General features: G+C 34.2%; 1 protein-coding gene and 3 pseudogenes across 1 annotated transcript; 1 reads left to right on the plus strand and 3 right to left on the minus strand.

The window, feature by feature from the left end:
* Positions 1-27,723: 27,723 nt before the first annotated feature.
* On the minus strand, positions 27,724-27,829 carry LOC137808881 (small nucleolar RNA R71; annotated as a pseudogene).
* A 251-nt stretch (positions 27,830-28,080) lies between these two features.
* LOC150025795 (uncharacterized) lies at positions 28,081-38,852 on the plus strand (annotated as a pseudogene).
* A 4,442-nt stretch (positions 38,853-43,294) lies between these two features.
* LOC150025796 (uncharacterized) lies at positions 43,295-51,775 on the minus strand (annotated as a pseudogene).
* Positions 51,776-54,138: 2,363 nt separating this feature from the next.
* On the minus strand, positions 54,139-58,672 carry LOC137807301 (magnesium transporter MRS2-2). Its single transcript, XM_068607889.1, has 11 exons — positions 57,997-58,672; positions 57,864-57,893; positions 57,170-57,308; positions 56,910-57,031; positions 56,503-56,577; positions 56,034-56,258; positions 55,896-55,940; positions 55,009-55,053; positions 54,900-54,929; positions 54,682-54,801; positions 54,139-54,510 (listed from the first exon to the last, which is right to left on the minus strand). Exons 1-11 carry the CDS (start codon positions 58,243-58,245, stop codon positions 54,424-54,426), a joined length of 1,167 nt encoding a protein of 388 aa, XP_068463990.1. The 5' UTR covers positions 58,246-58,672; the 3' UTR covers positions 54,139-54,423.
* Positions 58,673-72,089: the final 13,417 nt, after the last annotated feature.

A 72,089-nucleotide genomic window follows, 5' to 3' on the forward strand; every position in this document is an offset into this window, starting at 1 on the left:
GTACCCCTCCCGCGACTGAATCTTCTCCTTCCACATCTTCACTTTTTCCACTCAAACAAAACCCTTCCGCGTGAAGCTTCGCCTTCCACCATTGAGGTAGATTAATCAAAACATATAGACGCAAATCTGATGTGTTTCCCATTTTTCCGAAACTTTATTTTCCCACGTTTTCCTTTTTTTTTAAACCCTAAATATTTATTCTCCTTCGTGCAGTGTTCATGGTGCGTTTATATTAGCTCCTTCTCCTTCTCCTTGCAGCTTCGTGCAGTGAAATAATTTAGTGTCGGGTTTGATGTGTTTTGCTTGTGTTACGAATTTTGCAATTTTTTGAAACTGAGAATGTGCATTGTTGTTGTACTGAAATTTTCAAATTTTGAATTTTGTGTTCTCTGTTGTTACTCACACTAACACACTTTGGTCTTTGGAACCCGAGTCAGCATTTTCCCATTCTGTGATTATTTTGCAGAGATTATGTAGCCACAAATTATAGGTAGAATGACGGAAAATAATAAACACTTGCTCCAAGATGAGTGTGTTGGCCGCCACTTAAGAGCTTCCCAATCACTCAAGATAAGACCTCAAACCTAAGAGCACATAAGCCTCACTAAGAGCTCACACAATTTGTGCAGAGTTTCTTTACTTCATTCAAATTCAACTTGTAAAATACAATGAGGTAGGCCTCCTATTTATAGATGAAGGAGCCTTGGAGAACAAGCATGAAGGGTAGGATAAGAAACACTAAAAAATGACAGCCAGCCTTAGGGTTTGAGTCAAACCAACACCCTAGGCTTGTCCTCCTAGAAACTAGGTCAAAATCTCTTCCTAAAGGGCTAGGAACAAGCTAAAATGCTAACTACACCCCCTATTATGCTAAAGATACCTTATTCTAGCCTATCTTTGCTATTTGGACCCCTAAAGTGAGCCCAAATTATTTACAACATATTCTCTCTTTTAAGAATACCAGAAGGAAGAATAGTTGGTGCTTTGGTTTATGCCCATCTTCTCTGGTTGGGTCCATGAGATCCTTGGTGGGGTCTTGAATTGTTTGCGGAGATGACTGCTCACCTTGTGCTTTGTCTTTTGCTTCCTTGGTCATCTTCATAGCTACTTGGTTTGTATCATGCCCCCATGTTCGAGAGAATTCAACCTCGAATTTAGAACTCCTGCAAATAACTTAGTCAGTTTGCTCACATATAAGATAGTGCAAGGAGTGGGATGTGGACTTGACTTATGTTCCTTAAGCTTGGGGAGTTCAAAAGATGGTTTTCTATATACATACCATGTTGGGAAAGAATGTTTGGGAATGAAAAATCTTTTTGATGAAAATCCTCTTAAAAGGTGGAAACCTTTAGGAGGTGTTTGAAAATCATTCCTAAAATTCTTTAACAAAGATGGTGAATAGGTAGAAACCTTTGGTAATGGAAAAGGGAAGGAAGAAGTATACCTTAAAGGCGCATTTATTTTTTTTGTGGGCTAACAAGATGAAACTCTTTTTACTTTCCCCATCTTTTTCATTTTCTCTTTTTGTTTTCTTTTTTAATTGGTCCTCATGAACCTCTTTGGGAGAGAGGATGAAATGCAATTGCGGAATTGAAAATGGGCACAAGGTTAACATCAATGGTGGTCATGGCCTCCCAAATGATGCACCATACTCATGATTATGACCAAAACCCAAGAGCAACAAAGAAAAGAAACTAAGAGACAAACACATAAAAAGGAATGGAGAAATGGAAGGAAAATAGAATGAGAAAACTTATGATGGTGGGTGAAAAATGTCACGCCACTTAGAGGGTGATGTGCTCCAAGATGAGTGTGTTGGCCGCCACTTAAGAGCTTCCCAATCACCCAAGATAAGACCTTAAACCTAAGAGTACATAAGCCTCACTAAGAGCTCACACAATTTGTGCAAAGTTTCTTTACTTCATTCAAATTCAACTTGTAAAATACAATGAGGTAGGCCTCCTATTTATAGGTGAAAGAGATTTGGAGAACAAGCATGAAGGGTAGGATGGGAAACACTAAAAAAGGGCAACCTTAGGGTTTGACTAAGTCAAACTCGAACCCTAGGCTTGTCATTCTAGAAACTAAGTCAAAATCTCTCCCTAAAGGGCTAGAAATAAGCTAAAATGCTAACTACACCCCCTATTATGCTAAAGGTACCTTATTCTAGCATATCTTTGCTATTTGAACCCCTAAAGTGAGCTCAAATTATTTACAACATATTCTATCTTTTAAGAAGACCAGAAGGAAGAACAATTGGTGTTCTGGTTTATGCCCATCTCCTCTGGTTGGGTCCATGAGATCCTTGGTGGGGTCTTGAATTGTTTGCTGATGTGATTGCTCACCATGTGCTTTGTCTTTTGCTTCCTTGGTCATCTTCATAACTACTTGGTTTGTATCACATACTTTCTTGGACTCAATTAAGTTCTTTATAAATAATCAAGAGGGATCCAAAACAAAGGAAGCATAGAATATTAAAATGACAAAGCAAAAGTAAACACATATTATAGGTAGAATGATGGAAAATAATGAACACTTGCTCCTGCAAAAAAAAAATGACTTCTGTTGGAAAAGCAGTTCCTACTAGGTCCATATTTTCATTTGTAAACAGAAAACTACACCCATCATCTACACAAATCTCAGGAATGTCGCAATCGTCCAGTAGATCCACCATTTCATCAAGCTCTACTACATCTTGTTGCACACTGGATTCATTTGATGGAATTTGCTAGTCGTAATGTTTCCCCCAGCACGTCTCCTCTTGACCACATAAAACTGATATCCATATCTCATCTTCACACGTTCTACCGAATCAAACTCATATTGCCCAAATAACAAAGTTTCTCGCATAGGTGTAGACATATCTCTCAGAAATATAGTGGACATCATAGGAAACATAGTCCGTCGAATGTAGGATGGTTCCCAATGTTGATGGAAGTTTTAAAAATCAATCAACATCTCAATATTGGGTTTTCCCCCACATAATCTGTGGACCATCACTTACTACAAACATAAGTTTATAGAATGAAGGTCAATAAAATAACGCACTAGCCACTCTAACAGATGTTCAAAAATGTCTTTGATAAGATTTATAGCACAATTAAAATGACCTAAAAAGTAACAGTTGTCATTGCATAAATACATGTCAATGATTTCATCTTTGGGAAAGTTTGGCTCCTCTGCAATTTTGTGACAATTTTTGAAGTACCAATTTTCCTCTCTTTTTTGCTCCTTATGTCTCTTATTCTACCAATCAAATATTATTATTGGAAATTATAAATTACAAATTCTTAAATACATTTTATTCAACTAAAATTAGATAAGACAAACATAGCCTTCTGAGATACATACCAAAACACATGAGAAGCAATGACATTTAAAACCCTCTGGTTTTCTCTGGCAGCCTTCATCATCCTTTGTGACACAGTATTCACAAGAAAAATTCATATGATCTTTCTTGTTGCTAGAATGCCCACAAAATGAGCAATGAGAATGTTTCATATTCGGTTAGTTTCCATCAACATCTACATTGTCCTCAAAATGTAGTGCAACTGGGAATTTGTGAAGTATTTCCCCCTTTGCCTCTCTCTTGTAATATGCATCAAAATCATTCTCAGAATGCCAAGACCAAAATATTTATCCAAGTTATCTAAGTCTCACTTTGTAACCATTATTTTATTTCTAAACAAAAAGGCCAAGATATAATTAAAGTTTTAATGAAATGGATAGATCCCTTGAGCTTGTTAAATATTACAATAAGAATGGGTAAGGGACTTTGTCTTGTCACATTAAAATTCTTAAATAAGTGGGGAATTTGTTAAAGTTTAAAGGCATTTTTGGATTCTTGTAGTTTGTACTGTGGGTTATTTTGGTCTTTTAGGTCTTCTTCGAGTCACCATTGGAAGGGAGGATGTAGCTAATGGTTCCTCTGATGTTTAGTGTTTTTTATGTAGCTTCACTAGATTATGTAGCTTTTCTTATGGTTTGTGCAACTTAGGAAAAATGCTGGCTAACTTTACTTGTTGGTGGTGCTATTAAGGCACCAATATTTCCATGCAGTTTGGGGAATATTTTAGGGAGGATGCCCTTGAGAAAGTAAGATGTTGGATGTATATTCTTAAGTAGAAACGTTTGGAAATGCTGTCATGGGTTTAATGAAGGTTCATTCTAGTAAGCATTTTTTTGCAGGTTTTAGCTGTTGAATAGCTTGACATTGTGGTGGCTGGTTTATTCGTTTGGAAATGCTGTCATGGGTTTAATGAAGGTTCATTCTAGTAAGCATTTTTTTGCAGGTTTTAGCTGCTGAATAGCTTGACATTGTGGTGGCTGGTTTATTCAATAAGTGGGGCCTATGTCATATACAACAAGGTAGCTCAGATTTTAAAGGTTGCTTATTGGGGTAGTAAAAGAACTTGGTTACATGGTGGAGGCAACGCTTTATGGGAGCATGAAGTTTTGCATCTTCTGCTTTGGTTTTTTGGGTATTCTAGTATCTTGATGCCTTTTTTTATGCATGAAGCAATGTTGTCATGGTGTGACTGCCCCAGTTGTGTTTAGCTATGTTTGTTCTTCTTCTGTTGATGTTTTTTCAACAACCTAGTTTTTTCAAGGGGTTGGTTGTAGGGTCATGTTTTGGTTTTGGTTTTGTAAAGGTAGAGAGGTTTTATATAATATAAATAAATATTATATGTATACTATTTTTGTTTGGATTTGAAATGTGTATTATTCTATCTTGTCGATCATATATAATCATGTTTTTATTTTTATTTTTGTTTCTATTACGAAGAGATAATGATTTTACTGATATATTTTTATTTTTGTTTCTATTCCGAAATTAGGTTGGTTAAATCTGGAACTGTTGACCCATTAAAGGTGATTAGGACAACCTTGGTTGATGCAACAAGGTAGGATATTATAAAATTTTTATGGAGATATTGATGCATTTTAACTATTTATCTGTTATGTAGTTGGTTATAACCAGGCTTCTAGATATGTAGATACATTTCTACTCTTAGTCTTTAAAAGAGTGGAATGGGGCAATTATTGCATTGGAAAATATTTTATTAACTCCCTCTGCACATTACACACTTTTGACGCTACCCACGTGGTCAGAATTGTCAATGTGGCAAAGGGCATTATTGTAAATGCTGTACATGGTGATGTGGCAAGGTCAATTTCGTAAATGAAATACAATATTTGAGAATTTATGCATGGAAAGGTTCTCGAGTAGGGTTAGAATGAATCTGCACTAAAAAACGGCGATGTTTGACCTAAACCGATGTAAAGGCTAATTTATGCGAGGGTAGACAAACATACAAAACACATTTACGAAACAAGACAACGACGGTTTTTAGTGAGAACCGATGTAAGTTTTAGTTTATACGAGGGTAGAATGGTGATTTCAGAGTTTTTCTTTGTTGTGAAAGCGGGAGAATTTGGGGTGAAATCCTCCAAAGAAGGGCATAGTCGTCGGTGGTGAAAGAAGGGTACGTCCTTTGGAGTGAGGGAAGAAACCGTAGAAGGTGTCATCCAATCAGATAACAAACATTGGTACCGTCGTCGTCGACATTGCGGAGGGAGGGAGAACGGTAGAACCTCTAATTGAAGGTAAGAGCATACATATGTTGTCGTATGGCCTTCGACATTGAGGTAAACATAAACCGAAATCGAACGTTGATGAATTGTTGATGCGTTGTTGTGTGCATTAATGGTTGTTTGTTGGTCCATGGTAGAATCGTGGGTGGGAGTGGGTTTGGGTTTGTGGCACATGTTCATGTTATGAATAGGCAACCATATTTTTGAACCTGGGTAACCACTTTTCCCGTTCAGCGCATTGGCTTGCCATGGGTAGGGTCGTGGCCCTTTGGTGTGTTGTGTTGTGCCTTGTGTGGTTGTTTGTTGGTGCATGCTACCATTGTGGATGGGATTGGGTTTGGTTTTGTGCCACATGTTCATCCTGTGTATAGGTAACCAGTTTTTTGAACCTGGGTAACCACTTTTCCCGTTCAGCACATGGCCTTGCCATGGGTAGGGTCATGGCCCTTTGGTGTGTTGTGTTGTGTCTTGTGTGGTTGTTTGTTGGTGCATGCTACCATTGTGGGTGGGATTGAGTTTGGTTTTGTGCCACATGTTCATCCTGTGTATAGGTAACCGGTTTTTTGAACCTGGGTAACCACTTTTCCCGTTCAACGCATGACCTTGCCATTGGTAGGGTCGTGGCCCTTTGATGTGTTGTGTTGTGCCTTGTGTGGTTGTTTGTTGGTGCATACTACCATTGTGGGTGAGATTGGGTTTGGTTTTGTGCCACATGTTCATCCTGTGTATAGGTAACCAGTTTTTTGAACCTGGGTACCAGTTTTTGAAATGTTACAACAGTTATCACTACCAACCGCTGTAAAGCACTCCACCGAAAACTTTTGCCATGTCGACACCGAAATTATTTGCCATGTCACCATCACGACGCCACGCCTATGCCACTTATGCAGCGTAAAAAATGTGTAGGGTGCATAGGGTGTTAATATATCGGGACCCCATTGCATTTTGTACACCAAGTTTACAAAGCAGTAAAAGAACGGTGTTGTGAGAAACTTTTTTAAATACATTCACACCCCTTTGTTTTCACTCAATCCTAATAGTTTACGTTATTATACATTTTAAAGTAAAAAATATTTTAAATTGGTTTTATGACCATCTTTTTGGTAAATACATTCACATACCCTTTTGTTTTCACTCAAGCATAATAGTTTACGTTATTATACATTTTAAAGTAAAAAATATTTTAAATGGGTTTAAGGAAATCTCGTCTTTGAAATGAAATGACAAACTAATAATCATTACGTATATATTGTGGTTTGAAAAAATAAATTAGAATTTCAAAAGGGAAAAGAAGAAAAAGATTATTTCACATGTAATTAAGCATGTATAGCCAATCAAATGCCTACCCAAAATAATTAAATAAAACGAAGATAAAAAAAAAACTAGGTTATTATATTAGATTAGGTCCATTAATACTTTTTTTTTAAACCAAACAGTAACAATTTTAAATTTTTTTATTTAACAAAATGTACTTAATTTTTTTAAATATTTGTTTTTATATATTATTCCCAGTCCTTTAATTTCTCTCCAATCCATCAAATAGTAAAAACTTTTTGAAAAGTCAATTTTCATTTAAGTCAAAACAAAATATTGAAAAACTTACTTTTCTTTCTTTTGTTTACTACATAAGAACACATTTTAATGTTAATGTCCTTTGAATGATACAAATGACAGAGGAGGAAAAAAATCGGGAAGAAAACAAAATATACAAGAAAATAAAGACAAATTGTGACTATTGATTCTAATATATTCTTCTTGAAATTGATTCTAATTTGATCTCTGGACATGTGTAAAGTATAATAGGTGGGTTTTAATGTTATTTCTTGTGTCGCGTCCATTCCAAGTGATAAATTGATATTGACTCCAAGCAAGAATTTTTGAGTGCTTAGACTCAAGTTGGATTGAAAAATTTGTTATTGTTGAATTTATGAGTGTTAATGTTTTTTTTTTTTTATATTTATTGTATACAATTTTGGAATTGATTTGTGATTATTGGTTACATAACATAAATATAGATTAAAGTTGGATAAATTGTAAACGCATAACTGATGAATATGAGAACGGTGTAGAACAATTTATTGAATTTGCCGCGAGGAATGTTATTGATAATAATGGAAGACTTTACTGTTCATGTGTTAATTGTTTAAATGAGCGAAGACTACCCATTCAAGTAATACGAGAGTACGTTTTATGTGATGGATTCCTAAAGAGTTACACAAAGTGGATATAGCATGGGGGAATTAATAGACATGCCAAGTGCACATGTGTCTCAAAGAAAAGTAGAAGAAGGAGATTTGGAGATGGAAGATCAGCTAGAGGAAATGATTCATGATATCAGTGATGATGTCTTTAAACATGCACATGTGTATGAAAATTTGTGCAATGATGCAAAAACGCCTTTGTATCCAGGATGCACTAAGTTCACACGATTGTCGACAATATTAAAATTGTTCAATGTGAAGGCAAAAAATGGGTGGACTTATAAAAGTTTCACAATTTTTTGAGTTACTATGTGACATGTTTCCTGAAGGTAACACGATGCCAACATGTAATTATGATGCAAAGAAAATATTGTGTCCAATGGATATGGAGTATAAAAAAATTCATGCATGTCCAAATGATTGTGTGTTGTACAGGAAGCAATTTGAAAATTTACATCAATGTCCACAATGTGGGGTATCACGATATAAGAAGAAAGATGGTGATTCTGAATATGATGTAAGAAAGGGTGTTCCTACAAAGGTGTTATGGCATTTTCCTATAATTCAAAGGTTTACACGATTATTCACTAATGCAAATGATGCAAAATTGATTAGATGGTGTACCGTCCCGTTCCCGGGCGTTGCCCAAAAGTCAAAGTCAACACATGGTGGGACCCCTCAAGGGACCCAAGGAAAAGTCAACAGGTCGTCCGCTCGAGGCATCGCCCAAGAGAAGACGTTGCCCAGAAAGACGTCGCCTAAGCAAAGACGTCGCCCAAGCGAGGACATCGCCTAAGTAAAGACATCGCCCAAGCGAAGACATCGCCAAGCAGAGAGACATCGCCCAAGAGGGGCATCGCCAAAGAAAGACATCAGGCCTCGACAGTTCATAACAGTAGCAAGGAGAAGAGAAAGGTGGCTTCAAGGCCATAAGTTCTAGTACCAGAAGGGGGTAAACCTGACTCGTGAAGTATCCACGCCATTGCTGGGAGACCCTGGGACAGATACGACCCATGAGAGGGCCATGACTAGGGGAGAACCACGTGCATGATACGAGAGAAAAGTAGATTACCCCCAAGGCAAGTGACTAGTGATTGGGGCGCATGAGTTGGCACCCAAAAAGTCAACCCACGTGACAGAAGCACTTCGCAGAAAAGAGGGCTCACACGATGGAAAAACCCTAAGTTGGGTGGCGGCGATGTGGGACCCTCTGCACAGAATAACGATCAAGTCAGAGGGGCACGTGGCAATGCACACGTGCTCATTAAAGGTTTCAGTGAAAGTTTGCCAAGGTACGCGTTAATTCAGTTAAGATTCGAATATTCCAAGGAATCTTTTTATACGCTTTCAATGCGCTTTAATGCGCTTTAATGATGAGAGGTGTAGAAAAAGGGACCTTGGGAGCATTTGAAGGGATCCGAGTTTTAACCTAATTCTCGTAAGTTTACACAGAACACTAACCCTAGTTGTTCTCGCTACCCACCCACTGTGAGCACAAGGCAATTAGGGCAACTCAGTTTTAGTCATTCCAGCACAGTTATCTTCGACCACCTTCAGAGGGTGTGTCACCTTTGATGTTTCTCGCTAGCTGACTTGATCGTCGGAGTGCAAACAGCCGCGAGGGCGCCCCTTTGTTCACTTCTTTTCAGGTATCATAGACGGAGCATAACGAAGGTTCCCTAGCTCGCGAGGACAAGCCACGCACAAAGACGATCCCGGTCAACCGGCGGGAACATTTGGCGCCCACCGTGGGGCTCGATCTAAAACATCAGTCCCACCACGCAAGTTTCTCAGTTCCAGTTGCAGTTTTCAACCCAGTTCCTTCAAGATTTTACCAAAAGCCATTGTTCGTTGAGGAATTGGTGCAGTTTTCGCCAATTGATTTTGGTTGAATCTTTGTGCGATCGCGTTCGTTCGAGTTCGAGTTCCTTTGCCCTTGGGAGTTGCACGACGGCTAGGAGAAGTTCTAGATGATGAGATCCACGAGACAAGGTTCGACGCGCGCTGAGAGTGAAGAGATGACCATGCAACAACTCATGGGTATGACGCAGGGATTGCAAGAAGCAATGGCAGCGTCGAAAGCGGAGCAAGAGCGCATGCAAGCGGATCTCACAGCATCTCAGGCGAGAAACGACGAGCTCCACCGTACCAACGAGGAGCTGCGCCTGAGACTGTCACTCCACCAAGAGAATTCTCAACGCCGTTCTTACAGGAAATCCTAGAAACAGCGACCCCCAACACATCCACGGGGCCCAAGGTAACCTTCATAAGGATAGAGGACCCTGAGGCGCACCTCACTGCGTTCCACACGCGGATGATGCTAGTAGGCGGCTCTGATGCCGTAAGGTGCAAACTTTTCATGAGCACCTTGACTGGGATGGCCATGGACTGGTTTGTCAGCCTCTCAGAGGGTCATATCATGTCTTTCACACAGCTGTCGCAGTTATTCATAGAGCAGTATCTAGCCAACAGGGCTCCACCCCCAGTTTCATACGACCTGTTCGACGTGAAGCAATATCAAGGTGAGACTTTGAAGGAGTACATAAGCCGCTTTGGGGCGCATGTGGAAGGTTGGCACCAAGGAGGAGCCCATGATCGTGTACGCATTCAGAAAATGGGTGTGTCCTAGGCCTTTCTGCGAGTCAATCATTCGCAATCGCCCCAAGACTTTTGCTGAAATAAGGCGTCATGCGGTGGAACATATTGCCTCTGAAGGTGAAGTATATGAGAAACGCACAACTGTCGCGCTCACACGCCCGAGAGCGCATATATGCGCGCAACCAGCCAGAGTCCACGAGGTCGCAACAAGGAGGAAGGACCAAGACAAGAAGTGCACCTACGAGACAAGGAGGACCCAACCTAAGGGTCGAGCAGAAGAAAGAAGAGTTTCAAAAGACCTTCCTCGCCTTGAGCGAGTGTAGGCGAGAAGAGTTCAAAAAGACCTTCCTTGCCTCAAGCGAGTGTAGGCGAGAAAAGTTCAAAAAGACCTTCCTCGCCTCGAGCGAGTGTAGGTGAGAAGAGTTCAAAAAGACCTTCCTCGCCTCGAGCGAGTGTAGGCGAGAAGAGTTTCAAAAGACCTTCCTCGCCTCGAGCGAGTGTAGGCGAGAAGATTTCAAAAAGACCTTCTTCGCCTCGAGCGAGTGTAGGCGAGAAGAGTTCAAAAAGAAATTCCTCGCCTCGAGCGAGTGTAGGCGAGAAGAGTTCAAAAAGACCTTCCTCGCCTCGAGCGAGTGTAAGCGAGAAGAGTTTCAAAAGACCTTCATCGCATCGAGCGAGTGTAAGCGAGAAGAGTTCAAAAAGACCTTCCTCGCCTTGAGCGAGTGTAGGCGAGAAGAGTTCAAAAAGACCTTCCTCGCCTCGAGCGAGTGTAGGCGAAAAGAGTTTCAAAAGACCTTCCTCGCCTCGAGCGAGTGTAGGCGAGAAGATTTCAAAAAGACCTTCTTCGCCTCGAGCGAGTGTAGGCGAGAAGAGTTCAAAAAGAAATTCCTCGCCTCGAGCGAGTGTAGGCGAGAAGAGTTTCAAAAGACCTTCCTCGCCTCGAGCGAGTGTAGGCGAGAAGAGTTTCAAAAGACCTTCCTCGCCTCAAGCGAGTGTAGGTGAGAAGAGATTAAGATACATTTGCCTTAGTTTTTCCCTTTCTTGTAAAATCAGAGATCAAAGAAGAGGACAAAGATGGCGTCGCCAAGGTAAGGCGTCGCCAGGGTAAGGCGTCGCCAGAACAAGGCACCACCAAGAGAAGGCGTCGCCAAGACAAGGCGTCGCCGAGACAAGGCGTCGCCGAGACAAGGCGTCGCCGAGACAAGGCGTCGCCGAGATAGCAATGCCAAGATAAGGTGTCACTAGAACAAAGCGTCGCCAGAAGTAGGCGTTGCCGCCAGATAATCAAGCAGAAGTCAAGTCTAGAGCAAGATAACAGGTATGTCTAGTACAAGTTAAAATCCGGGCGCCTAGTCCTTGATCAGGGGTTAAGGGATTCCTTCGGGACGCCCCCTCCTCAAGTATGAACAACTAGCCTCGGTACCAGATATCAGTATAAGTTAAAATCCGGGAGCCTAGTCCTTGATCAGGGGTTAAGGGATTCCTTCGGGACGCCCCCTCCTCAAGTTTTATTACAATTAAAGCATTGTAAGTAGCGATTAACTTGAACAGTTTAAAGTAGTTTCAGTTAAAACAGTTTTTCAAGGGGGCACTCTTCTTTCCCTAAGGAGGGTTTTTAACGAGGCCACCCAATAAAGGAAGTTTCAATGTTTATCAAAGTTTCCAAGTTTATTAAGTCTGCATGTTTATCGTTTTTAAGTTTTCGAAGAAAAGACTTTGTCGTCCTTGTGTAATTTAGGGCAAATTCAGATCACATGCATTCAGTACAAAGTTTTAAAGCATAAAGTTTTAAGTCCTCATTGCCATCTGGCGATCAGAGGCACAAGTATGAAGGTTTTAGTCCTCCTCGCCGTGGGCGAGTGTAGGCGAGAAGAGATTAAAAAGTCCTCCTCGTCGTGAGCGAGTGTAGGCGAGAAGAGATTAAAAAGTCCTCCTCTCCGTGAGCGAGTGTAGGCGAGAAGAGATTAAAAAGTCCTCCTCACCGCGAGCGTAGGCGAGAACAGATTACAAGACCTCTTTGTGTAAGCAAATCAAGGCGAGATTGCAAGTCCTCAGTGCATCCGGGGGAAGAGGAGATGTAACCCCTGGGCAAGTTGAGGTACCAGAGAAAGTCCTCCTCACCCTCGAGTGAGTTCAGGCGAGAACAGATTACAAGACCTCTTTGCTTAAGCAAATTGAGGCAAGTTTGAAAGTCCTCAGTGCAGAACCAGGCCAGCAAAGAATTAGGCGGTAACCTAGAAATACACATGTCACTTAGCAGATCAGGCAAACGAGATTTCAGATACTAAGAATAACCCACGCCTACTGCTCAGTAAGTGATTTCGTGTCAAATGTTATTGCTATAGACTAACCGTTTGTTCAAGTTAAGTTGATTTCCAGAGAATTAAGTGTCAGTTTGTGCTAAGTTAATTGGGTTGAGTGAAAACCGACCAAGTTATCAGGTGATTGCACAACAGATAAGTTAAAGCCACGTAGGTTGTCGAAAACGCAACCTCATAGTCTTTTCGCTGAACAAGTCACAGCTTAAGACTGGGGGGCTTGTGTATCGATCAGGTCATCGGGTGTGATGACATGGACAAGAGAAAGGCGGGTGGTCAAGAAGTCAAATAGTCGCCGTTTGTGGAAGTGGCGTTCTGCAGTATACATAATCGGTTGTCGCCGGGTTGGTGTCATCGTCGTGTTAGATAGAGGAAGATCAGGTGGTCTGGCATCGCCGCAAGAAGCACATCGCCGGATTTTCCAGTAAACTCAATTGAAGCTGTTGGGGGTTCAGGCGAGGAAGTTCAAGCGTGTGAGTTCAGTAAAGACAAGAATGCCATGTGGATAATAGGCGAGGCCTTAGTCTTTTCGCTGAAACAAGTGTCAGCTCAAGACTGGGGGGCTTGTGTACCGTCCCGTTCTCGGGCGTTGCCCAGAAGTCAAAGTCAACACATGGTGGGACCCCTCAAGGGACCTAAGGAAAAGTCAACAGGTCGTCCGCTCGAGGCATCGCCCAAGAGAAGACATCGCCCAAGAGAAGACGTCGCCTAAGCAAAGACATCGCCCAAGCGAGGACGTCGCCTAAGTAAAGACATCGCCCAAGCGAAGACATCGCCAAGCAGAAAGACATCGCCCAAGAAAGACATCGGGCCTCGACAGTTCAGAACAGTAGCAAGGAGAAGAGAAAGGTGGCTTCAAGGCCATAAGTTCTAGTACCAGAAGGGGGTAAACCTGACTCGTGAAGTATCCACGCCACTGCTGGGAGACCCTGGGACAGATACGACCCATGAGAGGGCCATGACCAGGGGAAAACCACGTGCATGATACGAGAGAAAGGTAGATACACCCCCAGGGCGAGTGACTAGTGATTGGGGCACATGAGTTGACACCCAAAAAGTCAACCCACGTGACAGAAGCACTTCGCAGAAAAGAGGGCTCACACGATGGAAAAACCCTAAGTTGGGTGGCGGCGCTGTGGGACCCTCTGCACAGAATAATGATCAAGTCAGAGGGGCACGTGTCAATGCACACGTGCTCATTAAAGGTTTTAGTGAAAGTTTGCCAAGGTATGCGTTAATTCAGTTAAGATTCGAATATTCCAAGGAATGTTTTTATACGCTTTCAATGCACTTTAATGATGAGAGGTGTATAAAAAGGGACCTTGGGAGCATTTGAAAGGGATCCGAGTTTTAACCTAATTCTCGTAGTTTTACACAGAACACTAACCCTAGTTGTTCTTGCTGCCCACCCACTGTGAGCACAAGGCAATTAGGGCAACTCAATTTTAGTCATTCCAGCACAGTTATCTTCGACCACCTTCAGAGGGTGTGTCACCTTTGATGTTTCTCGCTAGCTGACTTGATCGTCGGAATGCAAACGGCCGCGAGGGCGCCCTAGCTCACGAGGACAAGCCATGCACAAAGACGATCCCGGTCAACCGGCGGGAACAGATGGCATGCAAATGGATGTAAAAAAGATGGTTTGTTAAGGCATTCGGTAGATGGTTTGCAATGGAAAAAAATTTATTCAATGTTTCCAAATTTTGACAATGATCAAAGAAATATTAGGTTTGTACATGGAATGAACCCATATGGTAACTTGAGTAGTAAACATAGTTCATGACCTGTGTTGTTAGCGATCTATAACTTGCCATCGTGGTTATGCATGAAACGTAAATACATGAGGTTATCTTTGATAATTTCAAGTCCAAGACAACCAGGAAACGACAAGGATGCTTATTTAAGCCCATTAGTTGAAGATTTGAAAACGTTATGGGAAGAAGGCGTTACTGTCTTTGATGGGTACACAAGTAACTCTTTTAAGTTGCATGCCATGCTATTTTGTACAATCAATGAATTTCCAGCATATGGTAATTTGAATGGGTACAACACTAAGTGTTAGAGTTAAGCAGTGTCTAAGATCAAGAGGGGAGGGGTGAATTGAGCTTATCAAATTTTCGCAAACAATCTAATTTACTATGTAACAGAGGTGAAAAGAACAGATAGATATTAAAAGGAACAGATTGTTTTTACAGATGAATCTCGCACAATTAAAACAAGATCAGCACAGTTTAGATCAACCAGCAGCAATACCAGAACCAAATTGATTAACCTACACTGTTTATAAAGTTGCAGTTTAAGGTACAAAATTAATCAATTTTTACTTAACATAAGCCATCTAGAGTAATGAACCAAATGTCACAGTTTAGTTAAAGGAACCAGTTTACCCTTCTTATCTTATTACAGATTCACACAGCAGCTTGATTTATGATTGAAGGGTTGATTAACAAGTTAGAACAGCAGATCTTAACCAGGTCCAGAATTAACAAATTTAGTTTCAATATAACAGATTCCTTTCTTAACAGATTATGTGAAATTATAGAATTAAGTGCAGAGATGAGAGAAGAACCACATAAGAATTTTTATACTGGTTCACTCATCAAGAGCTACGTCCAGTTCACCTCACTCCAAGGTGTAATCCACTAAAAACTGATACAATCAATAGCAAACACTATTCCAGCATACCTTGCACTCCAAGAAACCCTATCTAGAGTGACTAACGCTCAAAACCAATACAAGAATGAATAAGAAAAAGATTACACCTGAAACAATGTTGCAAGAACATAAACCATTTGTTCTATTTGCTCCAAGACAGTACCAGCACCTTCATCCAGCACAAGGTTCTTCAAGAACAAGCTCACATGTATTTCACTTTTGAAAAACCTTTGCAAAACCTTTTCAATTCACTTTCTCACACATAGAATGTTGTATCTCTGTTAAAACTGTGATTGTTCAGCATACCTTTACGTGAGAAAAGCATTTTCTTTTATAGAGAACAGTTTCTAATCACTTTAAAAAAACAGTTATAGAGCAGTTAGCAAAACAACAGATTGATTCTGAAAAAACAACAGGTTAAAAGATGATAAAGCTGCCAGCTCAGCTTAACTGAAGTAACAGATTGAGCTGTACCTTTGGTGCCCTAACAGTATTTCGAAAAGCCTTTAACAGAGAAGAAATAAACCGATAGCTTCTCCATAAAACAGATTTATTTTTGTATTGAATCAAACCATTTAAGAAAACTTTCAAAAGCTTTTCCAAAACCGTTTAACCACATCATGAGCTTGACCTTACTACCTTGATTTGGTTTCTAGGATGGGTCATGCAGCAAAAGGCAACCTTGAATTACACACAACCCTAAAGAATGAGATCATCTAAGACATATAGCAACCTACAAAGCAACCTAGCTAACATCTACATCAAACACACTAAGACTAGGTAGAGATGAGCTTCATCCATCTTCAACACTAAGGGCCACAAAGCATGCCCTATATGTGAAGAAGACACATGTCACTCTCAACTAAAACATGAAAGGAAAACCTTGTCTGCCAAAAAAACATATTTATAATTGGTATTTATTATGCAACTCACATATGACGTCCCAAATAGAAGTTTGTTGAGGAACAAATGAATTTCATATGTTGGATAACGATGGAGGGGTTTTAAGAGCAACCTTACTAGTCGATATATTTATGGTCAGTTGAGTAGCAAGAACCCTTATGAGATATATCAATTTCTCAATGAGGAGACGTGACAAACTTTCCGGGAGAGACGATTAGACCCTACCTTTCACGTAAATTAAATTTTACATTTTAGGAGTATTTTTTCAATTGTTTTGTTACATATATATTTTTATTAATTCTTTATACATATAATGTATATAATAGGCAAGGAGAAAGATCATACTTTATTTTGTATGATGATAATTTATTTTCTATTGTGACCATATTGGTTGAACCATTAATTTTAATTTACATACTTTCACATTCTAGGCACCAAGTTACTGCATATGATAGTGAATAGGTTTAGAACATCTTTGTTACTACCTGGTGTATTAAGCATAATTCGAGTAGATCTTAGTCCCTTCACATCATTAGTGGTGTCTATGAGGGAGCTTAAGCAATAAAATATATTAAGAGTTCATTACAGAAAATATGATATTATTGGGATGGTGTATCCTTTCGATACTAGACATTACAGGGAAATTTTTAAAGATGGCATCAAAGCATGACCGCAAGAAAAAACGTCTAACTCTTATTATTATAACTATAACTTGTCTGATTTGTTAATAGTAAACTCAACCTCTTGATCACAACAGGTCTCCATCTAAAGCAAGTGTTAGGATTATATTTTATTTTGTACCATGACCATTTATTTTGTACGATGTCCATTTATTTTATACGATAACCATGTTGGTTGAAACATTAATTTTTAATTTACACATTTAACATAAAACATAACTTGGTAGTACATATTGAATGATGGTTGAGAATAAATTATTTGTGGAGTACTTATGTCAAACACCTATATTTGAATACATACAAAATATAGATAAGATAAACAAAACAATAATGTTTTTTCAAATGGAACTGAACTAATTGAACCATATTTTCTCCATTTTGTTTAATGTAGTAGTAAGATCATATTTTATTTTGTACGATAACAATTTATTTTATTTTTCATGTACACGCTTTCCCATTCTAGGCACCAAGTTACTGCTTATGGTAGTGAAGATGTTTAGAAAATCTTTGTTACTCCTTGGTGTGTTAAGCAGAATTCGTGCTAATCTTAGTAGCTTCAACATCATCAGTGTGTATATGAGGGAGCTTAAGAAGGAGATATATTGAGAGTTCCTTACATGAAATATGATATTATTGAGATGATGTATCCTTTCGATACTAGACACAAGGTAAAACGTCCAACTCTTATTTTTATAACTTGTCTGAATTCTTTAATAGTTAAGTCACCCTCTTGATCACAACAGGGTCTATATAAAGCAAGTATTAGGATTATATTCTATTTTGTACGATGACCATGTTTTTTGTACTATGTTCATTTATATACGATAACCATAGGTTGAAACATTAATTTTTAATTTACACATTTGAACAACTTAAAATATGATTTGGTACTACATATTGAATGATGGTTGAGAATAAATTAATTGTGGAGTACTTATGTCAAACACTTATATTTTGAAAATATGCAAAATATATATAAAAGAAAGAGACCAATAATGTTTTTTCAAATGAAATTGAACTAATTGAACCACCATTTCTTTCTCCCCTTTTCTTAATGTGGTAGTAAGATCACATTTTATTTTGTACGATGACAATTTATTTTTTATTGTGACCATATTGGTTGAACAATTAATTTTAATTTACAGACTTTCACAATCTAGGCAACAAGTTACTGCTTATGGTAGAGAAGAGGTTTCAAACATCTTTGTTATTCCCTGGTTTGTGAAGTTTAGATTTTTAAAGATGGCTTCAAAGCATGGTCACATGGAAAAACATTCAACTCTTATTATAGTCAACTCTGGATCACAACAGGTCTCTATATAAAGCAAGTGTCAAGTGTTAGGATTATATTTTATTTTGTACGATGACCATTTTTTTTTTCGATTTTCATTTATTTTATACGATAACCATAGGTTTAAACATTAATTTTTAGTTTACACATTTGATGAACAACTTAAAAGATGACTTGGTAGTACATATTGAATGATGGTTGAGAATAAATTAATTATGGTGTACTTATGTCAAACACTTAAATTTTAAAATATTCAATATATAGATAAGAGAAAGAGAATTCGTGCTAATCTTAGTGTCTTGCTTATCTTCACATAATCAAGGATGTATATGAGGGCGCTTAAGAAGGAAATATATTGAGAGTTCATTATAGGAAATATGATATTATTGAAATGGTGTATCCTTTCGATAATAGACATTACAAGGAGATTTTTAGATTTTTAGTGATGGGTTCAACGCATGGTCACAAGGAAATACGGTCAAACTCTTATTATTATAACTTGTATGAATTTGCTAATAGTTATGTCACCCTCTTGATCACAACAGGTCTCTTTATAAAGCAAGTGTTAGGATTATTTTTTTTTTATTTTATACGATGACCATTTTTTTTTACGGTGTTCATTTATTTTATACGATAACCATAGGTTGAAACATTAATTTATAATTTACACATTTGAACAATTTAAAATATGATTTGGTAGTACATATTGAATGATGGTTGAGAATAAATTAATTGTGGAGTACTTATGTCAAACAATTATATTTGACAATATTCAAAATATAAATAAGAGAAACAGACCAATAATGTTTTTTCAAATGGAATTGAACTAATTGAACTACCATTTCTTTTCCCCCTTTTTTTTAATGTGGTAGTAAGATTATATTTTATTTTGTACGATGACAATTTATTTTGTATTGTGATCATATTGGTTGAAAAATTAATTTTAATTTACACAATTTTACATTTTAGGCACCAAGTTACTGCTAATGGTAGTGAAGAGGTTTAGAACATCTTTGTTATTCCCTAGTTTGTTAAGCAGAATTCGTGCTAATCTTAGTGTCTACACATCATCCGGGGTGTATATGGGGGAGCTTAAGAAGGAGATATATTGAGAGTTCATTACAGGAAATATGATATTATTGAGATGGTGTCTCCTTACTATACTATACATTGCAGGGAGATTTTTAGATTTTTAAAGATGGTTTCAAAGCATGGTCACAAAGAAAAAGTCCAACTCTTATTATTATAACTTGTCTGAATTTGTTAATAGTTAAGTCACCCTCTTGATCACAACAGGTCTCTATATAAAGCACGTGTTAGCATTATATTTTATTTTGTACGATGACCAATTTTTTTGTACGATGTTCATTTATTTTATAAGATAACCTTAGGTTGAAACATTAATTTCTAATTTACACATATGAACAACTTAAAAGATGACACATATTGAATGATAGTTGAAAATAAATTAATTGTCGAGTATTTACGTCAAACACTTATATTTGAAAATATTCAAAATATAGATAAGAGAAACAGACCAATAATGTTTTTTCAAATTGAATTGAACTAATTGAACCACCATTTCTTTCTCTTTTTTTAATGTGGTAGTAAGATCATATTTTATTTTGTACGATGACAATTTATTTTGTATTGTGACTATATTGGTTGAAGAATTAATTTTAATTTACACATTTTCACATTCTAGGCACCAAGTTACTGTTTATGGTAGTGAAGAGGTTTAGAACATCTTTGTTATTCCTTGGTATGTGAAGCAGAATTTGTGTTAATCTTAGTGTCTTCACATCATTAGGGGTGTATATGAGGGAGCTTAAGAAGGAGATATATTGAGAGTTCATTACAGAATTATGATCTTATTGAGAGGGTGTATCTTTTCGATACTTGACATTTCAGGCAGATTTTTAGATTTTTAAAAATGACATCAAAGCATGGTCACAAGGAAAACGTCCAACTCTTATTATTATAACTTGTCTCTCTATGTATGTAAAGCAAGTGTTAGGATTATATTTTATTTTTATTTGCACGATGACCATTTTTTTGGTACGATGTTCATGTAATTTATACGATAACCATAGGTTGAAACATTATATTTTAACTTACACATTTGAACAACTTTAAAGATCACTTGGTAGTTCATATTGAATGATAGTTGAGAATAAATTTATTGTGGAGTACTTATGTCAAACACTTATATTTGAAAATATTTAAAATATAATAATAGAAATAGACCAATAATGTTTTTTTTAAATGGAATTGAACTAATTGAACCATCATTTCTTTTCCTTTTGTTTGATGTGGTAGTGATAAGTGTCTAATTTCAGTAATATTTCATATTAAATTATAGACACTTATGAGGATTTATTGCTAATTTACATATAAAATAATCCCTAATTTATGAATTTATACCTTTTTACATTTTTATGATCTTTATTTGAATAAGAGTATTTTATTCCCAAATTTGGTGTTAATTGCAGATTTTTAGGGACGATTGAAGATTTGGAATAACGGAGAATAATTTGAGCTAAAAAGATAAAGTTGGAAGGTCCCATAATGGAAAAAGATGCAAATAAAGATTGGGCCTTTTTTTATGTTTGATCACTCAGCCCATTAGCGCGACACATCAAGCCACCTAACCCTAGAAAATTAGGATAAATAGGGGGCTAGAGGTTCAACCCTAGTGTGCGGGATTGAGAGGAAAACACCATAGAGTGAATTGTAACCCAATTGGGAGAATGGAAGGTGCTAGAAGTGATGGAAAATTTCATGAAGGTCTTCTTGAATCATGTAAGAAAATGGTGCGGAAGCTATGAAGGTGTGTGAGCAAGATCCTCCTAAGAGTGGTGTTGATCTTGAAGGTGCATGATAGGTATGATTATAGGGAGGTTCGGCCAGCCCAAGGAAAGGTGAAGGATGTGAAGTTTAGAGCCTAGAGTTCTAGGGAGAAGCAAAGCTTGGCACAAAATGGCAGCATATCTTTACTCACAATAAACTTGCAAATACAAGGTGTAGGCTCCTCCTTTTATAGGCTAAGGAGGACCATAATGCAACCCTAATGCTAGCCAAATGAAATGTAAATGTGAAGCACATGGGTGCACATGGCACATGGGTGCACATGGCACATGGGTGCACAAATGAGCACATGGGGAGGGGTGTATCTAGTTTTTATGCTCACCCCCTCCATGGGCTTTCTAGACCGGCCTTGGTAAATTTAGAGGTTTTTTTTAGAAACTCTAAGTTTACCTAGGTTGGTGTTTTAGGTGCCAAAATTAATTCTAAGAAAATTACAAATAAAGTTCCTATGCTAATTTTGACAAGAAATTAAAGTCTACTCTACACTAGAGTTTATGGCATTTGAACATGTAAAAGAACGTCTTCTTGGATCCTCTTGGCCATAACTCTATGGTTGACCCAAATCTACCCTTTGGTGGGCTTGCATGTGGGCTTGTGCTTGGGCCTCTTCTATCATCCCCTCCCTCTTGAAAAGGATTTGTCCTCAAATCCATTGCTTCTTCTTCTTCATGGCTAGGGGAATGGATGTGGTTGGATGGTGTCCATCATCTCCTTCTCCTTGAGAAGATCTATCCTCAAATCTAGAGATTTGATCTCGGACAGCAGCCTCTTGCTTCTTCAACTATGCTTGCCCTCCCGGATCAAACGTCCACCTAGGGGAATTATCAAATAAAGCAAATGAGTTAGTTGAAGCAGTTATATACAAATCAATTTTATGAAGTTGCCATTTTTGTTTTTCTTTTGTTGTTGGCAACTTTTTACAATATTTCTCTTTTGATGGTTGCATGTGTTCTGTAATCCTCTCATGCTTTGTAAAATTTTCAATAGTGGTTACTTGTTCCTTAGGCATAATTCCTTTAGGAAGTGGTAACAACGCAAAAAGAGAAAGAGGACTATGTTCACATACAACTTCAAATGTAGAAATATTAGTAGTCTTGTGGACTACTCTATTGTATGCATGCTCAATAGAAAAAGGATACTCATCCCAAGAATTGTGGTTGTCTTTCATGATTTCTCTAGGCATAGTAACAAGAGCTATGTTTTCAATTTTATTTTGACCATTCTTTTGAGGATGATAAGAATTTGAAAAGGACAACTTAGTTGCAAGTTTTTCCAAGAGAATCCTCAAATGATGGTTTCCAAATTTTGGAGCTCTATCTAACACTAAGTTTGAAGAGAAATCATGAAGACTTGTCACTTCTTTAAGGAAGAGTTTATCCATGTCCATGAAAATGGAATCAAAACCTTTTGTTGTCCTAGGAAGATCTAATATGAAATTTAGGCTTATGTCTTCCCAATGATCATTTGCAAAAGGTGAAGGATTATAAAGTTCATGAGACATCACCTTAGATGTATTTTTAAAACACGGAATGTATCTAGGGTAATGTCTTTGAACATCTTTTCTCATGGGTGATAATAATTTTCCTTTTAAAAGCTCTAGAGTTTTATCAACTCTAATTAGACCCATGAGTTCTCCTTCATGAAGAATTTCTCTTTTATGTGTGAAGGTAGTCTCGTTGATACAACCTTTGTTCATGGAAATTTCAATTCGTTGCAAAGGTTGTCTCAATAAGACATGACAAGTTTCTTTAGGCACTACTTCACATAAAAAATTGTCTTTGTAGATGCCTATAGATGACTTGACCTTCACTTGGTGATATCTTGGCATGTATGTAAAATAATCTACTATATTTTTATCTATGCAAGCCTTTTTTAAGGATTTTTCTTTTTTTTCTAGGCTTGCAAGTGTTCCTTTACAAAAGGTAAGGCTAGGTTGTTCAACAAGAGGTATATTTTCAAATGTATTTTCAACTTTTCCTTCTTGTTGAATGACCTTGTGGGAAGGAACACTCTTCTCCCACGCCTTTTGTTTCCCAAGGGTTTTCTCTTGCTTTTCTATTTTTACATTTTCTTCACTTTCACTAGCTTCTTTTTCTTGGCTACTATTCTCATCTTTGTCCCTTAAGATCATAGATCTTTCATTGAAACATTGAGATGCTAATTGATCATGGCCAAGGTATTCTAAACATGGAATTTCTCTAGCTTGAGTGTGAGAGATATGCTTGGTTAGGTTTTCTTGTCTCTCTTTCCTAGCTCTCCTAGGGAATTGTTGATGATATTCATTTTTCCTAAGACTTTCTTCCCCAAGATAATCATGATATTTAGAGCTAGATGCATGAGAATGTAATTTTTTTGAAAATTGAGAATTCTCATTCTTTGCTTTAGTCAAAACATTAAGTTTAGTCTCACTCTCCAATTGTCTATAAGCAATTGATTGCACAGTTTGTGAAGCTTCTTTCAAAAGAGTTTTTAAAGATTTTAATTCACTTCCATACAAGTATTTTACCTTGAGAAAACTTAGGAAAGTCAAAGAAGGTAGTTTTCCAGGTAAGGGAGGTGAGTCACAAAGGACTACTTAAATACCAAGCCTTTGCCTTAGCCAAAAACTATCCCTCAATGTCTTCACACAAAACTTTCTCTTAGTAAACCACTTAGAACACAATTAAGTTGAGAAATCAAATTTTCAATGAAAGAAAACAATGCAAGCTAATCAACAAAGCTAGTCGGTTTAACACAAACTTAACAAAATAACCATGCAAAGCGTCACTAACTAAGCAATAGAAAAACAATTACAAACAATTAACAATTGCTAATTAAGAATTCTATACTAGTCGGTCCTAGGTGAGGCTTCTTGGACACTTGGAACCCTTGAAGACACACTCACCGTCTAAAACGTAATTAAGAGGTAATTAACACAAACTAAGTTGCAAAGAAATTAAGAAAAACTCCCTTTGTTGATCCTCTTTTTTTGCTAGTGGCACTTCCTTTGTTGTCTTTGCTTGTTTGCCTTCCAATTGTGTGTAGTGTTTCTTTTTTAGAAAGTTTGCTTCTGCCTTGCCTTTGTTTCCCCTTAGAAAGAAGGTCTTAATTCTCCAATTCCAGCACCTATCAAAGGACTAAACCGTACCCAACTCAAGTTTCCATTCACATAAGCACCAAAGGAGAATAAATTCCAGCACCAAATTAGAGGTCAAAGAACAAAAGCAAGAAACAATTTAATTGAATAAAACAGTACCACCAAAAGGAGTTAGATTATGACAACTAGAAAGAGGTCCAAGAAATATTAAGCAAGCAAATAAAAGGTACCAAAATAAAGGTAGGAACACAAAAGAATCCTAAGAATAGCACTAGAATTAGATGACCAAATAAAAAAAAACAGCACCACTGGAAAAATGTTGTGGACCAGAAACGTGTTTTTCCCCAATTTATGCTGAGCTGTGTTTTTAAGATATGATTCTGAAATTTGATATGCAAGATATTCAAGATCTTAGCTAAAATCTGCCTTTGGAATCACTCAAAACGCATGCACCAATTTTTTTTAATAAAGTTTGCAATTTTGGTGTTCAGTTACGCCAGCTGTAGCGCCTCAGATTTGCACATTGATTTTAAAAGATTTATCATTTTTTTTCTGTTGATTCTTTTGGACTAATTCTTTTTTTGTCCTTTCTATAACACTTCAAACTTGCATATTCCAGAGAATCAAAATTTTCCTATGAGTGAAAATATTTTTCTGGAACAAAACAGCCAGCACAAAAAATTTGAAACAGGGGATTCTGGAAACTGGAAACAAAAATAGCAAGATACCAAAATTTAAACACAATAGAATTTGTGAAATAGAATTTGTGTAGGATCTAAACACAAATAGGAACTCAAACTAAAATTAAAAAGGCACCAAAAGATCAAAGAACAACAGATTCAAAGCAATTAAAGATACCCAAAATCAAGAAACAATCAAGCAAAATAAAGGACTACTAAGAATTGTTGACATTGGGGATGAACATGACTTGAAAAAACATATATGGATTCAGAAATTAAAGACTCAAAAGCATAATATGAACCAAATAAGAAAGCAATAAAGACTTAAAAGCCTAAAAGAAAACAACAACTCAAAGGTGTATGGAATCCTATCACAAATTGCACAAGAAATTGTTCAAGATCAATTGAACAAAAGTGCTTCGGTTGGATCTTCCAAAAAGCACACCAAAACAAATTAAAATGCAAAAAACAGCAAGACAATTATAGAAATAAGATGAACAACATGAAATAAAGAAGAACTAGAAATGAAAAGACCAAAAGCAACTCATCTTGAAGAACCCAAGCTCATGATACCAAATGATGGCAAATTTCATGAAGGTCTTCTTGAATCATGTAAGAAAATGGTGTGGAAGCTATGAAGGTGTGTGAGCAAGATCCTCCTAAGAGTGGTGTTGATCTTGAAGGTGCATGATAGGTATGATTATAGGGAGGTTCGGCCAGCCCAAGGAAAGGTGAAGGATGTGAAGTTTAGAGCCTAGAGTTCTAGGGAGAAGCAAAGCTTGGCACAAAATGGCAGCATAACTTTACTCACAATAAACTTGCAAATACAAGGTGTAGGCTCCTCCTTTTATAGGCTAAGGAGGACCATAATGCAACCCTAATGCTAGCCAAATGAAATGTAAATGTGAAGCACATGGGTGCACATGGCACATGGGTGCACAAATGAGCACATGGGGAGGGGTGTGTCTAGTTTTTATGCTCACCCCCTCCATGGGCTTTCTAGACCGGCCTTGGTAAATTTAGAGGTTTTTTTAGAAACTCTAAGTTTACCTAGGTTGGTGTTTTAGGTGCCAAAATTAATTCTAAGAAAATTACAAATAAAGTTCCTATGCTAATTTTGACAAGAAATTAAAGTCTACTCTACACTAGAGTTTATGGCATTTGAACATGTAAAAGAACGTCTTCTTGGATCCTCTTGGCCATAGCTCTATGGTTGGCCCAAATCTACCCTTTGGTGGGCTTGCATGTGGGCTTGTGCTTGGGCCTCTTCCATCAAGAAGTATGCGTGGCTAATTCTACCCCTTGGGATTTGGAGTAATTTGCTCAAACTCTTATGTATTGATGTGATATTTTATATATTAATATTCAGTTCTTGATTGATTATTGGTATTGTTGTTTTACTTTTAATTTTCTGTGACAAATTGAGAATCTTAAATCTGACCGGCAGGTATTTTTAGGGTTTGGACCTAAACAACAATACTTAGTATATTTGAGTGCTAGGAATAGACTTGAAATGTTAATTGCTATTAACGTCTGAGCTTCGTTCTAAGTTGTTCTTATAATTATGCGAGGGATCGATAGTTAGGAAACATTCTTAAGGATTTTATATGCGAGGAATCGATATAAATGATTTTTATACGGGCATCAATTTCAATCAAAGAACTTAATATTGACATCAAGTTTTTGGCGCTGTTGCCGGGGAACAGGTTTGATTTGTTGAGTATAATTTCTCTAAATATTGTGAATATTTTAATTGTTTTGAATTCTTTAAATTTTGTGTTTATATTATTTACTGTTTTTATTTTATTTTAAACAAATTTGTTTTTAGTTTATTAGATTTTATTTTAATTTGCTGATTTGCTGCTATTATTTTAATTCTTATTTTGATTTTATTTGTTTCTATTTATTTTCAGATTTATTTTGATATTTCTTTTGATTTTGTTTTGATTTTATTATATTTTATTTTAGTTCTTTTTAGGTTTAATTACGTAGTTTTATTTAGGTTTAGGTAGTTTTTATTTAGTTGTTTTATTTATTTATCATTACTAGTTTTAGTTTTTATTTTTACGTTAGGTAGTATTTTAAGTAAGTTGGTTAGTTTTTTACAATTATAATTATAATTTTTTGTTTTATTTTGTTTTAGCTTTATTTTATTTTGTTTTTATCTTATTCTTAGTATTTATTTATTAATTTTAAGTACATTATTTCTTATTTTTATTGTTTTCTTTTATTCTGTTTTTAGTTTTTATTTTATATATTTTTTTCTTTTCTGAATAGTTTTGTTTTATTTTCTTAGTGTCATTTTAGAGTTTTGTTTTTGTTTTATTTTATTTTTAAGTTTTAATTTATAGTTTAGGCAGTTATTAATTTTATTTTAGTTAGCAATTTAAATTTCTGTTTATTTTTAAAAAAAATTCAAAATATAAAATAAAATAAAAATATACTCTATTTTTTTCTTTCCCACTAAAAAAGCAATATGGTAGAAGAACAAGCCAAGAAGACACTTGGAGATTATGTCATGTACCAAGGACCAAGGCATTATTCTAATATCGCAATACCGGTTACTGATAAGGCCTTGGAAATAAATCCCAATTTTCTCACTCTTATCGGTGCCCATCAATTCATAGCAATGGAGCATGAAGATCCATATTCACATTTGAATACATTTTATGAATTGGTGGGAATAATGGGCTTTGAATCAGATGATGTTGATAATGTTTGTATGCGCTTATTTCCTTTTTCATTGGCAGGAAAGGCTAAGGATTTGCTTAGTTCACTTCCAAATCAGAGCCTCACGAGCTGGGAGGATGTAGAAGAAAAATTTCTGCAAAGATTTTTTCCAATCTCTCGCTACATTAAAGCTAAGTCTGAAATATCTATGTTCAGACAAGGAGCAGATGAGTCTTTTTGTGAGACATGGGAAAGATTTAAGATGATATTGAGAAAATGCCCAAATCATGGGTTTGAAGACATTGCTCAACTGAGCATATTCATTAATGGTCTCAAATTTGATATGAAGATGTTCTTAGATGCCGCAGCTGGTGGCACAATGATGACTCTTGATGTCGAACAAGCAACGAGGATTATTAATGGATTGGCATCAACAGATTCTCAAGACCAGTATGATGGACGAAGTACTCGGAAGAAAGGATGGAGATACATTATTGGCTCAAAATCAAATTTTGACACAACAGATTGAGCAGTTAACCACACAAATGGCGAAATTGTCTCAACAATTACATGTTATTCAAAGGCATAATCAAGAATTAAGGTGCGAATTGTGTGGAGGTGAGCATTCCAGTGAGCAATGTGCTTACCAAAATATTTCTTTTGAAGAAAAAGCGTTTTACATGGAAGATAAAGGAAAGCAAGGAACTTTTCAACAACTCCAACTATTAGATCATGTGTCCCAAGAGAGAATGAGCAAAATGGAAGATTCTACAGAAAAATTTACACACACCATGTTGGTTGTGCAGAAGAACGTTGAGAATTTTAAGACACAAATTAAGCAACTTACACAAGAGTTGAGGGAACTCAGGGAGAAATGTAAGTCAATCACTACAAGAAGTGGAGTAGTTGTAGGAAAGGGGATTGGTGATAATCTACAAAGTAAGGAAAGAGACATAGAGAGTGAGGAAATAAAAATTGATAGGGAAGAAAAAAACAAGAGTGAAGAGGGAGATGTGAAAGAAAAAAATGAGAGGGTACAGAAAGAAAAGAAGAAAAAGGAAAAAGAGAATGAAAAAAAGAAGTGTTCCAATTGTAGATTTACCTTATCCACATGCTCCCTCCAGAAAGAATATAGAAGGACAATTTATCAGATTCTGTGAAATTCTAAAACAACTAGAGATAAGTATTCCGTTCACTAAAGCTTTGGAACAAATGCCTACTTATGCCAGATTTATGAAGGATTTGTTGACCAAGAAGAGAAGATTAAAAGAACAAGGAATTGTGGAGCTAGAAGCAGGATGTAGTGCCATTATTCAAAAATCATTGCCACAAAAATCTAAAGATCCTGGGAGTTTTACTTTGCCAGTCACAATAGGAAATTTTACAGTGGCCAAAGCATTACTAGATCTTGGGGCAAGCATAAATTTGATGCCACTATCTATGTTGAAGAAAATCGGGGATGTTGAAATTCTGCCTACAAGGATGACACTACAATTAGCTGACATATTGATAAAATATCCACGTGGGATAGTAGAGGATCTTTTGGTGAAGGTAGACAAATTTTACTTCCCAGTTGATTTTGTGATCATGGACATAGAGGAAGATGTTGAAGTACCTCTTATTCTTGGACGCCCATTTATGAAGACTGCAAAAATTATGATTGATGTGGATGAAGGAAAGTTGAAGGTTCGAGTGCAGGATGAAGAAGTTAGCTTTGATGTATTTGAAGCAATGAAACATCCGATTGATCAAAATGATTATTTTAGGATGGATGCACTGGATGAACTGAAAGCGATCTTAAATGATAATGAAAATTGTGAGGACTGGGGGGAGAAGGAAGTCAAGGAATGTTTGTTAGAGCTGGGAAAGGCAAACGAAGTTCAACAAGGGATTTTTGATGAATTAGAACTGAACAAAGCCAACACCCCTAAGAAAATAGAGTTGAAACAGTTGCCAACTCATTTGAAATATGTTTTTCTTGAAGAAAATGGGGAGAAGCTAGTTATCATAAGCAACCATTTATCCAAAGAGGAACAACAAAAGTTGATAAAAGTGCTGATGGCAAATAAAGAAGCTATAGGATAGACATTTGTTGACTTGAAAGGTATAAGCCCAGCATATTGTATGCATAAAATTCACATGGAGCAAGATTTCAAACCTGTGGCTCAACCACCAAGGCTCTTAAATCCTTCCATGAAGGAGGTTGTTAGAAAGGAGGTGCAAAAGCTTTTAGAAGCAGGAATGATTTATCCCATTTCAGACAGTGTGTGGGTTAGTTTGGTACAGGTGGTACCTATAAAAGGAGGTATGACAATTATTTATAACGAAAGAAATGAATTAATTCCTACAAGAACTGTTACAGGATGGAGGATGTGCATTGGTTATAGGAAACTGAATCAAGCTACGCGGAAAGATCATTATCCATTACCTTTTATGGATCAAATGTTAGAAAGATTGGCAGGTAAAGCATATTATTGTTTTTTGGATGGTTATTCAGGATATAATCAAATTGTGGTTAATCCAGAAGATCAAGAGAAGACAGCATTTACTTGCCCATTTGGCGTTTTTGCTTATCGGAAAATGCCATTTGGTTTATGTAATGCCCCAACAACTTTCCAAAGGTGTATGTTTGCTATTTTCGCAGATATGATTGAGAAATGCATTGAAGCTTTTATGGATGACTTTTCTCTGTTTGGATCTTCTTTTGATGATTGTTTAGCTAATCTTGATCTCATACTGAAGCGATGTGTGGAGACAAATCTTGTGCTAAATTGGGAGAAATGTCATTTCATGGTCACTGAAGGAATTGTCTTAGGCCATAAAATTTCTCATAAAGGGCTGGAGGCAGATAAAGCAAAAGTTGAAGTCATTGAGAAGTTACCTCCACCAGTCAACATCAAAGGAATCAGAAGTTTTCTAGGGCATGCTGGATTTTACATAAGATTTATTAAAGATTTCTCCAAGATTTCAAAGCCCCTATGCAACCTTCTCAATAAGGATACTCCTTTTAAATTTGATGATAATTGTTTAACTGCTTTTAATATCTTGAAAGAAAAACTCATTTCTGCACCTATCATAACTGTTTCTGATTGGAAACTTAATTTTGAGATAATGTGTGATGCTAGTGATTATGCAATAGGAGCAGTTTTAGGACAAAGGAAAGAAAGAATTTTTCAAGTAATACACTATGCAAGTAAAGTTTTGAATGAAACTCAAAGTAATTACACCACAATAGAAAAAGAATTAGTAGCTATAGTGTATGCACTTGAGAAATTTCGATCTTATTTGATAGGTTCTAAAGTCATTGTTTTCATTGATCATGTTGCAATAAAATATTTATTGAATAAAGCAGATTCTAAGCCAAGACTTATACGATGGATACTTTTGTTGCATGAATTTGATTTGGAGATCAAAGATAAGAAAGGATGTGAGAACAATGTAGCAGATCATTTATCAAGACTAGCAAATGATGAGGTAACCACATTAGAGCCGGAGGTTCTTGCTGAATTTCCATATGAGAAGCTACTGATAATCAAAGAGAGGCCATGGTTTGTAGACATGGCCAATTTTAAAGCTACTAGAACAATCCCGGAGAATTTGGACTGGCATCAAAAAAGAAAATTTTTTAAGGATGCCATTATGTGTGGGATGATCCTAATTTGTTTAAAATTGGTGTAGATAATTTGCTGAGAAGATGTGTTTCTTCAGATGAAGCCAATAAAATTATATGGCAATGCCATAATTCAGCATATGGAGGACATTTTAATGGGGAAAAGACAACTGCAAAAATTCTTCAATCAGGTTTTTTCTGGCCTTCGTTGTTTAAAGATACACATGCATTAGTACAAAGATGTGATAGGTGTCAAAGGACAGGAAGCATTCCTAGAAGACATGAGATGCCATTACAAAATATTCAAAAAATTGAAGTCTTTGATTGTTGGGGCATTGATTTTATAGGGCCTTTTGTTAGAATGGATGGCTTTAAACTAGAGGGGGGGTGAATTGTTTAAAGAGGGTTTTCGAAAAATTTTAAGCCAAGAATGAAATTATCTCAAGAAACAATTGATAAGGAATCCAGTTTGCCAAAACAATAAGCAAAAACAACAGCACCAGAAAAACAATCGGTTGTTTCGCAGAAACAATCGGTTGTTTATACCAGTAAACAAATATCAAAACTGAATTTAAAGAGTTAAGGAAGAGAAAAAGCACACAGATGTTTATACTGGTTCACTCTAAACCCAGAGCTACATCCAGTTTTCTCAGAAACCACTGAGGAATTCCACTAAGCAATCAAACCTAGATCACTTACAACACAACCAAGAAAGTGACCTTGATCCCCTCAAGACACACATTTCTCTTGGCCAACACACCAACACTAAGAATGCTGATCTTGATCCCCTCAAGAACACACAGCACTTCTCAACAAACACATAACAGATACAAGCATTACACTTGTTACAGAAGAAAATCTGAAATCAATACAAGCAGAAATCCTATCTCACACTCTTTGATCAATCTCAATCTCTAAGCAATCTCAACTCTTTAAAAATCAGAAACTTGTTGTTCTCAAAAGATTGTTATTTCTCAAATCTGTTTTTCTGAATTTATTCAAAGATGTTTGTTATCAAATCTTAACAAACATTTTCATTGCATTTAAAGATTGGTCAAAGCATTAAAGACTAGAGCGTAAACAGTTAAAACATTTAATGCTCAGTCAAAGCTAAAACAGTTTTTCTGTAATGGTATCAAAACAGTTTTTCTGTTATGGTACCAAAACAAACAATCAGTTGTTTCCTCGAATCAATCGGTTGTTTTGGTTTTAATAGCTCAACCATTTGAAAAACTGTTTTCAATCTTTTCTAAAAACATCTAAGTATAAAACAATCGGTTGTTTCAACAAAACAATCGGTTGTTTTTCACTTAGTTTGAAAAACACTTTTCTTTTAAAAGATTGAGAATGCCTATGCTTTGGATTCAATCTAGAGTGGATTACAAAACTTAAACTACCTCAGATCCTAACTAAGACATCCCAGCAACAACAAGCATAACCAAGCCTTCAACAACCTTCAAAGGGTTTGGATTCTTCAAAGTTTGAACACCACTTGATTCAACAATCTCCCCCTATTTGATGAAGACAAATCCCTGATGCTTGTGTTGTACCTGATTGAATCTGAAGCAGTTCCTGCAAGATATAGTTTTAAGCAAAGCATAGAACTTCTGATATTTGGTTAGCACAGAAACAAATACAGAAATTCAGAGCATAATATTAGAGTAATCAACAAACAAATATAGGAGCAAAAACCTATAAGGTTTCACTCATCCAAACTGTTTTACAGAAAATAAAAACTGAAATTAAACACAACATATATCTCCCCCTATTTGTCTTCACAAATAAACAAAGACAAGAGATAAACAAGATAATTGTTTTGAATACATCAGAATTAAATAGCAAAAGCAGCAAAAAGATAAAACTGATACATCCACCAAGAAAACAATCGGTTGTTTTGATACATCAACCGATTGTTTTTCTTCATTCATCATCATCAGCATATTGAAGATCAAAGATTTGATTTTGTACAGCCTCGATCTATTCATCTAGAGTCATGAAGCGTGCATCCATGCTGTCAAACCTGTTATCAATCCTCTGGAAATTGCTGACACAGAGATCATGGAGATTCCTTTGATTCTCCTCAAAGCTATCAAGCCTATTTTCATGAGTCTCTCAAAAGGAGACATGGTTGGCATCCTTTCTTCTTGATTTCCAGCACCAGCACTAGGTCCAGCATCTTGAAGTGCTTCAGGTAGATCTTCATGTTGAAAATCCATATCAGCAGGTTCATCTTGTTCATGATCAGCAGCAGCACTAGATGAGGCACCACAGTCACCATCTTTGCTAATCCATTTGCCACCTATTTTGGTAAAACCCATTTTGCTAAGTGATCTATTGTTCAACTCTTGAGTTGACTTGACCAACTCAGATGTTTCATCCTCTAGGTTCACTTCAAAATAGAGTAGAAATTTAGATACCAAAACAGCATATGGATAGTGATAGTCATTTAACTTCATTGCCTTTTGCATGTGCTCTTTGATGATGTGGATCCAATTGATTTTGATCTTCTTCATGATACAGAAGATGAACACCAGATCCTCCTCAGTAAGAACAGAATGATTGCTCCCCCTTGGTGTTAGAATCCAAGTCACAATGAGGGCTAACAACCTTGCATCAAGCTTTAGGCCTCCAACCGAGCAAGTCCTAACTTGAGCATGTTGGTTCTTCAAGCAACTCTTGTAGTATTGGATTTTGTTGAAATCCTCCACTACTCCAAGGTTTCCCTTGTTAATCCTGAGGCCTGAGTACTTTAGACCAGCAACAGCAGCCCATACGTCATGGGTTATCTCCAAATTTACACCTTTTACATGAGAAACTAGGTTGTTTCCCTAAAACTTGAGATTTGTGTAGAACACCCTTATTAAATCTGGGTAGATGTTTCCCTTCATCTCCAGGAACTTTCTGAGAGATTGATCTTTGAGCAGCCTCCTTACATTGTCCAGCTTTTGGCTTTTCAGTCAATCAAAGCACACAACCTTGGGGTTGTTTATCACTTTGGTGCTTGTTTCAAACCTATATCTCTCAATTAGATCATTGTCTCCAGAAAACCATCCTTCTAGCCTTCCTCCAGACCTTACAGCTCTGGTTTTGACTCTCTTTGAGAGTGGGAGGAGTTGAGTCCATGATGGCAGAGAAGAAAACAGAGAAAAGCTCACTCACAGATTTTGCAAGAGATGTTGCAAGAGATGTTGATATTGGTTGTTCTTGTGGAAGAGATCAGCTGCAACAGATTTTATAGCAGTAATAGAATTAAAAAGCATTCAATGAAATGAGTGGATACCAGATTTTCAGAGAGAAAGGACTTGACCCTGCCCTACACAAAAAACGTCAGAAAAAGCTGAAAATCACATGGTCTTCACATGTGATCTTTGACTAGTCATTAAGGCTCTTGAATTTCAAAGATTTTGGAATATATTCCTTTATGACTGTTGTAACTTCTCTCTGAACGTGGTCAGCTTTCAACACAGGTTCATTGACCAAGGATTCTCTCTTTAAATTGATCTGCAACGGATAGAAATTCAAAATAGAAATTAAATTGATTTCTTTACAATGTTGTCAGGCTCAAAACAATCGATTGTTTCTTCGGTTGTTTTTCTACAGCGGTTAAAACTGATTTTTAATTTTAACCATGAGCAGAAAGAGTTCAAAGCAGATGAAGTTAAGCATTTTAAAGAAGATATTTAACCATGAGAAAGAACTTTAAAACAGAAATTAAGAACAGAGAAAGGAAGGTCTTATCCTTTATGTTATTCTTTCAATAAGCCATGTGCTTTGTGATCAAGAAGCCTCTTTTAACTGTTGAAGGCCTTTGGACAGATGCATAACATTGATTCAGCTTCAATGTTGGTCTTTTTCTTCCAAAAAGTTGATCAGATGACTCAGTCCTTCACACTTCTTTAGAATTCCTGCACAAGCATGAGTTCAAGCAACAAGATTTGGTCCATTCGCAAATGTGGGTCCAATTGATTTATTTTTCTCATTTGGAACCTCACATCCTTTAGGAATCCATTTCATGTAGCCCCTAGGAACAGAGAACTTTCTTATTTTGTAGAATCTAACCGAATGGCCCTTTTTTAGGCAATAAAAGCATGTAACAACCGGTTGTTTCAATTTAACAATCGGTTGTTTTACTGGCTTTCTTAAAAACAAATTTGAAAACTTATCTTGTTGGTTTTGTGGATTGAAACCTAAACCAGCCTTTCCAAAAACACAGCTTTGAGATGCCAAGACATTCTCAAAGTTAAATTTCCCTTTTGAAAGCTTGTCCACAGTGTCAACAAGATAATGAACCTTTTTCTCAAGATTTTCACAATTTTCGCAAATGAGAGTGTCACACTTGCAAGAAGAATTTTTTAAATGATTTTCCAGATTTTTGAAATCATTTTTAGATTTTTCAATCTCATCTTCAAGTGATTTCACTCTCTTTTCCAGTCAGCTGTTAAGTTCTTTCAATCGGTTGTTTGAAAGAATCAATTGATTAGCTTTATCATGAGTTTCTTGAAAAGCTTCAAGCAATTCACTATAATTTTGTTCATTTAAAGAAGCACATGAACTTACCTCACTTCAGCTACATGATTCATCATCTTCTTCAGCTATCAAGTAGATGTTTGCTTTCTCATCTTCACTTGATGAAGAACTTGATGATGATACCTCATTTTCATCCCAAACTATGTAGGCTCTTTTTGTCTTGCCTTTCTTTTCCTTGTAGCTAGGCTTTTTCTCCTTGCTTTTGTTTGGACAATCTGCCTTTATATGACCTTGTTCACCACAGCCAAAACAAGTATAGTTATTGGAATTAAAATCATTTGATTTCTTGTTTCCATACCTATCTTTGTTGTTGTCCTTGTTGTGGTTCCTCTTCAAGAATTTGCTAAACTTTCTTGACAGCAAGCTAAGGTTTTCCTCATCACTATCATCACTGGATTCTTGTTTTCCTTTGTGCTTGGAAGCTTTTAAGGTTATGCTCCTTACGTGCTTGTCTTTGCTTTCTTGAACATTAAGTCGATTCACTCTAACTCATGTTCCCTAAGCTTTCCAAACAAAGAAGCCATACTCAAGGATGTTAGATCTTTAGATTCGAAAATAGCAGTTACCTTGGGTTGCCATGCTCTATCAAGAAATTTCAAGATCTTGATGTTGACGTCTTCCTTTTCAAAGGTCTTGTCAAGGCTAATGAGATGATTGATGATGTGCGTAAATCGTTTCTGCACCTCAACAATTGTTTCACCTTTGAGCATTCTGAACATCTCATACTCTTGGATTAGAGTATGCTTCCTAGCTCTCTTTACCTCATTTGTACCTTCATGAGTTACTTCCAAGGTGTCCCACATTTCTTTTATGATTTGCATTGAGAGACCCTGAAAAACTCGTCAGAATTTAAAGCAGAGGTTATTATATTTTTGGCAATGCAATCGAATTTGGCCTTCTTGCTTTCTGAATCAGTCCATTGAGACCAAGGCTTTTCAATGAAAGATCCATCTTTTTCAAACTTTGGGACAAAAGGATCATTTTCAATTGCATCCCAAATTCCTTTGTCAAGTGATTCCATAAAGATTTTCATTCTCACTTTCCAAAATTCGTAGTTCAAACCACAAAACAGAGGTGGTCTGTTGATTGAAGCACCTTCCCCAAAAGATAGTCTATCAGCCATTTAAAAACAGTTTTAGGATCACACTTGAATAAATTTCAAGAACCAAGCTCTTGATGCCAATTGTTAGAATGGATGGCTTTAAACTAGAGGGGGTGAATTGTTTAAAGAGGGTTTTCAAAAACTTTTAAGCCAAGAATGAAATTATCTCAAGAAATAATTGATAAGGAATCCAGTTTGCCAAAACAATAAGCAAAAACAATAGCACCAGAAAAACAATCGGTTGTTTCGCAGAAACAATCGGTTGTTTATACCAGTAAACAAATATCAAATCTGAATTTAAAGAGTTAAGGAAGAGAAAATGCACACAGATGTTTATACTGGTTCACTCTAAACCCAGAGCTACATCCAGTTTTCTCAGAAACCATTGAGGAATTCCACTAAGCAATCAAACCTAGATCACTTACAACACAACCAAGAAAGTGACCTTGATCCCCTCAAGACACACACTTCTCTTGGCCAACACACCAACACTAAGAATGCTGATCTTGATCCCCTCAAGAACACACAGCACTTCTCAGCAAACACACAGAAGAAACTTGTTCAACAGATACAAGGATTACACTTGTTACAGAAGAAAATCTGAAATCAATACAAGCATAAATCCTATCTCACACTCTTTGATCAATCTCAATCTCTAAGCAATCTCAACTCTTTGAAAATCAGAAACTTGTTCTCAAAAGATTGTTATTTCTCAAATCTGTTTTCTAAATTTATTCAAAGATGTTTGTTATCAAATCTTACAAACTTTTTCATTGCATTTAAAGATTGGTCAAAGCATTAAAGACTAGAGCGTAAACAGTTAAAACATTTAATGCTCAGTCAAAGCTAAAACATTTTTTCTGTTATGGTACCAAAACAAACAATCGGTTGTTTCCTCGAATCAATCGGTTGTTTTGGTTTTAACAGCTCAACCATTTGAAAAACAGTTTTCAATCTTTTCTAAAAACATCTAAGTATAAAACAATCGTTGTTTCGACAAAACAATCGGTTGTTTTTCACTTAGTTTGAAAAACACTTTTCTTTTAAAAGATTGAGAATGCCTATGCTTTGGATTCAATCTAGAGTGGATTACAAAACTCAAACTACCCCAGATCCTAACTAAGACAGCCCAGCAACAGCAAGCACAACCAAGCCTTCAACATCCTTCAAAGGGTTTGGATTCTTCAAAGCTTGAACACCACTTGGTTCAATACCTTTGTCATCTTCTTTTCAAATGAATATATACTAGTGGCAGTTGAGTATGTTTCTAGATGGGTGGAAGCAATTCCAGCACAACATACAGATTCCAAGACAGTCATCAAATTTCTTAAAAGGAATATTTTTTGCAGATTTGGCACTCCAAGAGTATTCATAAGTGACAGTGGGTCTCATTTTTGTAATACCCAATTGAAGAAAGTGTTAGAGCATTATGGGGTTAGTCATAAAGTAGCATCAGCCTACCACCCACAGACAAATGGGCAAGCAGAAGTTTCTAACAGAGAAATCAAGAATATATTAGAGAAAACAGTGGTTGCATCAAGGAAAGATTGGTCAATCAAACTTGATGAAGCTCTATGGGCATATAGAACGACATTTAAACTCCTACTGGCCTTTCCCCATTTCAGCTGATTTATGGGAAAGTCTGTCATATTCCGGTGGAATTAGAGCATAAAACATATTGGGCATTAAAAACACTAAATTTCGATGCTAAAGCAGCTGGGGAAAAGGGAAAACTGCAAATCCATGAACTTGAAGAGATGAAGTTAAACGCATATAGTTCCTCAAAGCTTTATAAGGAACGCACAAAGAAATATCATGACAAGAAGATTGTGGAAAGAAATTTTTACCCTGGGCAATCTGTGCTTTTATTCAACTCTAGATTGAAACTTTTTCCTGGAAAGTTAAAATCTAAATGGTCAGGTCCTTATGTTGTGAAAGAGGTAAAACCTTATGGAGCAATAGAGTTAGAAGAACCAAAATCACACAGAAGTTGGGTTGTAAATGGTCAGAGGGTAAAGCCTTACTTGGGTAATGAACAGGAAAAACTCACTACGGTAATCCTTTTAGATGACCCATAAAGACATAGGCGTCAAGCTATATGACGTTAAAAGAGCGCTTACTGGGAGGCAACCCAGTCCACATTTTAGTTTTATGTTGTTTTATTACCTTTGCTGATTTTATTTAAACAATAAATAAATAAATTAAATAATATAAAAAATAAAATCCTATATGCCTCCTAATCATTTTGCAGGTTATGTATTTTTGACCTGGGGACAGGTTCTATTATTCAGGGGGGGCAGATCCAGCAAATGAAGCAAGACTGTAGATAAAGATTTTAACAAAAAGCTGGATGACTTCTTAAGAAGAGAGGATTGAGCAAAAATATGGTTCTATCTTTCTAATTCTCTTTTCTTTTCAGTTATTTGAATTTTGTCTTATTTTATTTATTTTATTTTTCGGTTATTTTGTTTTCTGTTTATTTGTTTAGTTTGTTTTTATTGCTTATTTTAAATAAATTTCCTGTTTTGTTAGTTTTAAGTCTTGAATTATCTTTCTTGAATAAATTTCAGTTTTAATTTGTTTGTTTTCTAGTTTATTTTTTTCATAGAAAAAAAAGAACTAGAATATTAATTTTGAATTGTGGAAAAAAGAATTTGTGTTTAAATATTAAATAGTGAGATGAATTAGACACAGGTTAGAAAAGAAAATATGATTGAATCCCTATTCAAATGTAGTTCAAATTATGATACATGAAAATTTAACAAGATGATTGATTAGGACAGATAATGACAAGACAAAAAGGAATGAGACCATTTAAACCAAGTGAGTGTGTGAACCTTAAACAGTTTTGAGAGTTTTACTGATGAATTGACAGTTGTGGTTGCTTAATTTTTATTTTTGTTGCATCATAAAAGAGCATGAAGATGATTGAGGCATTTGTTTGTGTTAATTAGGAGCCAGGGCCAAAAAGCCAACCTTTATATTAGAATTCCAATTTTTTTATATATCCCCTTTGGGGCCAAAAATATTTTTGTTAATATTGCACCTTAACATTTAATGATATATTTTCCTACCCTTTAGCATGTTTAAGGAAGGAGAACATAGATGCAATACATATAGAAAAGGAAATGGTTGGTTCTGATTGTGAAAACTCAAAAAGTTGAAAATAGGAAGAATTTTTTCCTATTATTGAAAAAAAATAAAAAAAAAAATAAAGAGAAACAGAAGAAGCAAAAGAAAGGGAAAAGAAAAATAAAATCATCATGAAAATTATGAAAAGTCAAAAAGAAAATGAGGAAAAAGGTGACATCAAAAGAAAGTGGTAATTAGATAACATATATGTTCTCTATAATTGAATTGTAGGTATGTTCTTCTTCTTTAAGATGTGCATTTTGTTATCAAAGAAAAACCAATATTTTTTGGAAGCCCAGCCTCATTACAACCCTGGAAAAGACCTCAAGATTCATGTTTCTAATATGTTTGTGATTTGAAGATGAAATGAAAAGCAACCGTGATTTGTTATGATTCAGTGAAAATAGAGAGAAACATTTACCTGTGAGCATTTGAGAAGATATTCTTGGATGAATTGTCATTTGTTTGTTTTGATTTGATCCTAAAAGTTGATTGTGTCTATATTTTTCTATATTTGAATTTGGAAGCATCATAAGTTTCTAATTTGATCTGTTGTTTAGTGAATTAAGTTGTTTGATATTTAAATTCAAATATATTCATTTACTTTGCTTGAGGACAAGCAAGATTCTAAGTTGGGGAGAGTGATAAGTGTCTAATTTCAGTAATATTTCATATTAAAATATAGACACATATGAGGATTTATTGTTAATTTACATATAAAATAATCCATAATTTATGAATTTATACCTTTTTACATTTTTATGATCTTTATTTGAATAAGAGTATTTTATTCCCAAATTTGGTGTTAATTGCAGATTTTTAGGGACGATTGAAGATTTGGAATAAAGAAGAATAATTTGAGCTAAAAAGAGAAAGTTGGAAGGTCCCGGAATGGAAAAAGATGCAAATAAAGATTGGGCCTTTTCTATGTTTTATCACTTAGCCCATTAGCGCGACACAGCAAGCCACCTAACCCTAGAAAATTAGGATAAATAGGGGGCTAGAGGTTCAACCCTAGTGTGCGGGATTGAGAGGAAAACACCATAGAGTGAATTGTAACCCAATTGGGAGAATGGAAGGTGTTAAAAGTATGCGTGGCTAATTCTACTCCTTGGGATTGAGAGTAATCTACTCAAACTTTTATGTATTGAGGTGATATTTTATAGATTAATATTCAGTTCTTGATTGATTATTGGTATTATTGTTTTACTTTTAATTTTTCGTGACAAATTGAGAATCTTAAATCTGACCGGGAGGTATTTTAGAGTTTGGACCTAAACAACAATACTTAGTATATTTGAGTGCTAGGAATAGACTTGAAATGTTAATTGTTATTAACGTCTGAGCTTCGTTCAAAGTTTTTCTTATAATTATGCGAGGGATCGATAGTTAGGGAACATTCTTAATTATTTTTATACGGGCATCAATATTGACATGCTAATCAAAATATATGAGAGTGAGATAGATGAAACCTAATCCCTATTTTTCCAACTTGAAGCAACCAATTTTTTGTCTGTTTTCTTATTGATCATCGTCAACCCAACCACTTTCAATACACTTTTAATTATTTTGTTTTATATTTAGCGATTATTGAACTTGATAATTCACTGTTCCTTGTGGGATCGATATCCGTCCTTACTGACAATTATTACTTCTGACAAACGCGGTGCACTTGCCGTAAAAAGTCATCAGGTAGTAAAGATCATATTTTATTTTGTACGATGACAATTTATTTTGTATTGTGACCATATTGGTTGAATAATTAATTTTAATTTACACACTTTCACATTCTAGGCACCAAGTTACAGCTTATGGTAGTGAAGAGGTTTAGAACATCATTGTTATTCCCTGGTGTGAAGCAAAATTTGTGATAATCTTAGTGTTTTCGCATCATCAGGATGAGGGTAAGAATTTGTTAATAGTTAAGTCACCTTCTTGATCACAACAGGTCTCTATAAAAAGCAAGTGTTATATTTTATACAATAACCATAGGTTTAAGCATGAATTTTTAATTTACACATTTGAACAACTTAAAAATGAGTTGGTAGTACATATTGAATGATGGTTGAAAATAAATTAATTGTGGAGTACTTATGTCAAACACTTATGTTTGAATACATACATTCAAAATATAGAAAGAGAAACATACCAATAATGTTTTTTCAAATAGATTGTGGAGTACTTATGTCAAGTATTTAATGAGCTTATTCAATATTTTCCTCCTCTTGTTTGTATTTAGGCAGTTTCTTCCTGCAACTCCACACTCTTATGCAAAGACAAAACCTTAATAATTTTTAAAATCCCAAAATTACCCTTAACCCAATAAAACCCTAAAATGTTTAGATGAACGTCGTTCGTGCACGTAGGGCAGCAGCGACACGACACTTTCAATGAAAAACTCATTCTCCTTCCAAATCTCACACATCTCTCTTGTGATTTAGAATGTTGTTGACAAAGGTAAGTAGAGTTTCATATTTTCAGATTTGCACATTCGTTTTCTTTGTGTATTTTTGTTTTCTTAAATCCTTTTTCACATTTCATATTATAGAATCCAGTAGAATTTCGACTTTTGAAATCCGGTAAAATTTCGGATGTATGCTTCCGGGAAAGTTTCGATTTTCTGGCTCCGGAAGTGTTCCAGATTTGTGGATTCGGGAGTGTTCCGGATTTATGATTCTTGAATACTAATTTTCTATTTCATGTTTGTGTTGGCTCAAATTAGTAAAGAAGAATTATATTGAGTCGAACTAGAGGAGTTGTGAGGTTGGGTTAGTATGCACTCATTCATTAGTTTGTAATTTGGTTTAACTTGAATGGTATAATTGAACAGAAATGGTGAAGACTAGATGAGGAAGTTCACAAGGTGATCGTCTACGTCCCACAGCCTCTGTTAGAAGAAGAAGAAGACATGTTAATGAATATGAAGAACATGTTGATGCTAGCCCGATCAATACCGAGGACATGTCGGTGTATGTCCACAGACAATGACACAGACATAATGATGATCATTAGTTGTTGATATGTTTTGTAATTTCATAAAGAAAGACTTAGTTTACAATTATTTTTGGATTTGATGAATGAACACTTTGGTTTTGAAATTAAACCATTCTTCTTCCACATTTATAATAGTCAGAATGTTAACATATTCATTTATCCATGAATCAATAAGTCAAAAAACTCATTGTGGATCCAACAATCTATAATTCAAAAAGACCATTCCGAATTCAGGAATCCATAACACAAAAAAATAATTTCGGATCCATCAATCCGTAATACAATTTAGGATTCCAAATTCAGCAATCCAGAAAACAACAATTTATGATATTTTAACTTCCAGAACACCCCCTCATCCGAAAAACACAATTTAATCAATTTTGAATCCATGAATCTAGAATACATTACCGGATCCCAATATCCGGTAATCCCAAAATCCATAACCACCATTCTAAAAAACACGCTTAACTCTTACCTCTACAATCCAAACAATACTTTGACAACGTTGCGTACTCCTCCACCTTGCTCTGAACAATTTCAAAGACCCTCCAAAGTAGTTGATATTCAATGATGAAGATGAACAGTGACATTGGAAGTCCAGCACGGTGCCCCTTTTTAAATTATAGGTCAAGGTTAATTTTGGAATATTTAAAATTGTGGGGATGCAGGAAGAAAAACCCAGTGGTGCAGGAAGAAGAAGCCTTTTATTTATATACCCATTAGCTTTCATTTTCTCTAAAAAGTTGGAGTCCTTTCGTTCGGCCCAATCTTTCTGCTATTTGGAAACCATTTTTAATACACAACCCACCAATTTTTTTTTGAAAAAAAAATTAAAAATTAAAAGTTAAAAATAATAAATAGTAAATAAAAATATAATTTTGGTACTATGTCCAAAAACAATTTATGATTTGTCATCTTGTATTTGATATTTGAAATAAATATGAATTTTTATAAAAAAATATTTTTTTAATAAAATTCACGTAAACGGTCGACAATATCAATGTAGTACCTCCATTTAATGTATGCTTCATAGAGTAGTAAATATAGTAACTTATACAATAATTAGTGTGAATTATAAATAAATTTAAAAACCTGAACAATATAAAAAATTTAAAAATTAAAAAAATTAAAAAATATTAATATCAACCAACAATTTGTTTTTATTTTTAGAACTACATTATTTCTCGTTTTTCATTATGAATAAAATACGTAAGATTAAGGTCAATCTTCATCGATTTCACTTTTTAAAAAAAAAATAATAATTTTAATTGGCAAAATCCTAGCTCACATTGATACAAATTTCATTTTTTTCAAAAATATCTTTGACTTCTCGAAATATATTTTTTTTAAAAATATCCTTGATTTTTCATTATGAATGAAAATACGTAGAAGAAAGGTCAATCATTGCTGGATTCACTCTTTTAAAAAGTTCAATTTCAACTACCAAATCCCAACTCACACTCACACAAACTTCATTTTTTCATTTTTTAAAAAACTTAGTTTCAACCCTAAACCCAACTCATACTAACACAAAACTTCATTTTTTCAGAAAACATCTTTGACTTTTAGAACTACGTACACCTTAATTTTTCATTGTAAATAGAAATACGTTGGACCAAGGTTAATCCTTGTCAATTATAAAAAAAATCAAAAATAGTTTTTTTTTTCACCTACATTTTTGTTTATTTGTTGAAAAAATATATTCTAAAAAATCACATTCGTTTTGCATATTTAACTAAAAGTATCTTAAACATTATAGGGTGTTAATATCTTCCCTACACTTAACCGAATCTTGAATCTTAAATTCGATTTCACATATCGATTTTTTTAGTTCTTTTACTATGACAATGAATCCCTCTAGTTTTTTTTAAAGTTTATTTGTTGTCGTGTCGTGACCCTGATTGCAACAATAATGCCATGATGTAATTAAAAAAAAACATGATATTTAAGGATAATAATATAAAATTATAATTAAAAAAAATCAGTTGTTATTATTAAAAGAAGATGATAAACTAATTCATTTAACAATCAAGCTCTAACATATGAAGGTTGTGTATATCTTATACTATAAAAAAAATGTTATGTGTTACAAAATTAATCTGAAGTTTTGGGTTTAGGGTTTTATTAGTTAATAAAAACGAATAAATATGATTAATTTTTTTATTAGTTAATAATAGATTAAAATAAATAAACACTTTTAATGAAGGCTAACAAATTGTGAAAAACTAACAATTTTAAGGTTGGTCGAATGAATTATTTAATTTCAAAAGATGTATAATGGTTCCTTAAATATTAACAAATTAAACAAAGTTTCTAAAAATAGTGTCTTTTCACATTCTATTATTTTTTATTTCAAGTAGGTCTAAGTTTATTATCATTTACATTTATGAAATAAAATCCTTAAATTATGCTAATATAACAAATGATGTTAAGTTTATGAGATAATAATCATTTAAATTAAATTACAGTATTATCTAATCATAAACTATTACATATAAAGTTCAATTATGTTTCTTCCTATAATAATTATGAAAAATATTTTTTTTACAAGAATGGAGGTTTGAATTATAATTTAATTAAACTTAAATTTTTTTACAAATACCATTTGATAGATGGTGCTAAGACTGTGATATTGTTTGTAGAACAATCAAAATGAAATCTTTTCATTTGATGTATCATGTCAGACACAACTTGCTAACTTTTCTTACTCATTTGTGTGTGATATTTTCTCATTGACTTTAACTAATGATTAGATTGTGATTCTCGCGTCTCATAGATTACACCTTATGCAAATTTAACTTAAGATGCTTATTTTGAAAAGATTGACTAAAAACGATACATTTTCATAAAAAAAATTCAACAAATTATCTCATAACAAATATGGTTAGACATACATATTCAAAATCTTATTTTACCATTGGTTCTTTCAATCCAAATGGTCACATCAGACAGACGTAGATTTTACAACTCAACTTAATAATTTGATTACATATTTTCATGTTTACTTGAACAAGTGATTAAATCATAGTTCTAACATGTTACAGTACAAGAAAATAATTAAATACCAACAAATTTAGAGATACAAGATATTAGTCATTATATTGACTAAGTTAGATATTATTTTATAAATTAAAAAATTATTTGTATCCAAAATAGTTTCTATTATTAATAAAAAAAACTATAAAATAGTTTATGATATCTAACATTAGTTACTAAGATTTTAGCTACTAATACCTTTGAGGATTCCTCTAGATTTAAACAACATTTTGGCATAATGCATCCTCTGCTCTCTTTTCTTCTTCTTGATGGTAAGTTTTATATAGACACTAGAAGAAGATAGTCATTGAGAGGTCATTTATATCCATGGAGCAACTTATGATATTTTCTATATTTGTCAAGCTTAAAAAATATACTTGATGCATTTTGTAACGTCCTTTTCTGTTTATTTTATGATATATATATATATATATATATATATATATATATATATATAATCATAATAAGAGAAATATATAGGATAAAGTTTGATGCATATATATTTACATGCCTATTTGCTTATTCCCTAGAAAGAAAGGATGAAAATTATTTATCTATAAATATTTCCTTTCTACTATTATGTTATTTCATAATAGCAAATGAAACATATTTATTAGTTATTAGGGGTTAATGTGAAGGGTAGGAGACATGTAGAAATTGACCATGATGGATCCTTCTAAAATAACCGGGACATCCATGTTTGAGACAAATGTCAAGGGTGTAAAGTCTCATCCCACAAAAAGTAACTGAATCATAAAAAATATTCGTATTCCAACTTGTTCTTGGAAAGATGTGATAGTAGCCGTGGACAATGGATTGGGATAATTTGGAGGCTCCATCTACTTACGTGATTTTAAAAAAAAAAATCATGCATCAAAAGATTAAGAAAAGTGAGAATAAATATTATGTAAAATAATATTATACCAAAACAATATAAAAATAGTATTTTACGTAATATAATTCATTTTTTTCATAAAAAACAATTGAATTAATTTTATAATGGCTAGTCGAGAAAAAAAAAATTCTTGATTGATAAAATAGGATAATATAGTCTCATTTTAAATAATATTTACTAACTTAAATATTTCTACAATGTTTTCAAATATTTGTTTATTAATAGTCTTATGAAAGAATATTCTCTGTTTTATTCAATCTGTCTTTCATCTATAGCAATGATACATATATATATATAACCATAGCATTAGAACCGTACAGAACCGTACAGATTCTTTTTCTCACATAACATCTGTAATTAAGACTAATTATAGACCCATTAATAGTGATTATATTCCTATAATTAAGTCTAATTATAGACTCATTAATAGTGATTATATTCCTGTAATTAAGTCTAATTAAGTCTAATAATGATTTTGTCCGGTAATATCCCCTCAAGTTGGAGCATGTAAGTCTTGAATGCCCAACTTGACCAAGATGGCTCCAAACTTTTTAGCACCGAGAGCTTTGGTGAAAAGGTCAGCTAGTTGTGTATGTGTGGGCACATAGGATGGAAGAAGGCGCTTGTGAATGATTTCATCTCGAACAAAGTGGCAGTCAACTTCAATGTGTTTGGTGCGTTCGTGGAAGACCGGGTTTTTAGCAATGTGAAGTGTTGCTTGACTATCACAATAAAGACGAATTGGGTCAGGATGAGGAACATGTAGAGAAGCGAGAATGTCTTTAATCCACTTTAATTCACGGGTGGTCTTAGCCATTGATCGATATTCAGCCTCAGCAGAGGAGGCAGAAACCGTTTGTTGTTTCTGGGTTTTCCAAGAGATTGGGGAAGTGCCGAGTTGAATAAACCATCCGGTGAGAGATTTCCGTGTCAGTGGACAACTTGCCCAATCAGAATCACACCACCCAAAGAGTTGTAAGTTGTTCTCTCGAGGTAGGAGTATTCCTTGTCCAGGATGCCCCTTTAAATATCGAACAACACGAAGAGCAGCTTGCCAATGCTCGGAGTGTGGATTTTGCATAAATTGAGATAAAGCTTGGACACTGTAGGCAAGGTCAGGTCGAGTGAAACACAGATAAATTAACCTCCCAACAAGTCTACAATAAGTAGCCGGGTCAGAAAGAAAAGAACCAGTAGCGGAGCTCAATTTGTGATTTTCTTCACATGGAGTAGTGGCGGGCTTCGCACCCAACAATCCGACTTCAGTAATGATATCTAAGGCATATTTCCTCTGACAAAGGAAGATTCCGTTGGGGGAGCGAGCAACTTCAACCCCCAGGAAGTACTTGAGGCGGCCTAAATCTTTCATATGAAAGCATTGATTTAAGTAGCCTTTAAAACATTGGATGGCAGTACCATTATTCCCTGCAATCACAAGATCATCAACGTAGACTAGCACAACCAACTGTATGTCATTATTATTGAGAGTAAACAGGGAATGATCCTTCGGGGATTGTTGGAAGCCGTAACGAGTGAGAGAAGAAGATAGTTTAGCAAACCAACACCTGGGGGCCTGTCGGAGGCCATATAGAGACTTTTGAAGCTTGCACACTGCCCCTGGTTGAGATTCTTGGAAGCCAGGAGGGAGTTTCATATAAACCTCATCATCAAGATTACCATGGAGAAACGCATTGTGAACGTCCATCTGATGAAGCTCCCAATCTTTTGCGGCTGCTACTGCTAGAGTTGTGCGAATGGTTACCGTCTTTACGACAGGAGAAAACGTCTCGTTGTAATCCAAACCCTCCACTTGATGATTGCCAAGAATTACCAATCGAGCCTTGAATCTTTCAATTGTTCCATCCGAGTTGTATTTGATTTTGTAGATCCATTTACACCCAAGTGCCTTCTTTCCAGGAGGGAGAGCGGTGAGTTTCCAGGTGTCATTGAGTTCGAGAGCATGAATCTCCTGTGCCATACCATCACGCCACCGGGGTTCTCGGACCGCTTGAGAAAAGAACAGGGGTTCCTGCTCGGTGTGTAAAGAGGCAAGAAAACTTTGATGATGGTTAGAAAAGGAATCACAATTCACAAAATCATGTATAGGATACGAAACACCTGAGGATTCTGTTGAAGGAGGTGACGGAACAGAGGGGCTTGACGGTATCGTGGTGGCTGCGACAAAATCGCGTAACCGTACGGAAGGCAGCTTCGCGCGATGCCCTCGCCCAAGGGGAACCGCGGCCGTCAGCGGTGGTGAAGAAATCGACGGCGCCGTCTCCGTCGGACGCGGCGATGGATCCGCGAGTAGCGTCGAGGCTTCTATACACGGATCGGAGTCGTTGATAGTGTGGTCGAAGTCATCTGTGAGGGTAGCATCCTCCTTGGCTGGGATGGGAGATGCAATGGGTTGGTTGACGATGCATTCATCTAGGTTTGAGGAGGCAACTTCATGAAGAAAATGTGGGTCCGTTCCAGTTTCTAAAGAGTTGGCAATAATTGGGTTTTGCAATGGTGGTGCAGTGTCCATCTTTTTGGCTTCAAAATATGGAAATTTATTTTCGAAAAAATGTACATCACGAGAGACAAAGAAAGTTTCTGTTTCCAAATCAAATAATTTCCATCCTTTTTGGCCATATGGATACCCGACAAACACACATTTTCGGCTACGACTATCAAATTTATCCCGCTGTCTATTTTGATTATGAGCATAACATAATGAACCAAATACTCGTAAGTGCGCGTAGCTGGGTACACATCCTTGGATCACTTCATAAGGGGTTTTTCCTTTTAGAATGGAGGATGGTGTGAGATTGATTAAGTAGCCTGCAGTCAAAACGCATTCCCCCAAAATTTAATGGGAAGATTGCCTCGAAACCGTAATGACCGAGCAACATTCAGAATATGCCGATGCTTGCATTCGACGCGTCCATTTTGTTGCGGGGTCCCGACACAGGAAGTTTGGTGAAGGATACCTTGTTGAATGAAATAGTGTTTTAGACACATGAATTCGGTTCCATTGTCAGAGCGAACCATTTTAACACATTTGTTGTATTGCCTCTCAACGAGTGTGAAAAAAATTTTCAAAGTCACTGATACCTCTGTTTTTTCTTTTAACAAATAGATCCAAACTGCCCGTGAACAATCATCCACAATTGTCAAAAAATATGAAGCACCACAGGATGAAGGAGTTTTATAAGGACCCCATAAGTCACAATGAATTAAATCAAAAATATTCAAAGCTTGATGCGCACTTAAGAAAAACTTATCTCTCATTTGTTTCGATTTTTCACAAACTTCACAAACTGTATTCAACTCATCACGAGTACATTTCCCACTTATATCAGGAAGCATTTGCACAATCTGAAATGGCGGATGTCCTAATCTTTGGTGCCAAAGTGCTAGTTGATTTTCCATCTTGACATGACATGCTTGAGTCTTCCGTACCCCACGATACCAATAAAGCCCATCTTTCCGTTCACCTGCTCCAATCAGCGTCCTCGAAGTGCGGTCCTGTATAATACACAATTTATCAGTGAATGTTACAACACAATTTTCTTCATCCGTCAATTGAGGTATTGAAAGTAAATTGCATTTTAATTTGGGAACATAAAGGACATTTTTCAATTCAAGTCCTTCTTCAAGAGTCACTGTTCCCTGTTCGCAAGCTAGAACACGTTCACCATCGGGTAACCCTACGGGGCACCTTTGTATAGTTTCCTTTTCACTCAAATTTTCCAGTGACCCGGTCATATGGTTTGATGCCCCACTGTCAATAATCCACAAATCCCAAATGCTCTTACCAGTCATTTTCTCTGATTCATTTGATTTTTGTTTGCTGATCATATCAACCAGTACCTTCCATTGTTCATTGGTCAGACCTGCCATCTCAAGTTTCTTGTCGTCATTGTTGGCTTGACTGTTGCTTCCACTAGCGTGTGCCACATTTGCACGTGTCGGGTTACCTTTGTTTCGCATCCCTTGGCGTCCCCTGCCGTTCCATTTGCCTTCACTTTTTGGTCTGTCACCCCACCATTCGGGATATCCGATCAATTGGAAGCATCCCTTCATGTCATGACCATTTTTACCGCAATGACTGCACGTCATTAATTTTTCTACCATATCTCCACGCTCTTTTTCTTTGTAGTTGGCCTGCATCGCGAGACCCACGACCAACCCCCTTTCTTCCGTTGATTTGGCCATCATTCTCACTCTTTCTTCTTGTACCAACATAGCATATACGCGGTTCAGAGACGGTAATGGATCTGAGGCCAGAATGTTTGATCTTACTGTCCCGTAGCTTGCGTCATCCAACCCCATAAGGAGTTGATGAACCTTCTCCTCCTCCCTTCGTTTTTCCAACTGAGCACCAATCCCACACTTGCATCCACCACACGTACAATTTTCCAACTGTTAGCAAGCTCATCCCAAAGGACCTTCAATTTTCCAAAGTAAGTTGTCACCACCATTCCCTCCTGCTTGCATCTTGACAAGTCCGACCTTAGTTGTTGAATTTTAGGTCCATTCACGACCGAGAATCTTTCTTTAATGTCTTCCCACAAGTTATGTGCAGTCTCAGCATATGCTACTGTGGATCGTAAGCTTGGTTCAATGGTGTTTAGAATCCAAGATACAATCATGGACTGCACGGTCCACCAATCTTCAAGGTCGGGTGCCTCATCCTCTGGTTGGATATGTGTTCCATCAATGAAGCCCCATTTTCTCCGGGCACGAAGCGAGATCTTTACTGCTCTTGCCCATTCGTCGTAATTTTCTCCGTGCAATTGGACTTGCGTGATTATGTTTCCGGGATTGTCACTCGCGTTGAGATCATATGACGAGTAGGTCTTCTTAGCACCTCCTCCTTCGTGCTCTGCTTTGTTGGCATTATTCTTTTCTGGTGCATCTGCCATGGTTGTGCACCGTTGCCTTTGCTTTGTGTTTGTCGGGTATCAGAGTTTTGTGCTCTGATACCATGAAAGAATATTCTCTGTTTTATTCAATCTGTCTTTCATCTATAGCAATGATACATATATATAACCATAGCATTAGTAGCATTAGAACCGTACAAATTCTTTTTCTCACATAACATTTGTAATTAAGACTAATTATAGACCCATTAATAGTGATTATATTCCTATAATTAAGTCTAATTATAGACTCATTAATAGTGATTATATTCCTGTAATTAAGTCTAATTAAGTCTAATAATGATTTTGTCCGGTAATATCTTACATAATAATTTCTTTTCTTTTCAAACTATTTTTATCATACTCATTTGTTGATTAAAATAAATAACAAATATTATAATCTAGAAATACATGTTAGTCATGAGATAACATAATCAATATAAATATAATTAAATGAAATAGACTAGTATCTAACTGAAGATAAAATAATAACATAAATAAAATAAAGAAAGGATCAATGTGTCTGAAAATAAAAATATTATAAATAAAATAGACCAGTGTGTGATTGAAAAATAAATTAAATAAAATAGATTAGTGTGGGACTGAAATAAATTAAATAAAATAAATAAAAGGGTAGTGTGTAACTAGTAATAAATTAAATAATATAAATAAAGTAGATTAGTGTGTGACGGAAAATAAATTAATAATTTAAATAAAATATCAATACATTGGAAATAAATTAAATAATATAAATAAATAAATAAAATCAACCATAAAATGCATTTGTGCATGAAGAGATAAATTTAAATAAATGAATGAGGGTAAGGAAGGACACCCCACTCAAAGATTTTTTTTATAAATCAAAATAAATGATAAATCTTTAATTTCCCTTACCTAGCTAATTATAGCTAATTATATTGTAGTTGTTAAATTATATATATATATTCTTTTGTTCTTTTTCTTTTTTTCTTTGTTTAACTCCACGTTGCACCAATTTATGGTTAAAGTGCATACCATACAAGATAGACAACCCAGAATGTTCTTTGCATCAGGAGATTGATGATGAAGATAACTTTAGCTTCTTTTCCAAGAGATCATTTGATGTTGACTTTAGATTGCATCTTTAATGGATCTTTTTAGTAGACGAAGTCAATGAACATTTTTTTGTCTCCAAAATATATAGATACACATATGTATTAAGATATACAATATTACTTTCACGTATTTGATCGTATAAACATATGTTTTGATTATATAAGTAATATGTCAGATGTAAGGAAATATTGCACAGTTTTGTTTCGTCTATTAGACGAAACACTCGCATCTTTACATGATCTTTTATGTTGAACATTAACAATCTTTTAGACATCTTTTGATGATTGTTTTAGATTTGAACAACATTTTGGCAGTGAACATGTTGTGTTGTCTATTCTTCTTGATGGTAAGCTTTACATAGGCGTTGGAAGAAGATAACCATTGAAAGGTTGTTTATATTCGTTGAGTAGCTTCAGTTTCTCTGGTGATATTTTATGCACCCATCGAGCTTAAAAAAACTTGATACATAGAATGCCTTTGTCCTTACACAACGTCCTTAATAACTAACAATGCTTATTTTCTTATTGCACAGGGCAAACAACTGAGTCAGAGTTGAAATATTCTTTATGTGAGGAGGTTGGTGACAAAGACAATTTTATCTCTTTTCCCAAAAGATCATTTGATGTTGAATTCATTTTGCATCTTTATCGAATCTCTTTGGTTAACGAAGCCAATGAACATTTTCTGCATCTAAAAAGTACACGCACACACATGTGTATATTCAAGTACACAATTATTTTCGTGTATTGTCTGATCCTATAAGCATATGTTTTGATTATATAAGAATTATGTTAGACGTAAGGAAAGACTGCACAATATTATTTCATCTATAAGATGAAACACTTGCATTTTACGTCATTTGTTATGTTGAATACCAATTGTCTTTTTTAGGGAATGCAGGGTCTTATTTTAACTTGAATATTTTAAACATTTAGTGAAAATCATACAGTGTTTGGATTTTTTCTTAACAATAATTATCTCAAAAACTATATTTAATATAAACCAAATGTTTTGGGAGATGATTTCTAACTAATTCTCAACTAACATTCTTTTGACCTGCCAACTATACCAAGCCAGTTTGATGCCACGTGATAAATTACATAATGGCATCAGTTGTTCAACTTCATTTTCAACTGTAGCTGGTCAGTTTGAACATGATTTTAGTATTCATTTAATTGGCAATACAGATAAAAATGTACTGTGATTAAACCATATATAATTAATAAAATTGTTTCTATTTGGAGTTCAAAGCCACTTTCCTTGTTTACATAAAAGTTAGAAGGGAACAGAAACACTACAGTATTAAACATAAAATAATGTGTATTCAACTTTAATTATAATTGAATAAGTATGAAGATCTTAAAATTATTGAAAAGGAAGAATCAACTTTAAATCTGTAGACTGTATTTACAATCTATAACAATGACTGAATCCAGCATATCAACTTAGGGAGCAGATCCTGTAACGGGTTATTGATACAACCCATAAGTTAAACTACATCTAATAAACTTTTGCACAACATAATTCATTAGACCATTATATGCAGAAGTCAAAGTTCATTCAGCATCCCTTTCCAGCAAATTACTTTCACGATCCAACTAATCCCTTTTTGCGAGCATAGGCAGTAATCATGACAAACGTCAAAGCAGAAAATACTCCTGCGACCGTTACTACCTGCAAGAAACCATAATGATCAACGCACACCTACTTGTTTTAAGAATGAATATACTATCAAGTTACACCTTTGATTGATGTATTTAAGTTAATCTTGATTAAAACTTGTTTCTAAAAAAACAAATAGTTGCATGTTGGCAACACATTCATAAACAGTAATAATTTGCATACCCATTTGAACATGTAACCATAGTTTTCATTCCAAGTATATGGAATATTCATGCCAAATATAGCAGCCACCAAGGAGTAGAAAGCTAGACAAACAGTTCCAGAGCTAAGAAAGAGCTCTAACTGCAAAAGAATTGAAGACCATTTAGCAAACTCATGAGAAAAAAGACATAAGAGAATACTGATAAATGACATTCAAGGTGCAGAGATATGAAAGGCACCTGAATCAGCTGATTACGATGGTTGTCAAGCTGCAAAATGGAAAACTTCACTTGAATTTCATGTCATTAAACAGATACCGATATTTTCAGTAAATTGCTAGCTACTTACTTGAATATTAATATAGTCTTCCGTATCATCAATGTACTCTCGCAGCTTTAAATAAAAAGAGAAAGGTAAATAATTAGGTAAAAGTAAACCTATCTTGAACAGCAGATTCAGAGTTGAATAGAAGTAAACGTATACAAACAAGTAGCAAAGACTTTGAAGAGACCAAACACGTATCAAAACAGTAAACTAGTTTTCAATCCCTTTCTAGAATAGCCTGATCTAATGGGCCCAGAGTATCTTAACACGTTCCACCACAAATAAATTCAGCAATCTTGACAACATAAATTAGAGATAGAATCACAAGTATCATAATATTTAATTACAAAGACAAAAGTGGTACAACAAATATCCAAATATGGTCTATTTGATCCAAAAGAAAAAACAGCATAAATCACTCATTCTTAGACAAGAAGATCAAACAAATAGTATATCATATCATCTCACAAAGTTCTCAAAGATAATGTGGAGAATTTAAAAAACAATTGTACAAAATACTTCCAAATCAATATTTTGAATATAAACCACAAAGTTCTACTTTAAAACAGCCGCAGATGGAAGAAGGAAGAGACAAAAATACAAATCCCCTATGTTAACCCTTAATTTCCTAAAGTGTAAGAGTATCAATTTGGTAAAACTTAACATGCTTAGTCTGAAACTAAAATCTCTACCCAAGGGCCAGGCCTTGGGTTCACTGTCTAATAATAAGAATACTAAGCAGATCATGGGTTCTAAATTAATGAGAAACAAACTTTTCTCCATATTTACAAAGAAACAAAACAATCTTCCCAAATTACTTTATATCTGCTTCCATGTCAAAATATTAAGATTTACTGCTCCCTGTTGCACATGTTTACACATACACACACATACACAAAGATGGCCCTTACCGTGGTTAATTTGTTCAATGTGTGATCAATTTCACTAAAATAAGCCTGAAAAATGAATGAACACCATTAATAACAATTTTTCCTCATTAAAATAATGCAACACTTTTTCCAACTATTTTTTAAAGCAAGTAACATAACCTCTAGTAACATTTCAAGCTCTTCCACATCATTTTCATCTAAACGAATTGTTGCTAGACTTGCTCTACTGGCTCTAGATATCTTTGATCCTATAGTGGGGGAGGCAGCAAACCAATTTGCAGCACCTGATCCACTGACTGGAGATGATGAACCCACTTTTCTAGACAGGTATAGGTCAGCCATATCATCATCATCATCCAGCAATTGTTCAATCTCGTCTCTGACCTGTACCAAATAGCAAGAACTGGGAATGGAAGAAGAAAAAGGGATATGTATGTATTGTTTTCTACTTAAAACTGATCAAGGCATCTTACAGTCATATTAAACTAATTCTGTTTAAGAAAAATACAATAATTCACTTAAAAGAATCCAAAGATGTCCAAAATATCAACAGCAATGAGGGGAAGGGGCGGCAGAATATATTTTCATAAAAGAAAATAGGTCTTCTCCGTGTGAAAACTTGGCATACCTTTTGAACTCTAGCAGTCAGCCTTGTCATTGCACTCTTCAGTTTACGAACTCTGTCCAAATTACGACTACTAATCTGCAGATTACATTACTAAAGTTCACTGAACCAAAAGAAGTAAAGAAATAAAAGGAAGAAAGGGAACTATTGTCATCCACACTTCAAGCCAAACAACAAAATAATTCTTTAATAAAGCAGGCATAATTAGAATGAACACCTTGGTGATGATTAGTATAACAAAAGAAAAGGATAATATATTGAGATGAAGGAAATAAATTTTCCTTCAGCCACTTTCAAGCAGCTTCATATTTTGTTGAACTTATTTTGTACATACATAAGGAAAGGGTAAGGGCCAGGGATCCCAGATTAAAACCATAACATGAAGATAAAGAATTCAATAATATATGTACCTTGGAGGTAAGTTCATCTAATGCAGGATAAGCAGCCATCTCCAATTCTGTTGTACGTGCACCAAGAAAACTACAAATGGCTTCTAAAGCAACCTCCAGGGCCCGAAATTCAAAAGGTGACTCTACATTGCATAATTTAGATCACTCAGATAACAAGGAAAATAGATGATGCAAATAAAAAGGCATATTTATAAGAATAAGAGATGCAATCATTAAGTTTATTCATTACTTATGGTTCATCATTAATATAGCATACATACCATCTTCGTCGGCTGCTTCAGCATCATTTTGGCCTCCAAGATCATGCTGTTGAAGACCAGCACTTAATCGAGGCAACCTCCTATGCAGTTCCTCGACAACTGGGATCACATTTTCATCTGTTGGATCTCTCAGCAATACCTATACCAAAATTTAGATACAATCAGGAATTCAGGATGTGAGAGCAATGTCATCTCAATTTCAAGAAACAAATATGTATTGTACAAAGGACCAAAGGTTTGATACAGGAATTCACAAATATAAAATAATGTCCTTTGCTGAAAGATATTCTTCTAGGTATCTTGTACAAAAACCATGTAAGGTATATACTTGTATAAGAGGGTCAAGATCCTGTGCCACTAGTTAAGCAAGGCAAAATACGACATGTCTTCCTATTCCTACTCATTTTATTCAATGAACTTGACAACAAAAGCAAAATTTGGTCGCCAGAATTTGATCCATCCTCAGATTAGTCTGGTCATTAAATGCAAGAGTGGATAAAATGCTGAGAGAAGGCCCATCTACCATCCCCTAGTTCTCATGTCACAAATAGTCAAAGTTTTCAACTGTGAGTAGCCTAAGATAAAAAGTCAAAGCTGGTTCCCTAAAACTAATTTTCATAATGTTCTTATTTGTTCTCTAATCCGGACCCGTGAGAGATGAAAACAGTCACATGAGCATTAAAAGATGACTAACCTCTTCAGCGGTGATAATTGCCTTGATATGCTGAAAAGCAGAATCACAAGAAAAAAAACAAAATGAAAAAACAGGAAAAAAAAATTGTAACATACAAAACAAACAAACAAACAAAACTAAATATGTGGTGGACCTCCAAGTTAAGAACAATGGCCTTCTCACGACCGAGAATGGTGGAGGGATAAGAGAGCAAGGGATCAAGGATTCTGAGATCACGCGCATGAATCTGAACCCGATGCATGATTGCATATTTATCCACGTCGAGCAACGAACCCTGCCCAGTGGTATCGAACAGAATCCAACTCCTAGCAGACTGTGTCTTCTTCTTGACAACCGCCATTGCCCCGGGATCTGCAGGGACTACACTCCCATCCCGAGCCATCGCCTTACCCTTTCCCACTCCTAATTCCAAATCACATGCTCCAGCAACAAACTCAATTCAAAATCCAGTTCAACTCCAAACTTCAACTCTATTGAATTTATCACACCACATGAGAATTTCCCAACACCCCTTTTGCTCCTTTCATCAACACGCCAATTGAGTATCCGAACTCCACCCCCAAAAATATATCTTTTTCCAACACCACGCCGAGGAATTAGATTCCCAGAAGAAACAAGCATACGGTACCACAGAAAGGGAACTTTTCCCCTTTTATTTTTCCCTTTCCCGGAAAAGAGAGAACCGACAAACTACAATTGTATCTTGATTTGTGTTTCTCTTTAATGTTGTGATGTGTAGAAGGGGAGGCGCCACTAGGTAGGGAGTGCTGAGAGTCAAGAAATAACTTAAATAAGCAGGAGATTGACTTGAATATCTTAAAATATGAACGGGGTTTATATAGAAAGAGATGCAGCTCAGGATAGTTATGGTGAGGGCCCATGATTGGCCCAATGAGATGATGCCACTGAAACAGCAGTAGGGTAATGTGGGAAATAAATTAGGGTAAGTGTGTGATCCGGTGGTGCTTCGCTGACCCACCTGACACATTGTACGGCAGATCCTTGTTGTGGCTGCAACGTTTTATTTTCGGCAAATTGGTTAGTTTCGACTTTATCTTTTATGTATTATCATTTATCAATAACAAATTAGTTCGCAGTGACTTCACTCTCACAATCTTTAATTTTTTTTTCCCGCTTTTACTGTATCAGTAAACTTTAAATTATTCAGATTTATAAATTTTTTTAGATAAGTGTTTTAGAAAAAATATATAATTGAATTTTCATTTCAATGACGTATTATAAAATTATTATATCTTATATTTGTTAACATAGTCTTACAAAGAATTATAATACTATTTTCTCATATAACACTATTTACAATTTTTATTTCTCCATCTAACACTTTTTTTTATTTTTAATTTTTTATTGAATATTTTTTTTTATCTACACCATTTCAAAAGTAAAAAAAAAAATAATAAATTAAAAAAATATTAATTTTGAATGCATTAAAAAAATAAATATTTTAATATTTAAAATAGTTAGAAATATAATTAATGAATAAAGAAATATTTTTTTACAAAATAAAAATTAAAAATATTTAGTTTTTTTTTTAAATGAAGAAAATAAAAATTAAACCCTACGATAAATAAAAGTTGAATCTATTAAAAAAAATTAGTATTTATTTTTATTATTATTGATGATGTAATCATGTTAATTTCAAGTAAAAAATACGACATAATTATAAAAACAGCAACAATAAAAATAAAAACAAAAAACAGAAATAAATAAAGAATGACAGAAAAAATAATAAATAAAAACATAAAAGATATAAAATAAAGGGAAAAAAATAAGATAAAGATAAAAGATATATAAAAAAAATATAAACAAATCAAAACAAGATAAAGATAAGAGATATAAGGAGATACTAAATAAGTATATGTTGAAAAAAAAAAAGATGAGAATTCATTTAATATTTTTTTCAATGGTACATTAAATAATTTATGCAAAATTAAACATAATTAATGACGAAAAGTGGATGATCCAATTCTTTTTGTGTGTCGACAATATGAACATTATTGTTATATCATGTTGTTCTTTTTATGTCCATATCAGTCCTTATTCGACTTGAATTATGTATCTCCTTTAAGGTTATTTTATTTTTATCTTATTTTGTTTTGCCTTTATAAAATATCTTTTATGTTTTTAGTTATTATTATTTTTTCTGTCATTCTTTATTTATTTCTGTTTCTGTTTTTATTTTTATTGTTGTTGTTTTTATTTTCTATATTTATTTATTTTTACATATTTTTTCTTCTCATTTTTAAGCATTGAGTGTAACATTTGCATTAATTTTTTTTTTAGGATTTTGCATTTAGGGTAGACACTTCAATATTATTTGTGTGTCCACTACTAATTAATACTAATTGACTTTGGTTTTTTTATAATCATGTCTTGTATTTTTTACTTGAAATTAACATGATTATATCATCAATAAAATAATAAAAATAAATAGTAAATTTTTCTTATAGATTCAACTTTTATATTGTTGTAGGGTTTAATTTTTTATTTTCTTCATACTTAAAAAAAAATTAAACTAAACATTTTTAATTTTTTTTTTTTAAAAACTCATTTCTTTATTAATAACTATTTTAAACATTAAAATCATTTATTTTTTAATGCATTCAAATTTTTATTTTTATTTTTTACTTTTGAAATGGTACTAAGTAGGAAAATTTAAAAAAAATAGATAAAAAATAAAAACAAAAGGTTACTAAATAGAGAAATAAAAATGTAAATAGTGTTATTGAGGAATTGAGTTGCAATTTAATCATTTAAAAGTGTTTGTACACAATTTTTTTAAGTCCAGGCCCATTCCTTAGGCATCTCGTCCCTCCCATAATCAAACTCAAAGAGATTGTCATATCCACTGAAAAAGAGGAGGAACAACCTTTCCTCAATCTGTAAGTTTTTTGCTATGCTTCTCTGATGGGACTTCGTTGTTCGAAACTGAAACAGTTTCGTTTCAACTTGCTTCAATTGTAACAAAGTGAAACTATACCTTTCGACCAAGACAGTGGAATATTTTTATTAAGATTATAGTTATTTTTATATTATTTGTATTTATTATTAGCATTTTTTTATAATTATTATATATACATACATATGTTGTGTGTGTAAAATAAAATAATTTTATGTTTACTAAGTACTTTCTTTCTTCTAAAAATTTTATAATTGTTGTAATATTTATTATAAATTTACTTTCTAAAAGTTGCTAAAAGGAAACTAATTTTCTAATCAAGATAATTTTTTTAAATAAAAGTTTTCATGTTAGGCATCATTATGCAACTTAACATCTCAATTGTGTTGACACCTCAAGTAATAACAATCATTTGTCATCACTTGAAAAAAAAATATTATTAAAAAAACAAAAATATGGGAAACTAGACCAAAAATTCATATGTTAACAAAAACTATACATATGTAAACTATACTTATTCATAAAAAAATTCTAAGAACAGACTAGATGATAGCTTATTAAACCAATGAAAAGATTCTTTATCAATAAATCCTAAATTAACTAACTTATCAGCACACGTATTTCCTTCACGAAAAATATGAGTAACCATAAACCTGATTTTCCCACAGTAATTAGGAGAATTATTCCATCGATTACGAAACATCCAAGGAACATTGGTCCTAACAGTAAACGTAGCACAAACCAAAGCAGAATCACATTCCAGCCAGACATTAGTAAGCCCCATCTTTTGAGCTTCCTCCATAGCATGTATAACCCCATAAAACCCAGCAACCAGAGTCGTTTGAACTTCAAGAAATGCAAAAAAAGCTCCAATAAATTCTCTCATAATCCCACAAAAAATACCTCCACAAGTAGCAAGACCAAGATATCCCTGACAGCCCCATTAGTATTTATTTTAACCCAACATGGTGAAGGAAACTCACATCTAATAGGAAGAGGACAAAGAACTTTATTAGTACGAGTATTAATACCAACTTGATCACATTGAAATCTAACATATCATTCTTCATTGAAGCTTTAGACGAATTACCCACTAGACGAGTTAAATCTTTAATAATCGAAATAGCCATAGAAACCTCAATCTTATCCTGAAAACGAGCATAATTCCTCATATGTCATATCATCCAAATAGAAAAGGTTATCACATCAAGCTTAATCAATTTAACTAAAGGACTACCATCACTCTTAATAAAAAAGAGAAGATCATCCTTATTAAAGAAATGAGAAGTAGGAAAAATCTATCGAATCCAACTCCAAATACGCAAAGCATTAGAACATTCCAAAGATAAATGTTGAATAGATTCCTCGTCCTTTTCACAAAGCGTACACATAGAACAAATATGCAGCCCTTTATTTTGAATATACTGATCTGTAGGCAGCCACCCATGAAAAACTTTCCAAAGGACAAGAGTTTTGGAAGGTGGAAGATATGAAGACCAAATAAATTTACCCCAACCACAAGAATTCTTTTAATTTCTATTGAATATTTAATTTAAATTTACCTAAATTACCAATTGCATATGCTAACATTTTTGTTGCAGCTTAACAACAAAAAATTATTTTAGAATATTGATACAACTTTAAATATAGTTAGTAAGTCATGTATGCCATTTTTTTTTATTTCATATTTGTTGTAATTCTTTCAAACTTGATTCGGTCTTTCTATTTTAGATTATTTATATATAATAAATCCATGAAGTAAACGATATTCTATTGAAACTACTGACTATTTTGTTTTCATGCAGGTAATACAATGAACAATACTATGTATAAACATTTTGTGTAACAAATTTAAAAAGCAATTTTTTTCTTATCTTGCTTTTTAATGTTTTATTAGAAATTTTTACTTTCGCAACCAGAAAAAAGAACATGATAGTGTGACTTATTCTGTTTTTAATTTTATTTCTCAAAATATACTTGGCGTTAATGCAAATAGTATTATATTGATACAATAAAAATTATCATATCACTAAAAAATCATTAAATACGAATCAATCAGAAATAAAAATAAAAATTTAATATTATATTAACTAAATTAAATACTATTTTGTAAATAAAATAATTATTAATATCTAAATTAATTTCTATTATTAATAAATAATTTTTAAATTAGTATATAATTAATTATCAAAATTTTAGTTGTCAATTTTAGATTTAAATATTTAATAATTAAAACCTTATTAGTTAATTAGATATCAATTTAAAAACTATTTATTAATAATAAAAATTAGATATCAATAATTTTTAACTCTCTAATATAATATCTAATTTAATTAATATAATAATTAATATTTTTTTTTTAAAAATAATTTATATTTAATGATTTTTTAGTTGTATATCTTAAACAAATAACATCTTCTACTATTTAGAATATAATTCCGCAACTTTCTTAACAAAAATAAAATAACTCATCTTTTTGTCATGAAATTAATCAATACTATTTTAATATTAAAAAAATGTATCACAGAAGTTCAAGAATTAGTAAAAGATAAAAATAATGTTTAAAATTGGTTGAGATTTTAGATTAAGACAATTTCAAGAGAATTCACATTAAGGATTTCATTGACTACTTTTACTATTTCAATGTTCTCTTAATTATCTTTGAAAGTGCATTAAGTGAAGATGGTGTCTATTGATGTAATTTAATCGTTTCATATATATATATATATATATATATATACATATATATATATACATATATATATATGCGCGTGAGTATATAAAGTTTTTACTGAAAAAAATATTTTATAAATTCAACTATTATTAAATTATAATTTTATGTCATTGTGTTATAGAAAGCTACAATTTATATTTCTCTAAAACTAAGCTATCTACTATTAAAGAGACAGTGAAAACATGCAAACTAAACATTAATATATTTTTATTGATATCCACTACATTGAAGATCATACATCAAATGATAAACCTAACAAATGACAACTCTAAAAATGTTATCATCCAAGAAATAAAAAAAATTTAAAAAATATCATTAATTAAAAATAACCTAATTCTACCAATGAAATCTTCACACCATTTTAATTATTTTCTTGTGGACCTGGTCCCTATCCTATCACCTTGTTCGTCACCAACAATAATTTCTTAAAGAAGTTGACGGAGAAGATGAATATAATAATAAAAAACGAAAATATAGGTGAAAAACATAAGTATTCGAAATATGGAGAGGGGTTCCGATACAAATCAAGTCATAGATAACGAAGAAGAAAGGGGGGAAATATTTTTAAAAGGAAAAGCTTACGTAATAATGAAAGCAATAGGACATTAGGCAATTTATAACCTCATATAATTTTTTAACTTAGACATGTCTCATCACAGTAAAAATATCATAAAATTATTAAATTAAATATTTTTATTTTTAATGAATAAAATTATCCTATTAAATAAAACACGTATTTTATAATTTATTTATTCAAAATAATTACATAATTTATTCACTTAAAATAATTAATATATCTAACTATTACAATAGATGTTTTAAATAAGTTTAAAATTTTTAAAAATATTTTTAATATAAGATTAGGACTTGTAAAAAAGTACGAATAAAATCTAAATCTCAAAATAATATCTTATCATTAGCATCATCATCTATTCATGTGTAATACCGACATCACAATTTACAACACAACAAGAAATCTAAAGATAAGCTATTGAAAAGGAATTCCATTACATACTCAATACATGCAAAAAAAGTACCAATTAGTTTAGTCATTCATATTTTTCTTTTAGATATTATCATATAAAAAATCCAATACCAATTACATATTCGTATAGACCACACATGGATTTGTTTACAATCACAATAATTGAATTTCATTCCAACCCACAATACTTTGATTTTATTTCAATTATACTGATTACATATAGATTCCTTTCCCTCATAGTATCTTGATTTTTCTTTTTAAGCATAGTGTCTGCATATGGATCTATCATCTTCCGGAAGACTCATTAAGTATGTCCCTACCAGAGATTAACACCTAATCCAATACCTAAGACTTAGATTTATACAAAAATCTAAGAGAAATGATCAGGGTCACTCAAAACATCCAAAATTGTGTGACTACAAACGATCACAGTGTGTATGAACTCCCTCATCAACTTCTCACTACCTAATACCTTAGTCTATGTGAGTTAGGTCACCAATGAAGCTGGATGATCTCTGTTAACCATAGGTTTTTCATACTTAATGTACCAATGCACAACATCTCATACATCATCCCAAATGTACGGAATCAAGTTCATACAAGTTTTCATCATTCACATACAACACATATCATTCACATGCATATCAATCAGTCATACACTATTTAAGATCTCTCAAGTCAATTATACTATATCAATTTCATACACCTTTTACCATTCACACCAATCCATATAATTTAGAAAATGCACAATTCAATTAATCATACAAATTAGTATTTACTTTTGATTTTAATAAAGGTTGGATTTTCTTGTTTTAAAATTCAAATTACATGAATTAAATCAAATATTGACATTAGAAAGTTGCCAATTAAAAGTTTGAAATTAATACATTTTTTAAAGGTTTAATTTACTTTTATGAGTCATAAGAGAAACAAAAAGATAACTAAGTAAAGTGACATATGGCTTAAGCCAATTAAGAAAGACTTAAGCGGTAACACTCCAGAAAACAAAATCTAACTATTACAATACAAGTTCAACTGGTTTCTATACAAATTTAGACTTTTTCAAAACATTCCTATTACACTACAAAAAAAAGTGTATATTGTGGCGGTTATTTTCGTATAAACTGGCGTTTATAACCGTCACAATATACGCTTGTGGCGGTTTTCCAAACCGCCATAGAACTGGCCGCCACAAAGTTTAATGTGACGGTTTTACGTTACCCGCCGCAACACCCGCCACTTTAAACATAGTGTAAGTAGTGGCGGTTTTTATATGTAAATAATGTCAGTTATAACTGTCGCAATTTACATTCATTGAAAAAGATTCTGACGCCATAATATACGTAAGTAGTGGCGTTTTTAATTGACGTAATTTTAATTCTAAATAAATAAATTTTAACCACCACTTTTTTATAATTTTTTTATAATTTGATTTATACAATTATAAATTATGTGAGACCTTATGCATCCTATAATATCCATGTCCCTATCAGAATACCTTGTATATCTCTTATATATTGATTCTTTATTCAATTAAACTAAGGAATCTAGCATTCATCTTAATATTTGTTACTGCTTTGTCTATCACAATATTAAATTCAACCTCCTTTTTCACCTTTCCTTTTTTACCCTATCTAAGACCTAATAATCTAAATAAACTGAAGGAGTAGCATCACCAATCATAACACTGTTCTACTGCTATATCTTTATACACTTGACTATTTGTCTCTCTTGGTTTAAGTCCACCTTTTTTAAGCATTATTATTGGTAATATTAAGTTACATTTTTTTTCTTATTGATAATATATCCAACAGTCCACTAATGATCATACCAATAGTGACTTTTCTCCCGTGATCATTCCAATATCGACTTATTTTGACTGCATCTCACATTAACCACATCTTTGTCCTTGGCATTTTCTAGCCCTACATAGAGAGCAGTTTGATGCCTATCTTTTGCCTCAAACTCCAGCCCAAAACATATTTTCTGAAACAACAAATAAAATCTTTTGCCCCAAACTCCAGCCCAAAACATATTTTCTGAAACAACAAATAAAATCAGCACACTGCAACTACATTCTTCAAATACTATCCCCCTTCATTTCATGCATGGTGAAATCAAATTCAAACTCTAATAGCAGCTAACACACATATAAACTAAGGTGTTCATTTCCGAAGAGAAGGAATAATATCTTGCATGGGGTTGTAGATTTGTTCTGACTGCAAAGTGCTGCAAATGATGTGAACACATTGCTCCACGATAACTAGTTCAAGCCAGCATCATTCAGTAAAGGTAATAATCTCTCGTAGACAATCTTTTACTTCTATCTATCTTCTTATCCATGTAACATTTTAAACCTTTTTCTTTATAAAATATTATTAAAATAGAAATGAATTTTACTCCTTGACTCTACATTTATATTTTTCAATCAAATTCAAATAATAAAAAATATATTTTAAAATGAGTAAGCTAAAATTTAAAAGAAAAGAGAAGTCAATTGTATATTCGTATAAAAATGTATTATTTTAATTAAAATGAATATTTTAAAAAGAATTAATAAATTTTAATGAAATAAAAGTTGAGATAGATACATTGGCATGAGAACAAAAACTAGAATTTATAGGTTGTCGGCGCTGAAGAAGCTGAGAACCATGTCCATCAACCATACCAGGGAGCATTCCTGGTACCTACTTATTCCATTGATGAAAACACATCAGTAACATTTATATGCATAGTATACTGCCATTGTGCATTTGGGTCTTTCTTCTTCTTCTGTTTTTTCTTTTTTCTATCCTCATCATCTTTTGATTTCTTTTTAGAAGTAGATGCCTTAGAAGGCAGGTCCTACTTTATTTCCTTCTTACAAGATTATGGCTTATAAAAATATAAAAATTTAAAATATAAGGTTAAAAAAACATCCTAAAGCTTTCCAGAACCTCTGACACGCAAAGGTAAGCTAATGAAAATCAAATTTTATAATATACACATTAAATCAAAAGAGAAACCAAATTACATGAATCAATTTCCAAATTATTCAATCTTCTTCAAATCCCAACATAAAAAAATCACATAGATCTCACATGGATTTACACATCCAGGATATTCAACGAACAAAATAACAACTGATGTCTTTCAGAAGATCCATTTTAAGTAAGTTCTACCAAAGACTAACACCTGATCCAAAGATTACCAACGAATCTAAGAGAAAGGATCATGGTAAGTTCAATACAACCCAAGTCGTGCATCTCATATGTCACGGTGTGCATGAACTCCCCCATCGACTTTTCACCACTTGATATCTTAGTCTATGTGACTTAGATCTCTTAGTCTATGTGACTTAGATCATCAGTGAAGCTCGGAGATCTAAGTACCAATACGCAACAGTTCATACATTATCCCAAATGTATGAATTCAATTCCATACCATTTTCATCATACAATATCATTCAAAACGCAATCCACAACATTCAAAATCCTATTTAACATAAAAAAATACTTAAATACTAAACCATCAAAATCTAATATTTCTACAAGTTTAAACAATTCATAAACAAACAACACAATATATAGAGAAATTGAATATTGGGACTACGTCCCCTCCACATTCATATCTTCTAGCCTAAGGTACTATCGAAAGTTAAAGTTAGCTTCCATTACCTTAATTGGTTGCTTTCTAAGAAACCTCTAGAATTTTATGCTCTTAGTCTGGATAAGCTTCAAGATTTAAGGGCCTAATGAAAATTATGAAGCAAAATAGAAATTTAGTATATAGTAGAATAAGTTGAAAGGATTACTCTTCTCAATTGACCCCACCAATATTGAAGACTAAATCCTAAGGAAAAACAAAGAATAAAGGATCTTTGGAGAAAAAATGAACTTACTCTGTTTTAGAATTTGATCAGATAGAAATTTTCCTTAACTCCTCAGCTACAGCATGGTCCGATCAGATTCTAAAATAGATGAATATTGGGAAAGGAAATATTGCATATATGTCTCCTCTTGAGGATGCCTCAGATCATGATAGGTCCCCATCCAGGCAGGGATTATCCACTCCCACTTCGAATTTCCCAGAACTGGGGATGCTAAAGAATTCACCCATTGTTATGTAAGCCAAAGACTCAGATTCACATTCAGTTACGACTCCTATTGATGACCATCATGTGGAGGTCTCTTCTCCTGTGGCTGTACTATATCCGTTGCGTCCTACCTCTCCTCGGAGGGCTAAATCACCTGCAGATTCTAAAGCACCAATTAAGACTCCAATTCATGATCATCATGTAGAGGTCTCTGCTATTGTGACTGTACCATCTCCGTCGCCTCATTCGTCCCCTCGAAAGGCTAAATCTCTTGGAAACTACAAATGTTTCAAAATTTTAGGCTGTTCCTAATGAGATGGAGGAGGATGCCAGTGATACTGGGGAGGAAATAGTTTGCACTAAAAGAAAACCAGGGAGAACACCTAAGAGGATTGGTAAATCCAAAAAAACTACTAAGGCAGTTATCTCTACAACATCGCAATGAAGGTCTCTTCATTTTTCTGGAATGTTAGAAGACTGTGAAACCACAAAATTATGGAGATGTTGATTAGTTTACTTAAACTACAGAAACCCCTCCTAATTTTTCTTGTTGAACCTATGATGTCGTACACTGATGCTTTCGACATCCTTTTCGAATATGTTAATATGCATTTGGTGGCTACTATTGAACAAGATGCTTTGATGTCTCCAAATCCAAGAAGAAAGCTTGAAGACCTTGTTGCTGGGTGAGTGTGTTGTCTAGATGTTTGAAACTTGTTAATTCACTCCTTAAGATGATCCAAGTTCATTTGAATCTTTAACCTTTTGAAAATATGGGTTTTCTAAAAGGCTGTTGAAATTTCAACAGGTTGAAATTTCGAAACAACATGTTGTTTTACCTTAGTAGTTTTTGAAAAGCTTGACTTTGTTGTCAAGTCAATTCAACCGATTGTTTCAAAAAATCAATCGATTGTTTTTCCTGAAAACCTTAACAAAATTCTGTTAAGTGGTTTTAATATGTTTTAAATGATCCTAACTACCTTGGCTCCTTTATTAAATGTTTGTAACCACTTGGTGGTCCATATAAAGGTGGTTTTACGCTCCTAATGTTGGAGTAAGAAAAAAAGTTTATCAAACACAGTTTTTCCAAGATTTGAAAGAGCTTTGGATCATTCTTAAGTGTGTGGAATATGATTGGGTTGTAATTATGAACTTTAAGCTTTGTAATACCCAGGTGTATTCTATTCCCTTCTTCCTTGATTATTGTATTTATGTAGTTGTGTTGCCAAGGAGTGTTGTATGTTCTTGAGGTGTTCAAGATCAACACTCTTGGTGTGGTTTGCCAAAGATAGTGTGTTTCTTGAGGGGTTCAAGGTCACTACTTTGGTGTGTGGTGTTTATAATCTGGTTTTGATTGCATAGTGAATTACCCAGTGGTTTCTGGGGACTGGATGTAGTTCTTGGTGTAAGAGTGAACCAGTATAAATCTATTTGTATGATTCTCTCTTTCCCTGATCTTACATATATATGTTTTAAGTTGTTTTTATTAACTGTTGATAAAAACAACCGGTTGAATCGCAAAAACAACCGGTTGATTTTCTGGAAATAAACTAAAACAACTTTGTGCTTTGCTTTCCTTAGTTTCTTTTTCTATGATTCTTCATTGACTTTCATTATACCTTCAAGGTTTTTGAAAATCTTTCATAAACAATTCACCTCCCTTCTTGTTTAAGGCCATATATTCTAACAATTGGCATCAAGAGTTCGGTTCTTGTAAGATATTCAAGTTTTGATCCTAAAACCTTTTTTCTTATGGCTGAAAAGTTACCCTTTGGGGAGGGTGCCTCTATAAACAGGCCACCTTTGTTTTGTGGTTTGAATTACAACTTTTGGAAGGTACGAATGAAAATCTTTGTTGAATCTTTTGATAGAGGAATTTGGGATGCAATTGAAAATGGCCCTTTTATTCCCAAATTTAGAAAGGATGGTGTTCTTATTGAAAAACCTTGGTCCCAATGGACTGATGCTGAAAATATAAAGGCCAAGTTTGATTGCATTGCTAAGAATATCATTACCTCTTCCTTAAATTCTGATGAGTTTTTCAAGGTTTCTCAATGCGGATCTTCTTAGGAGATGTGAGATGCTCTAGAAGTAACTCATGAAGGAACAAATGATATAAAGAGGGCGAGGAAACATACTCTGATGTAAGAGTATGAGATGTTCAGGATGCTCAAAGGAGAATCTATAGCTGATGTACAAAAGAGATTCACTCACATTGTCAATCACTTAATGAGTCTTGGAAAAGTTTTTGATAAAGAAGAGATTAACCTCAAGATTATGAAATGTCTTGATAGATCTTGGCAACCCAAAGTCATTGCCATATCTGAATCAAAGGATCTCACCTCCATGACCATTGCCTCTTTGTTTGGAAAGCTAAGAGAACACGAGTTGGAGATGGATAGACTCAATCTTCAAGAAAATGAGGATAGGGGTGTGAAAACAATTGCATTGAAGGCTTTTGGGAACAAAAACTATCAAGACTCAAGTGATGAGAGTGAAGAGGAAACATTTATCTTGTTGTTTAAGAAATTCAGAAAGTTCCTAAAGAAGAGAAACAACAAAAGTGACTCATTCAACATGTATGATAGCAAGAAACCTACTGAGTTTAACACTAACAAATATACATGCTTTGGATGTGGTGAACAAGTTCATATTAAAACTGAATGTCCCAACAAAGAAAGGAAAAACTTCAAGAAGCATGAGAAGAAAGGAAAATCAAGAAGTGCTTACAATGATGACTCATCAAGCTCCTCTTCAAGTGATGACGAAGAAGCAAATGTATGTCTAATGATAAGACAAGAAAGTGATATAAGCAGTGTAAGTTCAAACACTTCTATTAATTTTGAGGATTATAGTCAACTTCTTGATGCCTTTAATGAAACTCATGAGGAAGCTAATAGGTTGACCCTTTTAAATAAACGGTTGAAAGGTTTAAACAACTCGTTGGAAAATATAGTCAAGATCTTGGAAGAAGAGTTGAACAATTCAAAATCTGATTTTGAAAATTTGGAAATGATTTACCAAAACTCTTATTGTAAGTGTGTTGATTCAAGTTTTTGTGAAAATTGTGAATCTCTTCAAAAGAAGGTTCACTATCTTTTGAAAATGGTGGACAAGTTTTCCAAGGGCCAATCAAATCTTGAAACGGTTCTTGTATCTCAAAAGTGTGTTTTTGGAAAGGCTGGACTGGGATTTAACCCAAACAGAAAGAACAAATTTGTTTCAAAACCCTTTTCAAGTTTCTTTGAAAAACAACCTGTTGTTTTGTCGAAACAATCGGTTGAAATTTGTCATTATTGCATGAAAAGGGGCCACACTATTAGATTCTGTAGAGTAAGAAGGTTTTCTCTTCCCAAAGGTATTTTGAAATGGGTTTCTAAGGTTTTAAGGTTTCTAAGGTTCCTAAGGTTCCTACTAACATCATTGGACCTAAATTTATAAGGGTACCAAATCTTGTTTCTTAACCTTTTCTTGTAGGGATCTTTGGCAGTCAAGAATCACTTTTGGGCTTGAAG

This window comes from Phaseolus vulgaris, chromosome 7 (assembly GCF_051622355.1).
Source record: "Phaseolus vulgaris cultivar YP4 chromosome 7, ASM5162235v1, whole genome shotgun sequence".
Lineage (NCBI taxonomy): Eukaryota > Viridiplantae > Streptophyta > Magnoliopsida > Fabales > Fabaceae > Phaseolus > Phaseolus vulgaris.

Excerpts from the sequence above, each read along its gene's own strand:
- LOC137807301 (XM_068607889.1), bottom strand. The coding sequence starts at position 58,245 with ATGGCTCGGGATGGGAGTGTAGTCCCTGCAGATCCCGGGGCAATGGCG. Across the intron at positions 57,309-57,863 it reads CAATTATCACCGCTGAAGAG|GTATTGCTGAGAGATCCAAC; the intron begins GTTAGTCATCTT and ends ATTTTGGTATAG. Across the intron at positions 54,511-54,681 it reads ATGGTTACATGTTCAAATGG|GTAGTAACGGTCGCAGGAGT; the intron begins GTATGCAAATTA and ends GGTTTCTTGCAG.